The sequence below is a fragment of the Euleptes europaea genome, chromosome 1, assembly GCF_029931775.1.
Source record: "Euleptes europaea isolate rEulEur1 chromosome 1, rEulEur1.hap1, whole genome shotgun sequence".
Lineage (NCBI taxonomy): Eukaryota > Metazoa > Chordata > Lepidosauria > Squamata > Sphaerodactylidae > Euleptes > Euleptes europaea.
In genome coordinates, this window is record NC_079312.1 from 78525575 (window position 1) to 78596469 (window position 70895).

General features: G+C 46.1%; 4 protein-coding genes across 4 annotated transcripts in view; 2 read left to right on the top strand and 2 right to left on the bottom strand.

The window, feature by feature from the left end:
• Positions 1–8726: 8726 nt before the first annotated feature.
• On the top strand, positions 8727–22686 carry SLC34A1 (solute carrier family 34 member 1). Its single transcript, XM_056847391.1, has 12 exons — positions 8727–8819; positions 9485–9671; positions 12379–12507; positions 15545–15688; positions 16629–16740; positions 17396–17591; positions 18492–18587; positions 20151–20253; positions 20419–20586; positions 20788–20904; positions 21409–21533; positions 22138–22686. The coding sequence occupies exons 1-12, from the start codon at positions 8727–8729 to the stop codon at positions 22684–22686; spliced, it is 2019 nt and encodes a 672-aa protein (XP_056703369.1).
• Positions 22687–30224: 7538 nt separating this feature from the next.
• Positions 30225–31433, top strand: LOC130491087 (alpha-2Db adrenergic receptor-like). The gene has a single exon (XM_056864834.1). The coding sequence runs from the start codon at positions 30225–30227 to the stop codon at positions 31431–31433; it is 1209 nt and encodes a 402-aa protein (XP_056720812.1).
• Positions 31434–42075: 10642 nt separating this feature from the next.
• F12 (coagulation factor XII) lies at positions 42076–53111 on the bottom strand. Its single transcript, XM_056847404.1, has 12 exons — positions 53014–53111; positions 52547–52617; positions 51852–51959; positions 51210–51344; positions 48563–48667; positions 47564–47738; positions 47235–47335; positions 46873–47146; positions 46628–46764; positions 45735–45878; positions 44925–45073; positions 42076–42231 (listed from the first exon to the last, which is right to left on the bottom strand). Exons 1-12 carry the CDS (start codon positions 53109–53111, stop codon positions 42076–42078), a joined length of 1653 nt encoding a protein of 550 aa, XP_056703382.1.
• A 10125-nt stretch (positions 53112–63236) lies between these two features.
• Positions 63237–70895, bottom strand: part of LOC130475594 (lysophosphatidic acid receptor 6-like) — a 10061-nt gene continuing 2402 nt past the window's right edge. The window contains exon 2 of the mRNA XM_056847415.1: positions 63237–63328. Coding sequence (XP_056703393.1) covers positions 63237–63328 — 92 coding nt within the window. The remainder of the gene's footprint in view (positions 63329–70895) is intronic.

Consider the following 70895-nt stretch of genomic DNA (forward strand, 5'->3'; position numbering starts at 1 on the left):
GGCCAGGGCAAAGTAGATTAATGATTGTAAAGGGCTCTGGAAAGAGGACTGCTTGCTCCCTGAGGTGGACACAATGCTAGGAGGTCCTAACAGGTACAAGCAGACGTTAAAATGCAGCTCTCTGGGCTAGTGTTCTTATACTTTTACATAAAGTGATCCGCATGTAGGGTTGCCAGGTCTCTCTTCACCACCACCGGGAGGTTTTTGGGGCAGAATTTGAGGAGGACGGAGTTTGGGAAGAGGAGGGACTTCAATGCCATAGAATCCAATTGCCAAAGTGGCCATTTTCTCTACATGAGCTGATCTCTATCAGCTGGAGATCAGTTGTAATAGCAGGAGATCTCCACCTGGCAATTGGCAACCCTATCCACATGCCGGAGGTCTGGAAGCACTATAGAAATAAAAGTCATTATTATTGTACTGATTGCAGCAAAAGGGGAAATCTCTGTAGCCTTGGGGCATTTCTCATGAGGCTTTCAGAGTATGTGGCTTTGATGTTCATTTATTCCACTAACACTGCTTCTTGCATTAGCTATTTGAAACCCACAACATGAAGTGGAGGAAGTCCTCAAACCCAAATTTCCTAATTTGTACTTGCCTGAAGATCCAGAACTTCCCTTGGGATGCATTCCTCTGTAGGGCACACTCAAAGCAACAGCATGAATGTTGACCATACCAGTCTGTCTACAGAGGGTTTTAAATTTTCTTTTTAAACTTATTTTTTATTCTGCTATTCACTAGCCTTAACCACAGCCCTTTCTTCAATGCTGTGTTCTTTCTGTTTATGATTTTGCCGCCTGACTGCAGTACATTCCAGAGACATCTTTCAAAGGTTCTTTCCTTACTCTTTTGAGAAGCTGCTCATGCCCCCAGAGAATAAAATCTGGCTACGTGCAATTTTATTGCAATCTTTTAAAAAGAGGTGTCTTGAAAATGCAAAGAAGCAGCCAGTTATCACGAGATGAAGTGCAAATGATGGAAACCGTGTACGATGTATGAAACTCATTACACAACGAATCAAAGAATGATGCACAGAAAAGCAAAACTTGTAAGGATTATGACGGGCATAATGTTTAAGCATGCTTTTGTTATCTCTATAATTCAAGTGGCATTTTATTTACTGAATTAGATTTTAAGGCTGGTTTTGGTCAATAGGCCCAAGTGGTTTACAATAATAACAAAATTTTATCAATCAAACATTTATGTAAAAAGGATGCTTGTTATATGTCCATGTGTACAACTAGGGTGTGCTTTGAAAAACTAAATCTTTTTCTTCTTCCATGATTGCCTCAACATTAAGTGAGTCATTACCATAATTTTACTTAGTCCTCCATGAAGATATATGTTTACATGTTTGTACAGGTGGATTTTTTGGTATATATACATAGGTTTGAAATATATGCACACCAGATTACTCTGTGTCCTGGGAAAGAAAAGTAATAGAGGAAAGGAAATTGTACTTCATCCCACTCTCCATTCTCACAACAAGGAAAAGAAGCAAGGAGTGCAGATTTCCTTCAACTAATATTTATGATGCATATAGTGGTCTAAGTGCTTTACATTATTGCAGTAATCTTTACAGCAACACTGTATCAATGTTATTATTGCCAATGGAGTGGGTGAGGCTGAGAGATGGTGGCTGGCCAAAGACCACCCAGTGAGCTCATAGCTGAGGAGATATTAAAACTTCCTACCTAGCATCCAAGTATTATACCCAGGGTAGGGTTGCCAACCTCCAGGTAGCACCTGGAGATTTCCCCCTATTACAGCTGATCTTCAGATGAGCAAGATCAGCTCCCCTGGAGAAAATGGCTGCTTTCGAAGGTGGACCGTATGGCATTATACCCTGCTGAGGTCCCTCCCCTCTCCAAACCCCGGCCTTCCCAAACTCCACCTTCAAAATATGTAGGTATTTCCCAGCCCAGAGCTGGCCTAACCCAGGACCAGGTTAAGGCCATTAGAGGCCCTAAGCATGGAAAAGATTACGGTGCCCCCCATATGTAATTCAAAATAAAAACAATACTAACCCATAATAAAATTTTATTTTTCAAAATTACACAAAAGTTGCATGTATGCTGAAATCAAAATACTTCTTTCTAGGTTTTTTTTTTTTTAAAAAAAAGAAATATCAATTTCTTTTAAACAAATTCTCCTTTTTATGTCCTTGTTTTGCTGCTGCCCTAAGCACGGGCTTAGCCTGCCAACTGGGTAATCCTGTGCTGATTATACCAACATCATTAACAACTGAACATGATTCTCCTCACACAATAAGAAGAAGCCCTCTTGAGGTGCCAGGTACACAGTACCACCAATAAGAGGGCTGCACGCCGATAAGACACACTGGTGCTGGCCTTCAGTGAAGTGAGGTCGGTGGGCACACAGGAGAGGGCGTTTTCAGTTGGGGACTGCAGGCTTTGGAACTATCTGCCCCAGGCCCGGTCGACCCTCTTGTTGTCAGCCTACAAAAGATTAGTTATTTTCTCAGTGGCCCTTGATGGGGACCGAACCCGGGCTATGGTTTCGTTGCCCGTGCTACTTGTTATTTCTCCTTTATTTCAGTTATACTCTCTTTTTTACCTCTCTATGACTTTATTGTGCTGTGATTATTACAAGTGTGTTTGGGATGTGATCTTTTTATAGCTGTTTTCCTTGGGGTTTCATTTTTGAAAGAGTATAATTTTATATATATTTAATGGCTATGGGTATTTTGTAATTTTTTGGTCTGTTGATATTGTTGTTTTTATGTTTTTAATTTGTATGCCCCCTCCTTGAGTACTTTGTAGAAGGGCTGGATATTATTGTGTGTGTGTGTTAAGTGCCATCAAGTCGCTTCCGACTCATGGCGACCCTATGAATGAAAGTCCTCCAAAATGTCCTATCTTTGACAGCCTTGCTCAGATCTTGCAAATTATGCTACTTTCCGACCATCTAATTATCATTATCCCCTACCTTATCATCATAACAGAGAACAGATTTCCAGCCTCTACTTCATATCATCCAGAAGGCACTATTTAGTTCTAATACATCACGGCCACCATGGCTGCCTTGGGGCTATCCTAGGTTGTAATGGATCCAACCAACACATGAAAAAGTCACGCTCTAGATCTAATTTTTGGTACTGAGCAGACTTGTGGTGATCTGATTATAAGTCTGGACGGTCAGCCGGTGCCACAGTCAGATCATTATCTGCTGAAGGCTCGGTTGATGATTGCACCTCACCCCTGCAAGGGCAGTGGGCCAATTGAGGTTAGCCACCCCAGAGGCTAATGAAGCCTATGAAATTCTAAAAAGGGCTGGGGGATTTGAGGAGTGACTCTCTGGAAAATCTGGAGGGAGCTTGGAATGACAGGCTCCACTGGACGATAGACAGGGTCAGCCCCAGATGTCTTCTACCGCCTTCAAATAGAACCCCAGCTTCCTGGTTTACTGGGGAGTTATGGAGGATTAAAAAGGACTGGTAGACATCCAGAGCAGTGATCATAGTGGAAAACCTGGGCCAAATCTGACAGAACACACTATAGAACCCATTGGAAACCTATGAGGTGGTGGTGATGGCAGCGAATAAATTTTACTTCTCTGCTACTATTGTGTTGGCTGAATCACATCCAGCCCAATTACTTAGATTAATTAGGCAGTTGAAGACTCCCAGGGGTGTGTCTCTAAACATTAATGATTTGGCATTTAGCAGTGATGTTTTTATATGGTTCTTTGTGGACAAAATCTCCCAGGTCCATTCTGACCTAGATGCTGACTTAATCGGTACACAGGTGGAAGAGGTGTCTGTAGCATTCTCTAGCTGCTATTGCTTGGATCATTTCAGGCCGGTTTCCCTGACTGGTGCTGACAAAGTTCTGGGTACTGTGAAGATAGATGAATGTCCTTCGTGGCTTGTAAAACCCTACAAGAAGGGCATTGGGTCCTTTGATTCTGAGGACTGTGAATGCCCCCCTGACGGTTTTTCCAAAGCCCCTGAAAGAAGCAACTATCAGACCTTTACTCAAGAAGGCATCTTTGTGAATCAGGTTTTGGCCAATTATAGACCTGCTTTGAACTTTCCCTTTTTTGGGAAAGGTTATTTAATCGTTAGTGGCAGAGCAACTCTAGAAATACTCGAATGGGACATCTGCCCTAGATCCTTTCCCATCGGGACTGAATTTGGGACAGAGACAGCTATAGTAGTGGATCTGTGCTAGTGGATGATCTCTTCAGATGGACAAAGGGAATGCAATACGGCCGAGGCACCTGGAAGGTGAGGATGGATCTGAGTGGAACAGTGTTGAGATGGTTCTAGCCTTTTCTATCAGATCACTAAAAAAGATTGCAGTGGGAGTTGTTGAATCATCCCCTTGGGTGCTGATATGGGGGGAGGGAACACAAAGCTCTATGCTTATCTCCCATGTTGTTTAATATCTGTGGAAGGCCCCTTAATGAGATTTTCCAGTTTTGATGCTAATAGGCTAGAGACATCCAGCTATATGTTACTCTGAAAAAACGACTGGCTGCTGCTCTCTCTTTTTTTGACCCAGTGTCTGAATGCTGTGGTTGAATAGCTGAGAGAACAAACTGGATCCACATAAGATGGAAATGATGCTTGCTAGGAGGGCTACCGTGTTAAATGGGACTGTACTTCCTGCCATTGATGGTGTGCGGCTTGTGCTATGAAAGACTGTTAAGAACTTGTACGTACTGCTAGATCCTAGTGTCTCCTGAAGAATCGGTTCTCCATGACAATGAAAAATGCTTTCCCCAGCTGAATCAAGTGAATGCCTGATCTGGCCACACTGATCCATGCTTCAGTAACCTGGAAGCTAGTTTACTATAAAATAATCTACATGGGGCTGCCCTTGAAGATGATCCAGAAACTACACCTGGAGCAAAATTCAGTAGCTTGTTTGTTATCTGGGGCTATCCAATGGGACCATGCTACTCTTATGCTGAGGTCCCTTTACTGGCTGCTGATTAATTTCCAGGCCCAGTTGAAGATGGTACTACTTGTCTGTAAAGCCATTCATGACCTGCGGCTCACAAACTTTAAGGACCTCCTCTTCCTGCATCTTCCCGTGAGGCACCTTCAATCTTCCCAGAAAGGTCTATTGTCAGCACCCCACTTGTCCAAGGATTATTTGGCAACAACCTGAGACTTGAGCCTTTTCAGTGGCCATCATATGCCTCTGGGTCAGCCTCCCAGAAGGGGTCGGAGGGCTCCTATGCTCCTGGGCTTTCCAGCAAAGCTGTAAAACAGACCAATTCTGGAGAGTTTTGGGGGCAGTCTGAATCTGGACAGAGGGCAAATGTCTGCGGGTGAATAGCATAAGGTGACTTTAGACTGATTTTGATGTTTTATATCTGTTATTCTTAATGTTTGTTTTATAAAATGGTTCTTACATTCTTACCTGCCTTGGGATGTTCATGAGAAAGGCGGGCATATAAATATGTTAAGGAATAGAATTCTAGAATTTTTCTAGTTCAATACCACTTCTATCCCAAGGCACTGGCCACTCGGCTCATCTTTTTCCATGCTACAAATGTTCTTCAGGACTAGACGTTAGTGGAGTTTGATACTTGGCCTCTCAAAATCACTCCCCCAAAGGGACCCCTCTGGCTGTTCTAGAGCTTGTCAGGTGGATGGAAAGTTGGCTACCAGAACACGGATAACAAGTAATGATAAACAGTAACGAGAATGGAGTTTGGGCACAGGGATTGGAGCTGAGGTTATTTGGGTTTAACATCTTCAAGGGCTTCAACAAGGAAATGCTGCAAGCAAGAGAATGACAAGCCAGGTTGGGGGGGGGGGTAGTTTGCTGGGAGGGTTATCTCTGTCTTGTTCTTTTGGGCCAGTTGCCAGAGGAGCAAGGGGACAAGACTATTTTTTCCCCTTCAGCAATTTCTTTTTTAAAAGCTGAACACCTTAGGCACACAAGTGGCTTTTGCATTGTGCTCTGTACCTCTGTACCCACCAAAAACCAGTGAACTTCATCCATGGAAAGGCAGCTGGGCTTTATCCACAGACCTGCCGAAAATGATAGGCTCCACCCCTAGACTTCAGTGGGCTCTGTCCCCAGGACCTGCCCAAGTAGCAGACTTTTTAAAAAAAAGGAAGTTGGCATATAGGGTTCCAACTCCGGGCTGGGAAATTCCTGGCAATTTGGGTGGTAGAACTTGGGAAGGGAAGGTAGCTCTGTAGGGTATAATGCCTTAGAGTCTACCCAGTAAAGTACATGGCCCCTCCTGGAGCTTGCCAACCCTAGGATGAAGTACTGTATACAGAGCGCAGATATATTACTAGGGTTGCTGAAGCCTCACAAATGGGTGTAGCTAGAGAAAACCTACGTCAGAAGGGCAGGAGGGGAATGGCTGCTATTGCCTCTGCCTTGCTGTTAGCCGGTATCTCTTCCCTCTGTCCTCTCTTTGGCCACTGAAGTGGAACAGATTTTGTGGCCCGTGAACTTGTTGTTCATGAAAGTATGTGCTACGCAAATAGGGGAGGTGTTAGCCCTTTATCCTCTGTGGCCCTGAGATTAAAAGATATTATTTTCCCTCCCTCTCCATATTTGTTTAGCTTTCACAGACATTGGGCATGCAGGTGTTACCTGTCATTTTGATTGGTTAGCTGGGTAGGTTGCCAGTCAGGATTAGTATAGAATATGCGGCTTTATTCCCTCCCATTGTGGGAGGTAAGGGGTTAGTACAAACATAATTTTGCTTTTACTATAACAGACCATCTATTCCAGTCCCCTGACATTCAGCTCTTTTGTAAACAGCCAGGCTTTCTGTAGCTTGTTCCCATGTCTATACATTTTTGACACACATATTCATATATATATATATAGAGAGAGAGAGAGACAGACAGACAGACAGAGTAAGATAGAGAGACATGAGACAGAGAGACAGAACGTAAAGCACATTAATGTTACCACAAAGACGTATTTTCTTGACACCATGGCTTAGCAACTTTTTTCTTCTGCCTGCCTGGATGTTTATATCATGTTCTGATGAGGTTGCAATTGGATAGGAGGGATATGATTGGGTGGATGGGTGCCAGCATATTTAAAGGTTGTCCAGCAAACAGCTGATGAACTGTAGCTCTTTGACCTCTTCTACACCATCTTGGCCTGCTGTTTTTCCTAGGGTTGCCAGCTTTCAGGTGGGACCCAGCAGCATCCTGGAATTACAGTTGATCTCCAAACTACAGAGATCAGTTCACCTGTTAAAATGGCTGCTTTGAAGGGTAGACTCTCTCTATGGTATTAAACTCCAGTGAACTGTCCCCAACCCCCATCCTCCTCAGGCTCCACTCCCAAATCTCCAGGCATTTCCCACTTTCCAGGCAGTGCCCTTCCTCCACTGGACAGCAGGGAAGGAAGTGTATTTCTGGATCTGGAAACTTTTCTTGTCATCATAAAGATAAAGTGATGTGATGGCTGCATCTGTATAATCAGGTTGCTGTTCAAGAAGATGAGCAATAAGCAGGTTCCTTCTTTGGGAGAGGAACAGATGGGAGTGATAGTCATTCTGCTAAGCAGTTCCAAATATTAGTAGGCATATAAGGCCAAAGTAGGCCATGGTGATCCCTGTAGATGTGATGCAGCTAGCCAGAAAGCATATATAATACATAATTTGAACAACTGCATGACTTCCTGTTCATGGCAACACCTCTGCAGAATCTGTAAGTCTCATTTCAAAGGTAACTGAGATACTTCAGTTAGAGTCTAAAAAAACAACAACTCACCAAGCTAGGAGGTCACTAGTATTACCTGAAGTGAGAGATTTCTCCTACAAATGAAGAATGTGATTTTCCTTGAGAAGTAACAGTGGCGTCCCTTTTGAGATGTGACTACACAGAGAGGTATGTCAAGTATCCATGGAGTCAGGAGCAGATTTGTGACCTGGACAATCTCTGTCCTGTATTTTGCCTAAACAAGTGGGCTGGAATAAAATTTTACTAACCTTAAAGATGCCACAAGTCTCCTGTTTATTTTAGCCTATATCAGTGTCTTTCCAACATAACACAAGCCATCTTACCTCACAACAGAAGGTGATGCAAAGTTAGCAATTAACTAAAGGAATTTCTGGATAGGAGGGGAATGTAGAATGGTCACATGGCATAATACGAGACTCCTTAGACTTTGCTCCTATCGGCTGTATAAAGGACACTTTGTATTTCTCCAGCCAGACTGCCTAGTGAGAAACTAGTGTGTGCTCCCTTGAGATGTTGCTCTGAGCGACTCACCTGCAGCAGGTAAGAAAACCAGCAGGAACCAAGAGCCCTAGGTAGCACTGGGGAGACCAAACAGTTTAGAGGGGCAGGTTCAGCTGGCATAGATTTGGCAACTGACTTTAGACAGATGGGTTCTTGGCCTTCAGATGAGATGAAGTCCAGAGTAATTTATGGAATGATGGATGGTCTGCTCAATGCAAGGCATGGCTCCCACCATATGAGGCTGCACTCATCTAACCTTCTGGTTATCAGTAAAGAGTAGAGGAGAAGTCTCTGATTGGGATTCCCCTCTATTGCTCAGGTGTAGCCTTGGAGATAATACAGAGCCAAGATGAAGTGATATCTACTTAATCCATGGTAATCTCTGAGCCTGGAAAATCTACAGTTGATTAGCCTTCTTGCTCTATGTGGGTGGAGCAGATGAAACTTCCACTTAATCAAGAGGTTACTTCAGGTCTTATGTTTATGATCTATGTCCGTTCAGATTGGCAGGCCATAATGCTACCTTATGGAAGAGAAAGTCCACTTCAATGCCGTCGATCTGCAGGAGGAGGAAGAGTCTTGCGTGTACCACCTTACACTTACTGTCCCAGCCCTCAAGGTACTTAGGACAGGGATCCACCTACCCTTCTACCTGTGCCTAAGGGTTTGGAGCGTTTCACCATACTGATTTGATGATCTGTCCCTTCTGATCTTCACTTTGCATTCTTTGTATCTTTCCTCTTGCACCTGAGTATGTGTTTATTTCCTGTGCAATTAGGACTCCTAGACATTATGTCTTCTGCCACAGATTCTTCTCTGTGTGGCTGTGATGCTTCTGCTGGAAACTTTTTTTTTTTTTTTTTGCCATGGTACAGTGATAAAGCAGAAGGGCTCTAGAAGCAAGCCACAGTGGGTACAAGAGGCACAACACCACAAAGATGGGAAAGGTTAAATATGGTGCTAGGACTTGCTTGCATCTTTGGACATTATTTTTTCCTAGGCTATTGTTGCAACCCTTTATTTTCTCCAAGATGGTGTCTCAATGATAGCCTGCTGTTGGTGATACCGGACTTTCATGGTTTGCTACAGACTACTAACAGCCTTCCATTTTGGGATGGTGGTAGTTATGGGAATTTCTCTCCATTTGGGTCTGGTTTCTGTGTAAGAACCAAGATAGCCCTAAGGAATGCTACTAGGTTTCCCCCCCCCTTGTGAACTCACAGCAGGGGATGCCTGAAATGCAGCTGGTGAATAATCAGCACCTCTTTCTCTATAGCTCTCCAGAAGCTCTCTGACCCTCGAGCATATCTGTTCCCCACAGTCAATACTGTGAGTCATCCCGACCTTGACTACTTATGCTCAGCTACTCCTGGGCATTTGGCTGAAAGCACAGAGAAGTATGAATTGGACAGCTGTTCTTCCAAACCATGGGACAACTCCCACTCAGGCCTGGACGAGATGCAGAAACAAGGTAATTTAGGTTATTTCACCCAGAATGAGCTAACTCTCAGTCATCTGATGTAGAGAGAATGACTGCCTTTCAGACACAACATCCACTATAACTTTTTAATGGGAATAGTTTTGGAGAAGGCAGACACCAGAAAAATTGCAGTGCAATCCTAAACAGAGTTACAAACTACTAAGTCTGTTGAAGTCAATTGGCTTAAACGGGTGTGACTCTGCGTAGGACTGCACCACAAGTGGTGTATGCTTTCCCTTGCCATGCTTTTCTGTCTCATCCAAAGCCTGGAGATGTGTGTATCTTCCCTGGGGAAAAGCACCATCCCACACATCCTGAAGCATGGGGAGAATATGAGTCTTTCCAGTCTTTGGGGCTCATCCAGAGCCACCCTGAGAGTGAAGAAAATTATTCACCCAGAAAGTAAAGATTGCCCTGGCTCACCTTCCATTTGGTATCTTGCTGAACAGCCTTTCCCCTGCCTTGTTCTACTGTGCTGGTCCTAGCCAAGAATTATTGGTTTAAGCTGTATTGTAAACTTCCTTTTTGGTCAGAAGGACAAGAAATAATGCCAAGCTACAGGAATCCTTACTTATATGGCCTGTTCTATTTACTTCCTTGCTACATGGGACTCGCCCAGCTCAGTTACTTTTCAGCTTCTCTTCTGTTGATGCCTAGGGTTTCTAAGGATGTCTTTCACTTCAGCAGTTGCAAGGTGGACTCAGAATAGCTTAAACTGGCATTTGAAGCAAATATGTCAGAGAAAAAGTTCACATGCAGTTCCCTCCAGATTAGAGGTGATCAGGAATGGACTCAAGTCAGGGAAATTTTCCTCAACTGACATATGATCATGTTGCCGATTAACAGGCAGAAAAATTTGTTTTATATTAAATTATATTGTGGGTCAATTTGACCTACTTTGCAACTGCTCAGCATTTTCTCAGTGACTATTCTCCTTTTAAGGCAGTCATCTTATACACACATAATTGTGATTAAGTTTTAGTGACGCCGGTAGAACACGTATCAGATTGGGCTGCATGAGGAAAAACATTAGCTTGTTAAATGTTGGTCAACAAATAATGAGCGGCATTATCTGAATCAGATTGGTGAGGATTTCCACATAACCCACAAAATTGTCCCAATATTTAATGCTAAAATTCACCATCGACCCCCAGATAAGAATATCCCCCTCTCCCCTTCTCCCCTTTATCCTCACAGCCACCTCTGAGGTCAGTTAGGCAGAGTAAGACTGACTGACATGAAGTCACCCAGTGAACTTCCATGGTGGAGTCAGGATCTGAACCTGGTATATCCCAAGCCTAGTCCCAGAGAATACAAGCATCTGAAAAAGTAAAAACAATTGTCAGAAAGCCTGAACGGTGTTGTATGCAAAGCCATAAATGGAATTTGGTCATGAATCAGTAACGATGCCCTACTTGTTAGAATTTAAACATTGAGGCTGTATAATACCAACAACTACACACAATCTGCTTCCAGCTGATAAATATTGAGAGAGAGCACTTCCCACAGGGAAGTCTCTTCTGAGAGTCGCAACTGAGGCAAAATTGTGCAAACTGGCTCAAAACTGTGTCGGCCCTCTGTCTCACACTGCCTTGGGGTCAGAGTGAAGGTGCTTGAATTGTGTCAGAATGCGCTTCCTTGGCTTTATTCTCAGTCACCCATGCTGATTGCGTGGGTGCTGCAGGACTGCTGTACCCAGTTCTGTCCATTTCCCTGCTGTGAAGCATTAGGCATTTATAGAAAGATGATTGGCAGGTTCTTTACAGTTACTAAGCAACCCAAGCTGGAATTGAAGTGAAGTGGGTTTGTTTTTAGAACTGGCATGCCAGCTTGATGGAATGACGCTTCCCTGCACCACACACACACGCACTCCCTTCTTGTTGCAGAAAGGTCTTTTCATACATGGGATGCTGGGCATAAGCTGACCCTGATGATCATTTTGTGCCCTTGTTTTTAACTCTTCACTTTCCCCCCCACCACCACTATTCCTGTGACTCAGTGCCAGATTTACGTATAAGCTAAACAAGCTATAGCTTAAAGGGGAAAAAAACTGGATGTACATTTCCAAAATATAAGATAAAAAACAAATAAATGGCTTTAGATACCTATTAGGTCCATAAATTACCATATAGCATATATTCAACACAAAAAACAGCGACAATTTGTTGTTGACAAGGGACACCTGGACATATAAAGGGCCCCATTACCTTCAATAGCTTAGGGCCTCATCAAACCTAAATCCAGCCCAGCCTGTGACAGGCACAGCTCACCAAGGCCTTTTACAGGAGCCTAACAAGTCAGGGTGATGTAGTGGTTAAGAGCAGCAGACTCTAATCTGGAGAACTGGTTTCGATTTCCCACTCCTCCGCATGAAGCCTGCTGGGTGACCTTGGGCCAGTCACAGTTCTCTCCAAACTCTCTCAGCCCACTCAGTGGCAGGCAATGGCAAACCACCTCCTAACATCTCTTGCCTTGAAAACCCTACGAGGTCGCCATAAGTCAGTTGTGACTTGATGGCACTTTCCACCACCAAAAATTCCCTGCACAGATTCACTGGAAAGCTCTACACAGAGAAAAAAGGGAATAAAGTATGAGATAGGAAGCTGTTGCATATTTGGGGGAGCAGGGAAATAACCTGGGCTTGTCCAAGGTAACACTGATGCACACCTGGTGTTTAATGTGTGTCATTCCCTTGCAGTACTTGGCACATGTGCAAGAACCAAATCCATCCTCATGTTCCTTCTCAAGGGGCCCCTGATGTTTGGCTTTTTGTACCTGTTTGTGTGCTCCCTCGATGTACTGAGCTCTGCCTTCCAGCTGGCAGGAGGTGAGAATTATGATGCATTTCTTTTGGCTTGCTTGTTCTGTAGGGACCCTGGGTGGGAATGAAACCCTTATTGCTTCTTCTTCCTGTCTTACACTGTAGCCGGAGTGGATCCTGATAGATTCAAGTGCTGCTCTGAAAAAGTCCAAGGTCAACAGCAGCAAGAATCCTCAGCATCATTCCAAAACAAACTCTTTTATTTATGAGTGGTATAGAACTAGAATATAATATAATAGCACACATTTTGCAAGTGTTTCTGGTTTGCTTTGCCTTGCCAATTTACCAGTTGCATTCTTCTGTAAAAGGGAATCTAATATGTATGCTAGTGGTACAAGAACATTTTGCTTTGCACAGGACCCCCTACCTGTCAATCCTACCTCCCAGCACAGAAATCAGCTGTCTTATCAAGTTCCTAGCTTTTACTGGCAGGCTGATACCAGTAAATTCTCAGCTAGGGATCATCCCATCCATGACTCTAAATTAATCTTGAGAATTATTCTTCTTTGTCAAATCTCTGATCAGGCCTTCCTAGCTTTTCTCTTTCCACCTGAGTTCGTTCTTCTTGGTGCCTTCTAGTTTTCAAGAAAAATTGTCCTAGTACATGCTCTAGAATTTGGCACAGAACTGGTACTACTTCCATTTTAGAATGAATTAGGATTGCCAGTTTGGGGGTGGGAAAGTCCTGAAGATTTGGAGGTGGAGCCTAGGGAGAGCTGGGTTTAGGGAAAGGAAGGACCTAGGGATTCCAGCCTCCAGGTGGGACCTGGGGATCCCCCAGAGTTACAGTTCATCTCCAGACTAAAGAGATCAGTTCCCCTAGAGAAAACGGATGCTTTGGAGGGTGGACTCTATGGCATTGTACCTAGGGTTGCCAACCTCCAGGTAGTGTGGAGAAACAAAGGTATCAAGCTCACAATAGTAATGCAAAAAGTGCTCTATTGTTTACAAGTGCAAGCGTCAAAAATATCCTGAACATATACAAACATAACACAATGACAATGTGTAGCTGAAAGCTACCCGAAGAAGACAAATGTTTGCAAAAGTAAGTACAATGACTTGTTTGACAAATTTCTTCTTTTAACAGAAAGCAATAATGGAGCCTAGAATCAGGGGAGGCACGCCTCTGCTGGAGCGTGGTTCCCAACCTTTTTTTGACCAGGGACCACTAGGACTTTTTTGTTCGGTGCAGGGACCCCAAGGTTCAAAATAAAAATTCAGAGAATTTGAAAATAAACTTTAATCATAACTGTTAGTTAAGCATTAAACTTAGAATAATATTTGAATATATATTTTTATAATAGAGAACCTTTAATTGAAAATTTATTATGGGTTTATAACTTTGTTTCGCGGACCTTAATTTAGTTCTCGCGGACCCCTGGGGGTCCACGGACCCCTGGTTGGGAACCAGTGATTTAAACGCTTTCGCCGTCCGAAGACAGCTTCGTCAGCCGGTGGCCTCAAACTGTTGCTCCTTCAAATCCTTCACAAATAATTTTTCAATAACAATCTTTCTCTTCCATGCACCTTTCCGGAAAGCTGCCTCAGGCATGGAAGAGAAAGATTGTTATTGAAAAATTATTTATAAAGGATTTGAAGGAGCAACAGTTTGAGGCCACCTGCTGACGAAGCGTTTAAATCATCCGGCAAACGCTCCAGCAGAGGCGTGCCTCCCCCGATTCTAGGCTCCATTATTGCTTTCTGTTAAAAGAAGAAAGTTGTCAAACAAGTCATTGTACTTACTTTTGCAAACATTTGTCTTCTTCGGGTAGCTTTCAGCTACACATTGTCATTGTGTTATGTTTGTATATGTTCATGATATTTTTGACGCTTGCACTTGTAAATAATAGAGCACTTTTTGCATTACTATTGTGAGCTTGATACCTTTGTTTCTCCACAGTTCGCTGTTGGTATCTGTGCTGTATTTTTGTTTAACCTCCAGGTAGTAGCTGGAGATCTCCTGCTATTACAACTGATCTCCAGTCGATAGAGATCCGTTCACCTGGAGAAAATGGCCGCTTTGGCAATTGGACTCTATGGCATTGAAGTCCCTCCCCTCCCCAAACCCTGCCCTTCTCAGGATCCGCCCCCAAAACCTCCCGCCAGTGGTAAAGAGGGACTAGGCAACCCTAATTGTACCCCACTGAGGTCCCCTGTCCTACCCAGATTCCATCCCCAAATCTCCAGGAGTTTCCCAACCTGGATCTGGCAACACAACCCCCCTCCCATCTCCCACCAGTGGCTAGGGGGGACCTGGCAAACCTAGAGGGACCCCAGCAGGTGTGCCTGGAGTTCTCTAGGAATTACAACTAATCTCTGGATTACAGAGACCAGTTCCCCTGGAGGAAATTGCAGCTTCACAGTGGAGTCTGTGCCATTGCCTCCCCACTGAGCTCCCTCCCCTCCCAAAAATCCGCCCTCCCCAGTTGGGTTGCCAGGTCCCTCTTCGCCACCAGCAGGAGGTTTTCGGGCAGAGCCTGAGGAGGGCGGGGTTTGGGGAGGGAAGGAACTTCAATGCCATAGAGTCCAATTGCCAAAGCAGCCATTTTCTCCAGGTGAACAAATCTCTATCGGCTGGAGATCAGTTGTAATAGCAGGAGATCTTGTAATAGCAGGAGAACAGATCTCTATCGGCTGGAGATCAGTTGTAATAGCAGGAGATCTTCAGCTAGTACCTGGAGGTTGGCAACCCTACTCCCCAGCCACCACCCAAATCTCCAGGAATTCCCCAAACCAGAGTTGCCAGCCCTATTTAATCCTCCCGTGCCCTTTTCATGATCTCTGTTGCCCCCAGGGCTTTGCCCCTCTAAAGGAAATATAGACTGGCAGCAGTTCTCAAGGGAGAGGTCTTTTGAAGCCCTGCTACTTGAACCTCTAATCGAAAAGGCAAGGAAATGAAAGGCAAAGGAACTGATATGGGATCTGACATGGAGTTCTGGGCCATGAACTTGTTTTGTAGGCAAGCGTGGAATTCATTCCGACCTTACTGGAGGCCACGATGTGCACAGGCCTCTCGCTCACTCGCAATATGCCTCTTTTCCAGGCAAAGTAGCAGGGGACATTTTCAAGGACAGCGCCATCCTCTCCAACCCAGTGGCAGGCCTTGTAGTGGGGATCCTCGTCACCGTCCTGGTTCAGAGCTCCAGCACGTCCACCTCCATCATCGTCAGCATGGTCTCCTCGGGATGTAAGTGATGCGGCTGGTAGACGGAAGTGGGGTAGAAAGTACAAAGGCCAGGATTTTTCTGGATTCCTTCTCGCTGTCTCCCATCTTAATTTCTATACGTCTGCTGACATCACTGGATCTCACTGGCATCTGCCCCTTCTCTTGGCAACACTGGGATTTTTTGTTTCCATAATAAGATACCTTTGAATTTAGCTGGGTGCGACTGGAGCATCCATATTGGGGATGTAAACGGATTGGAAGGAAGGAGGCAGCAATGGTTGGGGGGACAAGGACAGCGGGAAGCACTGAGAGCGCTAAAATATTATGAAATTAACCGGTATATCGTTAAAGCAGCAATGTAAACCAAAAAATAAAAATAAAATAGCAGCGACTCGCCTCCAGAGACCTCTGCCTCATGGCCGCTGCTGCTGCCTATTCTCCCCCCCCCCACTCATAAGCGTTCTCTCTCCATGGGGCTGATGCAACATGGCCTCTGTGCCTTCGGTGACCCATTCTGCAGGGATGAGAGAGAAGCTCAGCATCTGATCCATCGTTGGCCATTGCCACAGAGGGATAGATGGGGGGGATGCTTTTTTGACGCCATGCATGTTGGGGAGACAAGCAGGAAAAGACAAGATCTTGAGGCTCCAGGAGCTGACAAGGGGGGGACTTGGTGACAGCCACTGCAGCTCGCGATCTGCCGGCTGTTGGCAGCCCTTGGCAGCCAATACAGAGGGAAAGGTCTACATTTGGGGGTTTCTTCACGGCTCCTGCTACTTCTGGGATTTCTTTGGGGCAATGAGGCCCCATGCATAGGGCTTTTAAGATTCAAATCAGAAAACCGTGCGTCTGCAGAGCGGCAAATCCTTCAAAGTATAAATGACCTCACTGTTTCTGGTGTCTTTTCCTGGGCACAGAGTCAGAGCTGTCCAGAGACCTTCTTTGTCCTTTACTTCCCTAGTGTTGGAGGTACATTCAGCCATCCCCATCATCATGGGCTCCAACATTGGCACCTCAGTCACCAGCACCATTGTGGCACTCATGCAGGCAGGTGACCGAAATGAATTTAAGAGGTGAGTCTTACAGTGAGCATGGAGGGGCCAGGGGCTGTGGGAGTGAAAACTGGGGTTTGGGGGGAAGAATCTATGGGAAGCCAGCATTACTAGGTGCAGGACAGAAGGGGGAGTTTAAGAGGGGAGTGGACATGTTCATGGAGGAGAGGGGTATTCATGGCTACTAGTAAAAATGGATACTAGTCATGATGCACACCTATTCTCTCCAGGATCAGATGAGCATGCCTATTATTTTAGGTTCTGTGAAACACAGGCAGGATAATGCTGATGCAGTCGTCTTGTTTGTGGCTTCCTAAAAGCACCTGGTTGGCCACTGTGTGAACAGACTGCTGGACTTGATGGGCCTGGGTCTGATCCAGCGTGGCCTTTCTTATGTCCTTATGTTATGTTCTAAGGGTGTAACACTTAGAAATCACAAGATCGGGCCAGCAGGAAAATGTAGCATTAGTCAGGTAAATGTAGCATTAGTCAGAGTAGAAAAGAACAAGCCCATTTTAACAAGGTACTATTTGGTACACTAGAGTGTCAAGCAAGTAAGGCAGAGGAACAAAGGGTGAGATTTGGCAATGAGGGGGAAATTATGTGGTGGAACATTTTCTCCTATCCTACATCTCCTATACATCGTACTGACAATGGCTTCTCTACTGGCTGGCAGGGCCTTTGCAGGAGCTACCATACACGATTGCTTCAACTGGCTATCTGTGCTGGTTTTGCTGCCTCTTGAAGTGGTTAGTGGCTATCTGCACCGCATCACCCAGGTTGCCGTAGCAACCCTCAACTTCCGCACCGGACAGGATGCCCCGGAGTTGCTGAAGGTCATCACAGAGCCCTTCACCCGTCTGATTATTCAGGTCTGTGTTCCTGGCAAGTCAGGGATGGCCTCTGAAGTCCCTTGTACTGGAAGAACAGGCTGCATCTCCTTGTGTCTGGCAGTGTTCCCATCCTCTCTTCCACTTCTCAGTCCCCACTGCCTGGTGAGCCTCAGGATCTTAGCCACTGTCTAAAGTCAACTGGCAATCTATTGGGATCAGTTGGTCCATCTTTCCAGTGCATTTCAAGCTGAGGCCAGTTCTGTGGTCACAGATGAAAGGCTGATGCCCAAGAGGCAACTCAGTTGTCAGGCAAAACAAGAAAGGAGGTTGGAAGCCAAGGACTGGAAGAAAATGCCAAGATGGAATATCTTGATGATGAAAGCTTAATTCGCTTCACATCATCAACAGAATGTAACAGACTCAGCTGGTGACCCAAAAATGTTTGCAGTCGGTTCCTAGCCAATCAGAAGGCCAGAACAGATCCAGTCAGGGCCCAGGAGATCCTGCAATAACAGTGAAAGGGTAGAAAAGTTCTTGGTTTCCCAGGCTTCACTCTCTGAATGTCTGAAGCCTTTGTCAGCAAATTGAAATTCTGGCCCCACAAGGCCAAACACCCAGCAGCAAGCCTCATCCAGCTGCTTTCCTGAATACAACATGTTAACCACACTTTGCATTTAGAGGGAATGAGACCCTCACAACGTTCTTATAAAATGTGAGCTATTTTAAGTTCTTACAGTGTGAGAGGCAGATGTTACAGTCAGATCCCTTAGAATCTAGCCTTAACTCCCAGACAATATCACCATTGTTGGTCTGCTTGTCTCAGAAATTTGATATCCCTGAAACTCTAGGCCGGGGGCTTTCTTCTCCTCCCCCATCCCCGGCAAGAGTCTCTAGGCTCTCCCAGCACGTTTTCATGACCTTTCCCCTTTTCCCCAACAGCTAGATAAGTCAGTAATCACAGGCATTGCTGTAGGTGATGACAGCTTGAGGAACAAGAGTCTGATCCGGGTGTGGTGTGAAGCACCAGCCTCACAGGTGAGAGTTCTGCCATAGGGAAAGAATAACCTGGGCATGGATGGACATGGAAGGCTGAGTGTCAGAGTGTGCATGTGGCATGACAAACGGTTTCAAATCAATGGCTAAGCACTAAACTACATGGAACAAGAACATGGTTCTTAGGACATCCTGGCCAATGGCATTTTGGAGAGTGGACAGTTGGTGTGCACTCAAGGCTAGAAAAACAGGGTTGTACAGCTTTCCAGTGATAATTAAGCAACATTATCAGAATGTGGGAGAGAACAGCTTTTGTCATGGGGCCAAGATGCTCAGCTAAGCTCCTTGCCTTCCCTCAGTTGGCACAGCCCAGCCTTTCATGGACCAAAAATCAGGCTAGGGACACCAGTATGAATACTTGTATTTCAACCAAAGAGCTATATTCATACACTATAGCATTTGACAAGTCCGATTGAACTCTTAATGGATGGACAGAAATTCAGCATGTTTAAGCAATGTCTATACACCTGGTAAAAGGAAATCACAAAGACGTAGATACAAAGAGAAGAAAATACATTCTAATGCACTGCTTTAAAGGTTGATTTAGATGGCAAAATCATGTGACAGAATATTTCTGGGATTATACAACTCCACATTTTTACACAATCCTTCTGTTAAAAAAAAAAAACTCCCTACACATAGAATACTAACAGAAAAGGAAAGGTCTAGTTTAACACTTCTGGTTTTTAATGAGTCTGTGGCATGGGAGTGTACAAAAATATCACGCTTACATATTGTCTGAAGTAGTACAATCCCAGAAGGACTCTCTATCAAATGATTTTGCTGAACGTGCAGCTCTGACTTAATATTTCAGCACAGAGTAAGATAGGGGCTCTTTAGTTACCATGGTGTGGCGGGAACTCTTTGAATTCTTTTATATTATTTAGTTTGGGTTAATGTAGAAATCCATATTTTACTACACATTCAGGTTAAAGTTTCCAACTGGCCAGCAAAAAAAAAAAGTCCTGTCCCTTTAATAGAAGTTTAATATGTGAAAATGGGCAACTGAAGCTGTTATTGGCATGGAACTAATTGCTGCAGATCAAACTGATACTAAAGTAATAGCTGGAGAGATCCATTTTAAAGTCAGCAACCTTATATTATAGGTATGTTCTGCTATCGGAAAGCAAAGCTGATTTTCAAGTAATAAACATGATCTGAGCTCTTGGACAACAAAGGTGGTTCTCCAGATTAGAGTCCGCTGCTCATGTGGAGGAGTGGGGAATCAAACCCAGTTCTCTAGATTAGAGTCCACGGCTCCTAACCACTACAGCACGCTGGCTCTCAATTCACATGTTAGAAGACAGGTTATTTTATCTGGAAGAAACAAGTCAAAGTGAACAAGCAGAATATTTTATGGGACAAAATGACCAAAATGTCTTAATTATAGCCAGAGACACCAAACATATTAATAGCACAGCCATAAGGCTGCTTCCATCCTCTCAGCATGCGTGACTAAAAGTTCCCGTGTCAACAAAGCACCTGCTAAAGCTGATGAGCTGAAGTCTCTTTCTCTCTCTGCCACACCCTCCCCTGTCTTTATAGATTTATTCTACAGGAACTAAAGGAAGATTCTCAAACTGCAGCTCCCTTGCCCCCGGCAGTGTGGGAAGTGCTGGGAACCTCAGCAGTGCCACGCGACACAAATGTAAGATCTGTCAACAATGGCAGCTATAAATGTGCCACTCCTGTGAGGGCAATAAGAAATATTCACAAGTCAGGAAGGGCAAGATTTGTTAGAGTCGGGCACGAAGAACTAGTTGGTGCCGATCACCTCTCTGCACCTCACACTGATCCCTGCTCCTTCACCCAGGCAATCACCTGTTTGTGGACTCCTCTCTGCCAGACTTAGCTGTGGGCCTCATGCTGCTGGCTGGCTCTCTGATTGTGCTGTGCACCTGCCTGATAATGCTGGTCAAACTGCTCAACTCTGTGCTCAAAGGCCAGGTGGCCAGAGCTATCCAGAAGGTCATCAATACAGGTGGGTTGACTGAAGCCAGGGTGAGAGAGGACTCCTGGTTTCCATAGAGGTTTTGGCAGGATCTTGGGCCAAAGGGCTTGGATTCCAGCTGACCTTCTCAGGCTTCCATAAAGGCAACAGGGGGGTTCTCATAGCAGAATACATACACGGGGCTCAGTTATGTCTCCTTGTTCTTTCTGACATTGGCACTGGCATGGGCAGATTTGCCGTCCCCTTTCAGCTGGGTCACTGGTTACTTCGCCATGCTTGTTGGTGCTGGAATGACCTTCATTGTACAGAGCAGCTCGGTCTTCACTTCAGCAATCACTCCACTCATTGGTAAGTCAACATGCCATCGCTTTCCTGTCTTGGGGACCCAAATACACTGGAGGGGGCCTATGGGGGAAAGGGCTAGCAAAGCCAGGGTAGAAAAAAATTGCATGTGAGCGCATGCAACAGAAAACTGACCAGGCTCACATTTTTTAGCTACAGCAGAAGGAGACAAGTAGCCCACAGTGCATAATGTGTATCACTCCAACCTTTTCTGTTCAACATGATATTAAGAAGTCAGGGTTGGTGGGCATGTTTCACATTGGACATACGAAAGATCAGCACCTGGAAAGATCATGTGACATAGAGCTTTGCAATAATATTTGGTTAAAACAAAAAATCTTGGTATTGTTGTTGAAGATAGGCAGTGTAGCTATCCCTCAAACCCCTAAGTTAGAAAATGTTATTAGTAATTAATAGTAGCTCATCTTAGGATGGATGCAGTATTTTAGATGTGCATTGTAGGGAAGGAGAATGCTGTTATGCTCATTGATTTTCTCTCTCCCTGGGCAGGCCTTGGAGTCATTAGCTTAGAGCGGGCTTATCCACTCACCCTGGGTTCCAACATCGGAACTACGACTACTGCTATCCTAGCTGCTTTGACAAGTCCTGGAGACAAATTGGCCAGTGCTTTCCAGGTGAGCAAAAGTTTACTCCCCACTCTGCGGAACTGGAGTTAGCCTCAAGGGTAATTTGTCCATAGCAAATGGTATTTTTTGTTACTGCTACCAACTAATCTTGGTCTGGCACAACTTTACCTCTCTTGGGAAGGTCCAGACTGATACAAGGACTACTGGTTGGAGCTGAGGGGCACTTAAAAGAACCAAGGGGAAAGGGAACCATGATATTTTACATGACTTAAATATCATTACTTTTACATGACTTAAATAAATGCCAGTGTGGTATAGTGCTTAAGAGTGGTGGTTTGGAGCAGTGGACTCTGATCTAGAGAATGAGGTTTGATTTCCCATTCCTCCAGATGAGTGGCAGAGTGAGTGGCAGAGTGAACTGGATTTATTTCCCCACTCCTACACACGAAGCCAGCTGGGTGACCTTGGGCTAGTCACACTCTCTCAGCCTCACTTACCTCACTTGTCAAATGCTATAGAGAAAGTCGGCATATAAAAACCAACTCTTCTTCCTCTTTTTCTTCCTCTTCCTCCCTTTAGTGTGATGTCCCATCAGCTGCCCCATGTTGCCTCCGAGATAGTTTACTGATATGGTTCTCTTTTCCTTCCCCAGATTGCTCTCTGCCATTTCTTCTTCAACATCTCTGGAATCTTGCTGTGGTACCCTTTGCCTTGCACCCGCTTGCCAATCCAGATGGCCAGGGCACTAGGAGAGTGCACGGCCAAATACCGCTGGTTTGCTGTCTTTTACCTGATCATCTGCTTCCTACTGTTGCCTTCACTGGTTTTTGGGCTCTCTATGGCAGGGTGGCGGGTCCTGATAGGTGTGGGCGCTCCTTTCCTGAGCCTTCTGTCCTTTGTGGTCTTTGTCAACATCATGCAGTCACGAAGCCCCGGTCGATTGCCCAGGTGGCTTCGGACTTGGGAGTTCCTGCCATACTGGCTACACTCTCTGCAACCCATGGATACGGTCATCACCAGGGCCACATTGTGCTGCACTGACTCAGGCAGCCAAGAAGACTATAGTGACGTGTCTCCTCGGATCAAGACCAGAGCAGGCTTGCACAACTCTGCAATCACCTTCTTGGAGGAATTGTCTCTACCCCCAGGGCCCTCACCCCGGCTAAATTCATTGCAAATGCAAAGTGCTACCCGTTTGTAATCTATGACGGAGCATGGCTCCTTCTCTCCCCTGCAAGCGGTGCTGCTCCGCAGAGAAGCAGTCACAGGGTCAACCTTTGAGAGCATGAAGATGCAATTGCTATGGCGAAGGGTTTGTGTTTGGGGTCTGAGTGCTGCGAGTCTGTGACTTTGCCAATGCCATTTGGGGTTCTTGCTTGTGCATCTTCATTTCAGGCACTGTGGGTGTATCTAGAGTATCTGCCATTCTGTGTGTGACTTTGTATGGGATATCTGTGTGCCTTGTGATTATGCACACAACTACCAGAGTGTATATGTGTGTATGTATCCATGAATGTGTGCAAAGCTGAAATTCAGCCGTTGCAGTTGTGTTTGTGTCTCTGATGTGTGAGAGTGTTTGTGTGTAATGCATTGGATAAAGTGCCCCAGGTGAACCTTGGAATGCCTGTGCTTCAAATGTTCCTTGTGGTAGAGGCAAGAAATTATTCCAGCCATTACTGGGGATTTCCCTATGTAGCATTTTACAGGATGCATGACATAGATGCCATATTAGACTCAGTTGAGTAGTGGTGCTTGGAGAGCATTCTCCACCTTCCTAAATGACCAATATAGTGTTAATAGCCTCTTGCCTACCTCTTGCCTCTTGTAAGGAATATCATAGCACCCAGCACAATAGTTCCCTGTCAATACTTGGAACACTGCTTCAGTTATTTTTTTTAAAAAATGATAAAAATACTAAGTAATTTCTGGCTGCCTCTACATTCACAGATCTTTTCTTCTAATTCTGACCTCTTTCAAGACAGGTTATTAATGTCCAACCTCCAGGTACTAGCTGGAGATCTCCTGCTATTACAACTGATCTCCAGCCGATAGAGATCAGTTCACCTGGAGAAAATGGCCGCTTTGGCAATTGGACTCTATGGTATTGAAGTCCCTCCCCTCCTCAAACCCCACCCTCCTCAGGCCCCACCTCAAAAACCTCCTGCCGGTGGCGAAGAGGGACCTGGCGACCCTACCCATAAGATCAGAATAGGAGCTAGAAAGTGTTGTATACGTGTTTGTGAAAGAGGCATCTAAAAGGTTGAGGCTGCATCATACAACAGCCATAGTCTCCACTATGTTAAATTCCAATATGGACACATGTCCTGGGCCCCAAACATCATTGCTCAGGGCCCAGTACAGACATTTATCTTTCAGCCCATTTGATCCCATACATATATTCTAAGTCATAAAAGAGGTTTTTCTGAAATCTGTGAAGCCATAAATAGACAGTATCATAGTAATGAGTTGGCAACCGGTGGTGGACCGCCCTCCCTTTTATTACTAGGACCCGGTAAAGTGTAGCCCCCGGCCCCCCTCAGTTCCTTTACATGTCACAGGGACCTGTATCCAGTTGGAAAATCCCAGCAGTATTCCAATGATTGAACACTACATGTTACATCTTTACAAAATATGCTACCCATCCACTGAAATTGTGGGAAATGTATATGTGACGAAATAATTCTTTTATTATGTGACTCCTTGGTTTCAGAGAGACTGTATGCCAGAGTTTCGTTTGTTCAAGTGTAAATCCACACAGCAAAGATCTTGATGTTTATCATTTATAAAATTTGTCTCTACCCTACCTTGTCCAAAGAACAGCTGAGTTATTACAATGCAGATGAACAGCCAGCAGGCTAATTAAAACCTTTGTCAATAAAAAGGAAGCTATTTCCTGACGTATTTTTGGCACTGTATACGAAAGGCCATTTTCAAGCCTAATGAGGTGATTTTACAAAATGTAACGAGGCCCAGGGCTTGCAACGCAGCAGGGTGAGGTGTGGGAAAGCAGCCATTTTGCTGGTCAAAAAGGTGCCGGGGAAGGACAAGAGCGCCTCATCCCACCGCGCTGCTGGCCCTTGTGGTTTTTTATTATTGCCTCACTAGGCTTTGAAATGGTGGCAGAGTCCATAGATCAGGCCCAGGAATGTCATCACATCTAGTTTGGCCCTTATTTTTAAACATTTGAAAAATAGGGGAAAGAACCTGGCAAATAGATAGATTCTCCATTTGAGGCAGAATCTGGATTGTTATTAAGAGTACAATTTTAATTATTCCTTTGTAGCATGAACCATACCATTCATTTTACCAAAAAAAAGTACACTTAAGGCAATATTTGGAACTGTATTAATTGCTTTTTAAAATGTTTGTAATTATGTTTTACCTAACTTAATAAATATCTTAAGACTGAAGATTCAAAACCAATTAAGAAGGGGATCTCACTGTCTCAGGTGTGCTAAACAGTCTGTTTTAGGCTGACTTTCCATTTCTTTTAAACTGTTGGCATGACTTTTTAACTTTTGGCATAACTTTTTAAATTTTTAATATGTTGCACAAAATGCTAAGATGCAATTGGGCATGAGTTCCAGTGTCCCCTCTTCAAACACAAACACATGATGTTCTCCTTTATGAAATCAACAGATTCCCCATGCCCTCAACCCCACACAGAGTAGTACAGAATTGAAAGGATTCCTTTACTTTCTGCAGGGGAAACTGGAAGTGGAGTCATCATGTCACTGTAGGAATCATCAGCAACTCTGGGGAGTCCTAGAGCGGTGTAGTGTCACTTCTGGGTTTTCCCCGGAAGTGACTTCACACTGTGCACAATGGCAGCAAATTTTAAAAAATGTATTTGCTACTCAAAGGGTCAGCAGCCTAAAGAGAGGGCTACCAGTGGGAGGTTTTCCCACCATTGCAGGACAGCTGGCAGCCCTGAGTAGGAACTATAACAAAATGGCTGCCTTGGAGGCAGGGCCATTCACAAAATGTTGGGAGATCCCAAGCCAAGTGTCCCCTTGCAAGAGGAAGCTGCTTCTGAACGGCTGCTCCCTGCAGATGCAAAGGTGATGCCTGCTAGACTCTTTGGAAACACTGCATGCTCCAAGAAGGTAGAGAAAAGCTAGTATTAAGCCTTTGGTTTGAAAAGAGATGCTGTTTGTTTGTTTCCAATAAAAGGGAGGGCTGGCTCCCAGCATGGCCATAGGAAGAGGTTGCCAAGCCCATAGCCATAAGAAAGTATTCTGTGGCCAAAGTCATGGGATGGGGAAAAAACCAAGACACTTGCCCATGATAAACTCCATGCTTTTCTTGTCAGTTGGTAGGGAGCTCCCCAAAGCTCCCATTTCTTCTGTTGTATTCGATACTCTTTGGATTTCATCCCCAAGACTCAAGAAGCAAGCAGGTACAAGGACATACATAAGCAGGTACCAGGACATACTTAAGTAGATGCCATAGCATTTGTAGGCGCCATATTTGGGATCACTGGTATAGTGGATTATGGTGTAAAATAATTAAATTAATGGACCCCTCCCATTCACAAAAAGGCAACATAGGACCTGAGGATGCCTTGGGTTGCTAGCAGTCCGCTACTGTCAACAGATATGCATGTGAGTCTTTATTGAACCCGCCTAGCAGCCCTCCCAGCATAAGATGGATAATAGAATCATACTGCTTTACAGGATAAAACGGTGATCCGGGATGCTCATGTATCCTCGTAACAACCCTGTGGTTAAAACAGGGGCGGGGAACCTTTTTTCCACCAAGGGCCATTTGGATATTTATAACATCATTTACGGGCCATACAAAATTATCAACTTAACTCGCACCCCCCCGCGCGTGCATTCTGGCCCTGCCCCCTTTAACCCCTCCATGTCGCCACTTCTGCCCCCAGCCCTCTTGTAGTACAGAGGGAATACGTTTCTCCATGGCCCAGGTGGGACAGGGTTAACACAGTTTCTTGGGTGGTCCTGGCAGCTCCATAGCTAATGACTCTTCTGCAAGGGGGGAAAAAGGTTCCCTTTCTCAGCAAAACATCTGCCTTGAATAGAGGCTATTCCTGTCCACGGGAGGGGGCGGATTGCCCATCTTAGATCCTTCTAAGCTAGAGATCTGCCATGACCCACGAAGGGCCAGACCAAATGGTTTCGCGGGCCTGACGTTCCCCACCCCTGGGTTAAAAGATGGTGACTGGTCCAGGGTCACCCAGTTTGCTTTGTGGCTCAGCAGGGTCAGCAATCTGGGTCTCTAAACCTGGTTCACACATTCAGGGGAATGAAGTGGCAGCGAGGGGGGTAGAATGGACTGTACCACTTTAGACTGCAGGTCACATTTTGGAATTCTTCCCAATGTTCAAACAGCAAATATAGAGAGGAGCCAGAACCTTTCCCCCTGCTGCAATAATTTTCTATTTGCTTGGAGTTTTGTTTTGTTTTTTTAAGGCAAAATAACATTAAAAGCTTCTGGTTCCCCTGACCTGCAGTCTGACATGGCATAATCCATTCTGCCATCTGAGGGCATTGCCCGCATGTGTGAACCAGATCTGTCGTATACTTTCTCCACTTACCTTACACTGGCTTTCTAGTGTACCTGATCTTACTTTAATAGTCAATAAAGACTGGAGAAAGTTGGTTATGCAGTGGTCTCTAACAGATACACCTTAAGCTACCATTAACTTGCTGGCTTGCTCATCCATCCTGTAGGAGACTTAGAAAAAAATAACAACAAATTGCTCTAAGCATTTTAGAGAAGTTTTATTTCATAGGATTTTTCTCATTGCTGCTCAGCTGACAGCTTCATTTTTGGTGCTGTTCCTAGACTATGTTAGGACTAGGGTTGCCAGCTGCCTGGAGGGAGGAAAAAGTCCTTTCCCTTTGAAGTGACTGAAGTGATGTTATTTGAGCGATGGTATTATCCTCCATGAAAAACTTCAGCTGCCCATTTCTACATATGAAGCCTATACTGAAGGATATATATATTTCTCTAGCTCTGTTGGTAACCTTATCCAGGACAGAAGTAAACCTGTTAAAGTGCCAGCGTTGGGGGGGGGGGATAACTTGGGATATTGATCAGATGTAGCTGAGGACCCCTGGATTTGAAAATAGCCCTTGTGTTTTGACATATGATTTCTTTTACATCTTTCAAAGTGAAAAAAGTAGTTACATCATTTTGACTAGTTCCCAAAAAAAATCACATGACTACCCATTAATAAACTGATTTTTGAAATGAGGAAATTATAAACAACCAGATCCATGGTTATTTTATCATAATTGTGGCCTGGAAAGAACCAGCTTCTTGTACCGAAGCAGGATATTCCATATTTAACATTCCCAAACCAATTAGCCTCTATCCATCATCTCACTTATACTGGCTCAGAAGAGATTGTGCACAACCACCTTCCCGAGAAACCTACAAGAAAAAGCAATAGGTTTAGTAAAACACACACAGATGATTAACTTCCCCAAAAGACAGCAGAGGGAGGCAGCTGTTTAGTATCATTTGTTTGTGGCTCAGTGCAATACAACACTGTATTCAAACCTTGCATCAGATACAGGATCATTAATTGCTTGTGGAACTGTTTGGGGAGAATCAATATTTAATGCCAGATATGAATAATTCTGTGGGATCTCCTGCCTTTGCATTACTAATAGATGTGAATATGGAATGGTTGCTATAATTGCTCAGAAGCACTTCCTCAAATCGGGCCTTCAAACAAGTTAACCGCCCACGCCCCCAGTACTCCTGCGAGTAGGTGAGCTGTATTTTAAGCATTAATCATTGGGGGGTGGCGGGGAAGAGGTTGAACAAGAGTACTTGGAACAGAGACCAGCCGCCCTGGATGTAGCTGGCCAGCAGGTGGCAGTGCTGAGCTGAATAAAGCTCAGCGACGGTGCTGGTGGGACACCCTTCGCCCTCCCGGGAGACTCCGGAGGGGGAGGGGGCCCGCCCTTAAGTTAATGAGCCTTAAGTTAATGAGCCGCTTCAGAATGCAGGCGAGAGATTTCCAATTCAGATGCGACTGAATTTGAACTAGCCCTTGCCAGGCTCTGGAGTCCTTAAAAAAAAAAATGCTAACCAGAAATATATGATGGATTAATAAAGTAGCGGCAGCACTCCTGTACACGTACAGAGTGATTCCCTTCAATAGTGAGTGATCACCGCCACACATCTGGGGCGGCGGCGGGGGGGGGGCGGAATTCTAAATCCAAAAGCATGAAGTCTTGGCAAACTTCACCCGCCCCCCCCCGCCCGCCCCTCCGGCACTTTTGGTTGTTTTAAAGCCTGCAGCCGCTGGTTTTGTATAGCCGAAGGCAGAGTCAAAAGCCGCCCTCGCCTGGTTCTAGGAAAGCGCAGGACAGACGTCGAGCAGCGATCGACCGCGTCGCCCCACTTCCCAGGAGCTCAGAGGGACGGCGAGACGCGCTTGCTGCCCCCCTCCTGCGTTTGGGCGTCGACCGGCCCTGGCTCGGCTCATCCGGCGAACTTGACCAAACCCCGAGTTTCTCCAAACCCTCCTTACAACCAGCTTGGTACAGTGGTTAAGAGCGGTGGTTTGGCGCGGGGGAGTCCGATTTGGAGAAGCGGGGTGGATTCCCCCACTCCTCCACGCGAGCGGCGGAGACTAATCCGGTGAGCCGGGTCGGTTGCCCCGCTCCTCGGCACGAAGCCAGCTGGGCGACCTCGGGCTAGTCACAGCTCTCTTCGAGCTCTCTCAGCCCCACCTACCTCCCAGGGCGCCTGTTGTGGGGAAGAAAAGGTGACTCTAAGCCGGTTTGAGTCTCCCTCCCTTAAGCGGCCGAGAAAGTCGGCAGATGAAAACCAGCTCTTCTTCTTTCTGTTGCTTCTTTCCTCTTCTTCCAGTGCGCAGGGCCGATATTGGGCGAACGAGTAGGCGGGATTGGCCCCGCGATCCACCACCCGTCCGGGCCATAAATAAAGAGGCTGTCGTGGTCGTCCTTGTTTTGAATCAAACAAAACTTCGATTCTCTTCCCACCGGTGGGAGTTTTCTCTCCCCTCCCCTCCCCAGATCTCCAGGTCGGGCAGCCCCGTGGTCGTGCACGGGGCGGCAGTGGCGGTGCCCGGGGCGGCCTGGGCACAGCCCTCCCCCTGGGCGCGCGGGCGGCGCCTGCCAGGGGCTGCGGGCGGGCGAGGGCGCGCGGGGCCGAGGGCTCGTGAGCGTCGCCGGCTGAGCGGCCTCGCCCACCCGCCCGAGCTGGCTGGACGCCGGCAGGACGCCCCTCCCGAAGGGATCTGCCCGGAGACGCTCAGAGCCGGGGCTGCTCCGGCGGGCTCCGGTCTTCTGCCGGGGAAGGGAGGCCTCTTCGCCCTCCCCAAAGGTTGCCATCCGGGCCGCTTTGAAGAGCCGCAACCCTTGGGAGGGGGCTGCGCCTGGAGGCCATGGGGCTCCTTCTCCAGCCACTGCCTGGGACGCCGGATGGGGGCGCTTGAGGGTCAGAGGGAGCCTCCTGGAACCCCCCGGGGCACCCCCATGCCCACCATGCCACCTGGGACCCACGGTGCCTCTCGGGAGTCTCGGCTTCTGCTTTAACGCCTGGCGCACGGAGACCGACGCGGGGACGGTGCCCCAACCCAGGATGGTGCCCGGCGAGGGAGGCGGCCGGTGCCACCCTCTCTCGAACTCATGACTGTGCCGCTGGAACCGCCCTGGGAGTGGGCCTGGGTGACGAGGGAGCCTGGGAGCAACGCCGAGGCGCTTTGGGGCACCCCCATGGCCTGGCTGGGGGATGAATGGGATGGAGCCGCTCTGCAATGCTTCCAGCAACCAGAGCTGCTGGGCGCCCCCTAGCATCCCTCACTCACCTCTAGCCACGGCTCTCATCCTGCTGGCGGTGCTGACTATGGCCCTGGTGACGCTGATGGGGAACGTGTTGGTTGTGCTCGCCGTGTACACCAGCCGCGCTCTCCGGGCCCCGCAGAACCTCTTCCTGGTGTCCCTGGCTGCGGCTGACATCCTCGTCGCCACCCTCATTATCCCCTTCTCCCTGGCCAACGAGGTCATGGGCTATTGGTGCTTCAGCAGCCTTTGGTGCAGCCTCTACCTGTCGCTGGACGTGCTGTTCTGCACTGCCTCCATCATGCACCTGTGTGCCATCAGCCTGGACCGGTACTGGGCTGTCACCAGGGCTGCCCGATACAACCTCAAAAGGAGCCCCCTGAGGGTGAAGTGCATGATCGGGGCTGTGTGGGCCATCGCCGCCTTCGTCTCCCTGCCGCCGCTGTTCAAGTCGGCGTCCCAGGCCTGGGAGTGCCAGCTGCACAACGACACCTGGTACGTGCTGGCTTCCTGCACCGCCTCCTTCTATGCCCCTTGCTTCATCATGGTCGCCGTCTACTGCCGGATCTACCGGGTGGCCAAGCACAGGAACTCGATCGTCCTCGCTGCCAGGCGGGCCTCCCACCCCACCCTCATCACCGCCATCAAGTGTGACACTCTCCAAACCAACGCCCAGCCCCCTGGAGAAGTGCAGAGCCCCGATGGGGAGCAGGGCCAGCTCTCTCTCCCCCTGCCGGGCTTGCCCCGGCCCTCTCGGCAATGGAGGGTAGAAGAAGCCGGCAACAGTAGCACCAGGCCGCAAAAGATCCAGAGGCTTTCCTGGTCGGTTCCCTCTGGCCGGCAGCACCGCAGAAGCCGGGACTTCTCCATCTCGACTAACCGACTGATGCAGGTGAGGGAGCGCAGGTTCACCTTTGTTCTGGCTGTCATCATTGGGGCTTTTGTGCTCTGCTGGTTCCCATTCTTTTTCATGTACAGCCTTGAATCCTTGTTTGGGGAAGACTGCTGCATCTCCAGGACTCTCTTCAAATTCTTCTTCTGGATTGGTTACTGCAACAGCAGCCTCAACCCCATCATCTACACCGTCTTCAACCGGGACTTCCGCCGGGCCTTCCAGTGTCTTCTGTCCCGTGCCTGCCAACTTTCATGTAGAAAATGAGGGGTTCTTCTTCAGGGCTGGGGGCTGAGAGGAGCTCTGGGGCTTGAGCCTGAAATGTCATCCTAAGGCCACAGGGAAGGTAACTGGTTGAGGCTGAGGAACGGTTTGGCTGCAAGTTTTGCCAAAGAACTTCCAGTGGAAGGGTACATGTTGCATGCATGCCAACAATAACAGGCAACAGGAGCTTTTGGGATGCTTGGCCAGGATATGGAAGACTGATAGGCCTGGTCATAGCATAGAGTCAAGCTTGTATTCCTGCCTACCTACGGAACATGGGCTGTTTTCCTTCTCCTTGTCTCAAAGGACTGGAGGCAGAATTGGGGTGGGGGGATGCTGTACACATTTTGTGGAATGCATTTGAATGGTGAGTTCTAGTACTAGGGCCTTGACTTGTCATTACTGGCCATTGCTGCAGTAAAGCAAGCAAGCAAGCATTCTGATGGCCACCACTTTGGCTTTGGAATACAAATCCTTATCAACCACAGAGTTCAATATACACCTAGGCTGGATAGTCCAGTTTATTTCTAGTCAATGGAAACTCTGTCATGGTTCCTTTTCACTGCTGCTCTGATGGTAAGAAGAACAGCCAGGAATCATGAGACGTCAAAGGTCAATATTAGAAGAATTCGTAAGATAGGGTTGCCAGCTTTGGATTGGGAAATACCTGGAGATTTTTGGGGTGGGGCCTGAGGAGGGCGGGGTTTTGGGAGGGGAGGGACTTAAATGCCAAAGAGGCCAGTTTCTCCAGGTGAACTGATCTCTATTGGCTGGAGATCAGCAATAGCAGGAGATCTCCAGCTAGTATCTGGAGGTTGGCAGCCCTATCGTGAGAGGTGACCATAGTGTAATGCAGTGGACCCCATGTGGTGCCATGGTGCCTCCTGAGACCTTTTCTGGTGTCCACCAAGTATTTTTAGAAAGTGGTTGGCACCAAGTAGGGCTTTTGCCAAGCAAGGCTTTTGATTGGCTATTAGAAATTTGATTAGTTGTGCAGATTTTTAAAAAAATGTTGCTTTGGCAGCAGCTGCCTCCACACCGAAATCATCTTTACTATGTGAGTGAAGTTAAGCTGTGGCAATCATTTTGTGGCTGGCTCCACCTCCTGCAGCAACCATTTTGTAACAGCCATTTTGTGGCTGTGCCCACCACACTGTGTCAGAATTCCAAGGGTGCCCACAGACTCTAAAAGGTTGGGAACCCCTGGTGTAATGGTTGGAGTATTGGAGAAGGATCTGGGAGAAATGGCTTCAAATCTCCACTCTGCTATGGAAGCTCACTGGCTGACCCAGGGCCCGTCACTCCCTCTCAGCCTCACGTACCTTTCAGGGATAAGGAAGACTTGAGGATAAAATGCAGGCCTGGAGAATGATGTTGTAAGCTGGTGCTTTGTGTCCCCATTGGGTATAACGATCCAAATTTATTTGTTATGGCGATGGAGGTACAAATGTTCTGGAGTACTTCTTGTGCCTCAGGTATTTTATTCCTTGTGGGAAAAGGGGACAGAAGTGTTTTAGGGAATTATGAGCATAAAAAGAATAGCTGTCTAGATCAGCACTCTCCCTAACAGTGTTCAGGCAGATGCTCCTGGGAAGCTGACGAACAGGGCATGTCCTCTACTTTTGACCGCAGTGCCAAGGTGTTCCTGGCAAAACTGCCTCGCAATGGGCAGTGTGTCATCGTGGCAGCTGGGATGACATTGCTTCCTGCCAATAGCCAATGCAGAGTCACCACAGACCTGTATGGAAGAGGAAAAGTCCACATGCTCCCCAGAGAGCAACAGGCTATGAGAGGCTAGGCAGAGTCATGCTTGTTCTGGAGACATTAAGTGCTGCTTCTGAAAACAAAGAACTGAGCAATGGGCCTATCTACTGCCACTAGTGCCCCCCCCCCTCGGGATGCCCACCTCCAGGAGGTAGCTGGAGATCTCCCACTATTACAACTGATCTCCAGACAATAGAGATCAGATCACCTGGAGAAAATGTCCCCTTTGGCAAATTGGACTCTATGGCATTGAAGTCCCTCCCCTCCTCAAACCCCGCCCTCCTCAGACTCCACCCCAAAAACCTCCCGCTGGTAGCAAAGAGGGACCTGGCAACCCTAGTCCCCCCCCCCACACACACCCATTACAGCTCTGAAGGAAACAAGACTGGGCACAAACTGCCATTTTTCTGTAGCCTCAGCTGCATACAATGAGGAGGAGGAGGCTGGTACCTGCAGCCATGAGTGTCACAGTGGACTGTTCTGCCTAGGGTTGCCAACCTCCAGGTGGGGCCTGGAGATCCCCTGCTATTACAATTGGTCTCCAGACAACAGAGATCAATTCCCCTAGAGAAAATGGCTGCTTTGGAAGGAGGACTCTATGGCATTATACTCTGCTGAGGTTCCTCCCCTTTCTAAACCCTGCCCACTCCAGCCTCCAGCCTCCAAATCTCCAGGTATTTCCCCACCCTGAGCTGGCAACCCTAGTTCTGCCACATGATGAAGTAGCTGCATCTCCTCTTCCTCTTTGCCATCATGATTTGGTTTGGGGGCGATATCCGCCTGGTCTCTCTGCCCAGTCTGCAGGCTGCTAATCAGAAGGGAGCTCAGCTGAGTGAAACATGGAAAAGACCAGATGCTGAGTGAGTCAGCCTGCCATCTGGCTCTGGCAAACATTACCCTGCTGCTGGCACTTCTGGGAGGATGCCCGCGGTAGGCATTGCAAAACGGGCGTCTGTCTTTCACAGTGTGTTCAACTTGCTGCCTGCTTAAGGTAAAGCCGAGATTCAGCAATGAGCTGGGCCGTTGGGGATGGTTGGCTCTGAGACAAATCACTAAGGTCTGCAGCAGATGGGTGCTGCTGCCCCAGCTATGTTTGGCCCACCGTTTATTCAGCATTGCAGATGTTTGGTGCGTGAGTGGGATGTTGTGGGTAGTGTCTGTATCCAGCTACTCTGGCTTTTCCTGTTACTCTGGTTCGTGGCAATTAGGGCAACCATAGATTGGAGATGGTGCCAGAGCATAACAGCGTGTCCTTCTTAACACGTACCCCCAACCATCAGTTCTAGGCAGGGCTTTTTTTGTGGTGGTATTCAACGCTACTGAGTATAGGGTTGCCAACCTCCAGGTACTAGCTGGAGATCTCCTGCTATTACAACTGATCTCCAGCTGATAGAGATCAGTTCCCCTGGAGAAAATGGCCCCTTTGGCAATTGGACTCTATGGCATTGAAGTCCCTCCCCAAATACCGCCCTCCTCAGGCTCTGCCCCAAAAGCCTCCCACCAGTGGCGAAGAGGGACCTGGCAACCCTAACTGAGTACTGGCATCTTCTTGGGGGGCGGGGGTGGGGACTCTTCCAAGTCCTGAGGGGTGTGTGTGGAAACGGACACAACTTTATACAAGAATACGTGCACTGTTTTTAGGGATCCATTTCTTGTTATTTCACTGGAGTGGTATAGTTGCTAGAGCCGGGGTCCCCAACCTTTTTGAGCCTGTGGGCACATTTGGAATTCCGACACAGCATGGTAGGCGCAGCAACAAATGGCTGCCGCAGGAGGCAGAGCCAGCCTCAAAATGATTGCCACAGCTTAACTTCATTAACACAGTGCAAATCTTTGTGTTGTGGTGGCAGCTGCTGCCAAAGGAACATTATTTTTTTTAAAAAAAAATCTGCACAGCCAATTAAATCACCAATAGTCAATCAGAAGCCTTACTAGACAAAAGCCCTACTTGGCCCTACCCACTTCCTAAAAACAATTGGTGGGCGCCAGAAAAGGTGCCAGCTGGCACCATGGCGCCCACAGGCACCACACTGGGGACCCCTGTGCTAGAGTGTTAAACTGGGATCTGGGAGACTCGGGTTTGATTGCACTGTAAGCTGACTAGGTGACTTGGAGTCAGTCACTCTCTCAGCCTAGCCTACCTCACAAGGTTGTTGTGAGGACAGAATGGGGTGGGGAGAACCCTGTATGCTGCTCTGAGTTCTTTGGAGGAAGATGGGATTTTAAAAAATAAGTATGCGGCACACAGGCCACCAACCAGCATGGTTAGCCTGTCAGACTAGGAGAGGCGCCACCTGGGTTCAACCCCCCACTCATCCATGAAGCTCACTGGGTGACCTTGGGCTATTTGGTCAATCTCTCTCAGCCTACCCTACCTCACAGGGTGGTTGTGAAGATGAAATGGAAGGAGGGAGACCCGTGCATGCTGACCTGAGCTCCTTGGGAGGAAGGGCGGGATTAAATGTGATAGAAAGGGAGGAGCTGGCCTAAACCAACACCCTGCTACCCCATATGCACAGGCTCTAGTTCTAGAGTTGCCAGCCTTCTTTTTTGGGGATCTTTATCAGCTGCGTGTTAGGCAAACATTTCAACAGGTGCTGTTTCCTCCTGGTGTGAAGAAAGTGGGAGCAGCTTCAATTTATAGCATTTGTGGCCACTGGGCTGCTATTAAAGACAGATCCTGCTGAAGGAGAAAGGGAGAAAATGTCGATCTTACTACCAAAGGCTGATCCACTAATTGCACTTTCTAGTCACAGGCTCTTGTTTACAAGTTTCCCCCTTTTCTAAACATGTCTGGAAAAGTAATATGTAAAAATGTAATTCTATATTACTGCTCCTTTAGGTTTGCCAGCTCTAGGTTGGGAAATGCTTCGGGGCTTAGTTTTGATTATGCATGCCTGTTCCGACCGTCAGAGGTCGCCTTGCTCTCCCAACAGGTTTTTTGCCCATGTTTTCCGGATGCTGTTTTAGCTAGAATCTGGAAAATGTGGGCAAAACGTGCAGGGAAAGCAAGGCAAACTCTGACGATTGGAAAAGGCAATAATAAGGAAACGCCGAAGCAGTTGGCGGGGGTGGGGGTGAGACGACCGCGAGGAAACGTCCCTGCATAAATAGCCTTAGTCATCTGGAGATCAGTTGTAATCCCTCCAGCCACCACCAACCCTATCCAACCTGAACCCTACAAATTTTGCCAGAGAAGTGACTCTGTGAATGGATAATGCAATATGTGAACCAAGTTTACACATTCTCAATAAAGTTAAATGTTAACTGCTAAGAACTCTATACCAACCCCATATGCATACCCATCAAGAGTCTGCATTTTAAATCTCCCAAACATTACTTGAGAGAAAACAGCAAGTACTAGCTCACATGCAGTGACCCACTCTTTCCAGATGCTAAAAAGCAAAACAGAGCAATTTAAGGGAGAGGTTAAATTGGGCAGGTATCCACAGAGACAGCGCCCTATTATGAATCTGCCCCAGTTCCAGAAGCCTAATAGGGAACAACTGGTGCCTGGCTATTGTCTGCTCAGCTTACACCCTCCCCCCATGGACACTTGGTGGGTTCTGTTCTCTAAGGCTTCGATTAGCCCTTTGTAGTTCATCTGACTCAGCAGGTCTCCTTGCTGGGTACGAAACTGAGGTCAGATGGTAAAAAGGTGGGGTTTTCAGGCTGCAACCCAGAGATTTGTCCTGACCTTTTAACTACCGGATAAGCAGTAAACAGAGCAGCCGTGGCTTTTCCTTGCCTTACCTTCCCTAGTTTTATTCTATAGTCCTCCCCTGCCTATACAGCAATCAAGACTCCAGGTGTGTGCACAGCAGGTGGGGTATGTACAAAGGAATGGGGAAAATAAGGTTTGTGGCTCAGAGCCAAACTATACATTACCTTTCTCACACTTTTTACGCACTCCCCACAGCCACACAGCAGCTGCGGGGAACGGCTTCTAAAAAAAAAAGAGGAGAGCCCAAATGGCCTTGGAATGGCACAGCGGGGAGTTCTTTTGCCAATTTTGGAGTATCTGTGGATGTGGAGCAACAAAATAACTTCCCCCAGTGCTGGGGGGGGGGCAGGAGCCCTTCCCTCAGCTGCGCCATTCTAAGCCCATTTGGGCTCTCTGTCTCTTTCTTGTTTTAGAAGCAGTTGCTGGGTGGCTGCAGAGAATGCATGAAAACGTATGAAAAAAGTAATGTATTGTTCAGCTCCTTGTGGTAGAGCATTTTCTTTGCATGCATAAGGACCCAGGTTCTGTCCCCAACATTTCTAGTTAAAAAGATCAAGTAATGGGTGATATGAAAACCTCTGCCTGTGGGGCCAAATTGAACATGCTGAGGCCCTAAGCTTTGTCACGTTTAAGAGACCCCAAAGCATTACCCAAAAGTGACAATTTAGTAAAAATATATAATTACATTTAGAGGTCCCTTGTAATCTGAGGCTCTAAACTGTAGTTTACTTAGCTTGTCCACAAATCCAGCTCTGGCTACCTGAGAAGCTGGCGAGCTGTTTCCAGAGACAATATTTACCTTGATAGACCAATGGTTTGATTCAGTAAGAGTCAGCTTCACGTGTATGCTTTCAAAGCCATGGTTGCCTTTCCTAATAAACTGGTAGCTTTAGAGGAACCAGACTTCTTTCTGGGTTGTGACCCTACTGACAGGAAATGTTTTTGAGGCTCCTGGCAGAGCCAGCAGCATTTACATTGCAAGCAAAACTATAAAATTGACATTCGTTCATGGCTTGTGGAGGGAGGTGGGTGGAGTAATGTAATACAGAAATGACAGGTTTTGGCTTATGCATTCTAGAAAAGGTTCTAAGAAACACTCTGCTCCGGAACTTATGTGGCAGACAGCATTCTAAATCCATCTTATCCATGTACCTGCATGCTGGCTAGGTACCCTTCTGTCCAATCGCATTAATGCTACTGGCCCTGGGACATCTCTGATTGTCTATGAAGGGTTTTCTAAGGGCTGCTTTTACTTTGTACTGTTTGGCTTCTCTATTTTCTCTGTCCATCCTTGGGATATCCTGTTGCAAAGAGTCCTGTCACTGAAGAGCACAGGGCATGAGAGACTGTGGGTTTTGTGTGTCTCTTGGTGCTCTACAGGATTTGGCCAAGAACAGCTTGTTGTTTGAAGCCTGGGTTATGTGTCTGTGTGACTCTCCATCCCAGGCTAGAAGGGAGGCTCTGGTTGGGGTTACACTCAAATATTTGTCTTAATAAACCCCTCTCACACTGCATCTCTGAACTGAAGCCAGCTGGCATGGGCGGAAGTAGGGGTGGAAGGGGCTTTGATGTGGAGAGTGGAGGGACAGTCCCCGAGGGAGCAGTAGTTAATGGCAGAGGGAGGAGGTAGGAAGAGCAATATGTTCTCAGGATGTTCCTTGGCTACCCCTTGACCTTACTGTTATTCTCACATCCCTTCCCTGTTCTTGGCTATTTCCCTGCCAAGGTGTTGGCTCATGGAAAGATGTCATGAACATGTCTACGGTGCCCAAGGCTAGAGACAGGAACTCTCCCCGAAAGGCGCTTTGCAGTTCAGTCCAAGGATCCAGATCCAATCTTGTAAAGTAAAGAGCACCAAGGTCAATAACACAATGAGATAGGACAAGCTGATCCACAAGCCCCAATCCTTCCTTCCCTCCTGTGCTCATCTGCTTCCTCTTGTAGGGTTGCCAGGTCCCTCTTCACCACCGGCGGGAGGTTTTTGGGGTGGAGCCTGAGGAGGGTGGGGTTTGGGGAGGGGAGAACGTATGTGTTTGGATTCTAGCAATACCACGATGGTGCGGTGCGGTCCTGTCAAGCAAGAGCAAAGCTCCTTCGTTACCGTTTCTAAGGGAGCTGCTGGCAGGGCAAAGAGTCAGACTGTATCTTTGCCACCAATCTGACGTGTGCCCATTTTGTGGGACGGCAAGAGGCATGCCAGCTCCAAGACACAAAGGAGAGTCTGCTGCAGCTGCTCAATTGATGTCAGATCTGTTGGGAAAGAATTTTCCCGGTCCAGAAGATGAGGCTGAGCAGGCTCTGATTGAAGCCTGACCAAATGTGCGAACTGGGAGATGAAAAATGGTCCTAGGAGAATTAGAATGGAGTGGGTTGGGGCTCCGTACAAGCTGGGCTGGGAATCTAAAGCAACGCAGCTCACATCTGAGAGCCAGGCTGGCCAGGATGCTTGGCTCAGACACCCAGAGGGCAGAGGCTGACTAATTTCCCCAGCTTTGTGGCTCAAAATAGAAAAACTTGAAACACTGACCCTTCACCCATCTAAAAACAGCTGTCGGCGCCATGGGAGCTGGATTCCACAAGGCCAGGGCCTAGCTCCAAACTCCAACGCTCACTATAGCTTCCAAGACCAGAGATGCTATAAGATAAGGAGCAGGCTTGGAACCATCAAGCTTCTTAAGGAGATTTGTCTAATATCCAGTACAGTTGTGGTCTGGTACAGGCTCTTATTAGGGTCGACTGTTTCTACTCTCTTCCTCTGATGCCAACTGGAAGCTGTAGCCAGCACTCGTTAGCAATACTTTGTGCGCTCTGGAACATGTAACTATAGTTAAAAACATGCAAACTCCCCGCTTAAGGCTGGAAACAGACAAAAGTTATTTTCCAGAGAACTGCGGTGCCTTTGAAAGGGGAACTGCTTGCTGTGCGTGTTCATCCAAGTTTTGCATCTGATAAACAAGTACTGCGGGATTCTGTAGAGCTTCATTATTTTGAAGGCTTCTCATTATTTTTGTTACCTGCCTTGTGTCCTATTTGTTTGAAAGAAAGATGGACGTATAAATATTTTAAATAAATAAACATGTTTGACTAGAAGTGGCAGATAAATGCATAGGAAATGAGCATATTTTTACAACCACAAGGGCCCAAAAACAGTCAGAAGTTGGATTTTGAGGGCATTCAGATTTTGTGTTTTAATAGTGGTCCTCCTTCAACATGCAGAATTACAGAAGATTAACAAACCTGCTCATTAACTTTCCTGGCAGGAACATCTCCAAGGCAAAGCTTCAGCAGTTGGAATGAATACTTTTTCTGAACCACAATAAGAGCTGCTTCCTCAGGCCCAGCTAGAGTTGCCAACCTCCAGGTGGTGGCTGGAGATCTCCCACTATTACAACTGATCTCCAGGCGACAGAGATCACTTCACCTGGAGAAAATGGCCACTTTGGAAGGTGGACTGTGTGGCATTATATCCCATTGGAAGTCTCTTCCCTCCCCAAACCCTGCCTTCCCTAGGCTCCACCCCCAAAATCTCCAGGTATTTTCCAACCTTGAACTGGCATCCCTTCATTATACCCCCGAGTTCCTTTCCCAAACCCTGCCTGCCCCAGGATCAGCCCCCAAATCTCCAAGAAATTTCCAACTCAGAACTGGCAACCCTAGGCCCAGCTGATCAAGATCTCTCTCCCTCCTGCCCCAGCCCATTGGCTCTGTGGCGGAGATGCAGATTCTTAATCTGGCCCAAATTGTACACTATTGCTGGTAACTGGAGCCCTGGAGTCACGAGTTTCCCTGGAAAATGAATCTAGATTCAGCAGTGTGCATTAAGGCCTCATGAGGATTCCATCTTTCTGCTGTTGACGAGGCTTCCCTGACAGCAAATCTTGGCACATAGTAGCATCCTTACATCTTTTTAAGATTATGCTAGTATGTCTCCATGTCAGAAAAGGGTGTTAACAACTGAGTTTAATTTCTCTAAGTGCAAATTTGCCCTCCATGTTCTTGAGTCTCTGACTTGGGATAGTCTAAATATGGGCTGCCCTGGTGTTCAGAGATATTTATAAATCTCTCTGTTGTGACGAGTAGGAGCATGGAGGGAGGGTTGTTCTTCCTTATCTTTTTCTTCATTGGCTCACCCAAGAGGAACACAAACACAAATGTTCTTGAGTTATTCTCATACTCTTGGCATGTCCATGCTAGAAGCTGCTCTGCTGAGAGCCACAATTGAGCTTCCATATGAGTCCTCAGTTTCCATGGCTTTAGGCAGGGCAGGTTCCAGATTTTGGGAGACCTTGGGCAGACAATTCCCAGGACCTGCTCCTCTCTTCTGCCCACCACCAAGCCCTGCTCATACCCTTATTCCCTCCCACCCATCCTCAGGTTTCCCACCTCTCCCTGCCTCTCCCTGCCTGCTTGCGAGACCTCCCACTGCCCGTGCTCACAGCCGCCTGCACCACCCACCACCCTTTCCCTGGTGGCACCGGGAAGTATGGGCAGCTGGCAGTACAGGTGGTAGAGTGCTCGCAAGTGAATGGGGTGGTGGTGGCAGCAGTGGGTCCTCCTAGAAGCCCTGAGCCCAAGAAGCTGCCCCACCTCAGGGCATGCTAACGCCAGACCTAGTTCTATACATTTATACATTCCTATTCAAGCTCTTTCTTTCCCTCAGCTCCCCGAGAATGGCACAGTGGCTGGAATATGGGGTGTGTTGGAAACTGTGCTAGCGTTCTGGATGGAAGAATGTCATGAAGAAGAAGGGGGGTCAAGACATGGACTTCCAGCGCATGGGAAGAATTAACACCCTTTAAAAGTAATTGCAGGGATATTAGTTTTGCTTTAAAAAGCCACGTGTTAGTTGAAGTGTTAAATCCCCTCTCTTCTTTTGGAATGCCCCTGTTACAAAGGTACTTTTAATAGTCTGGGGGAGATCCATCTGGTTTCACCTTCAGTAGCCATTTGTGTGTGTGTGTTGTATGTGAGACATCAATCACAATAGCACTATTGTATCTCAGAAAAAATGATGCACACGTAAGATGACAACCCCTGGCCACAATTGCCAGGGGGAAGGTTGATTTATTTTTATGATAAACATACAGGACTCACAGGTTTTGGACTGTACAATACTCATTATCTAGCCTGGTGAGTGAGTTTGCAACCTCTCATTTGCTAGAGCATCTTGCTTTGGATCCAGTCGAGGTAGTGAGCCACATTCGTGTATACCCCAGGCTTGTTCTCCTGGGCACAGCCTGTGCCCCAGCTGACGACGCCACGCAGGATGGCCTTATTGTGCTCCTCACACACGAGGGGCCCACCAGAATCTCCCTGTAGCACAGAGGGGGAAAACAGATCAGCAAAGGCAGGGAAGGGCTGTGGCCCAGTGGTAGAGCATCTGCTTGGCATGCAGAAGGTTTCCGGTTCAATCCCCGGCAGCTCCAGTTAAAGGGATTAGGCAAGTAAGTGATGTGAAAGACCCCTGCCTGAGACCCTGGAGAGCCGCTGCTGGTCTGAGCAGACAATACTGACTTTGAAGAACCAAGGGTCTGATTCAGTATAGCGCAGCTTCATGTGTTCAAAGGCCAGGATCCACCTACCACAGTTTGATATTTTATCAATAGGGTTGAAAGTTGAGTCAGCAGTGTGATGCGGTAGCTAAAAAGGCAAATGCTATCTTGGGCTGCATCAACAGAAGTATCATGTCCAGATCACACGAAGAGATGGTAGCGCTTTGCTCTGGTAAGACCTCGCCTATTCTGTGTTTAGTTTTGGGCACCGCAATTTAAGAAAGATGTAGACAAGCTGGAATGTGTCCAGAGGAGAGCAACAAAGATGGTGAGGGGTCTGGACACCAAATCCTATGAGGAAAGGTTGAAGGAGCTGGGTATGTTTAGCCCGAAGAGGAGAAGACTGAGAGGGGACATGATAACCATCTTCAAGTACTTGAAGGGCTGTCATATAGAGGAGGGTGCCGAGTTGTTTTCTGTTGCCCCAGAAGGTCGGACCAGAACCAACGGGTTGAAATTAAATCAAAAGAGTTTCCATCTAGACATTAGGAAGAATTTTCTAACAGAGCAGTTCCTCAGTGGAACAGGCTTCCTCAGGAGGTGGTAAGTGCTCCTTCCCTGGAGGTTTTTAAGCAGAGGCTGGATGGCCATCTGTCAGCAATGCTGATTCTATGAACTTAGGCAGTTCATGAGAGGCAGTTCATGAGAGGGAGGGCATCTTGGCCATCTTCTGGGCATGGAGTAGGGGTCACTGGGTGTGTGTGTGTGGGAGGTAGTTGTGAAATTCCTGCATTGTGCAGGGGGTTGGACTAGATGACCCTGGAGGTCCCTTCCAACTCTATGATTCTATGATTCTCCATTTGGTACTTTAGGACCTGGTTAGCCTCACTGCTTTCCAAAGCCCACCCAATAATTACAAAACATTTAATGTCCAGTTATAATAAATGAAAGACGAATTTTAGTAAGGATAGAGAAGAGCAATGTGGCAGGCTAAGGGCGATGTTGCTGTTACCAAACGGCAATGCTGTAAATTTAATTACAAGTTCTAACACGCATACTCCTAATCTAGGGGCCAAACTACAAATGAAGTTAGAGATCAGCAATGAGAATCCTCAGTTTGTATTTAGAGACAAAAAACATCTGTCTAAAATTGTGCTGGAGGTTGAAAATGGCCACTCAGCCTGCTGTTAGTCCAAGGAGAGGAAAAGACGGGCACAGTGTGTTACCTGGTTTTTGATTCCCTACTGGGATTAAAAGCGGGGGGGGGGGGATATTTTCAACCAGAAAAATGAAGCAGGGGAAAGAGTTAAGCCTCTTCTACCCCAGCAGTGTGGACCCAATCCATCTTCTCCCATCCCACGCAGATGTGTTTTCATACATCCCGATGTCATGTGGACCTCTAGCTAGTTTTTCACATGGACACCCTGTAAATCAGGGATTTCTTTTTCTTGTCAAACCACCTGCCAAAATTTCTGTATCCAATATGAGTATCTTCTCTAGGATAACTTGTTGTCAACCACCTCTCACAAACAAGCTCAGTCTGCCTGTCACTGATAAATACATCAGGGATTAAGTTGACCACTGAAGGATTTTGGGTGGGTGGATATGAGACACCTTTGCTTTTCATGCACAAGCTTTTTTGTGCAAGGGAAATTTATCAGGTAAGGAGGAAAAAACATTTTATCAGCTGCTGAACTGGTTTGAATTTCTTGCCAATTAATGTTATATGGAATTAGGAACATGTATGAAAAGCCCAAACATACTATAAAGAGTGCACAAGTGCCTGTGTATGGGAATGAAATGTGAGCGGGAAGGGCAGGGAGAGGTGTTAAGAGGACAGCAATCTAACCTGAATGGCCCCATGTTAGCCTGATCTAGTCAGAGCTCAGAAGCTAAGCAGGGTCAGCTCTGGCTAGTATTTGGAAGGGAGACCTCCAAGGAACACCAGGGTCTTGACATGGGGGCAGGCAATGGCAAACCACCTCTGAACGACTCTTGCCTTGAAAACCCCATGGGGTCACCATAAGTCAGCTGTGACTTGACAGCAAAAAACAAATGGCTCATGGTTTATCAAGGTCATAAGATCCTGCTAAGCCCCAAGCCCTTTCAAGTCATTTGGGCGGGGGGGGGGGGGCGGAAACTTTGTGTGCCTATTTAATCTGCTGTTGAGCAGGCTATAGCTCCCAGGCACTTTTACATAAATATAGAACGATATTGTGATTGGGATTGGCTGGAACAGCTGGAGTCAGCTGAGGAGAAATATAGCATAGCTCTAGATAACAGTGCAAAGTAAAGGGGTCTGACTGTTTTAGGTGTGGTGCTTCAACATGACTGTGAAGTAGAACATACAGCCAGCGTGTAGCCTGTAGACTGGCTGGATTGTCCAAACGTGGTAGCTACATGGGAAAATCTACCACAGCAAATGGCTGGCTCAACCCCAAACCTGGGCAGTAGGCAGAGGGATGCCAGAGTCATCCGTGTGTTGCCTCGCTCTTTACTTCCCAATGGGCTCACCTGGCAAGCATCACTTCGTCCATCCATGTATCCAGCACACATCATTTTTGGCGTAACACGAGTTCCGTGTACATTATGGGACTGACACTGCTCGTGAGGAATGATAGGCACATCTGCCTCCTGCAGATACAGTGAAAGCTTGTCAGCTCCTGGAGGGAAAGAACAGGGCCCGAAGAAGGCAATGCATCAGAACAAAATGTGGTCTGTTTATATCAAAGGCATCAGGATTTTACGGCCAGGATGTCATGATTCTCCTTAAGATGGCCGAGACTTGTCTAGTTGAAATCACGAGGTCATCTGCATTGGCCTTGTGGCCACAGAGAACACTCCTGCATAACAACCACATCCATTAGCTGCCAGTGGACTAGTACTGATATGAATGAAATCATCTTGGCTGTATAGGTAGAAAAGATACTGATGGGTTGCAGGCAGCTTGTAGCTTCTTCTGCTTCCTCCAAAATGAATGGCCCCTTCAGAAATGTCTGAGAAGGGAGGGAGCAGGGGAGCAGATGGGACAAGGACCATACCTTTCACTGGGCATTTAATTTGGCCTTGGATTTGCCGCTTAGATGCACATTTCCCCCATCCGAATTCTCAGAACTTTGCATGGGGGCTTATTGTTGAGTTCTGAGAATTTGGATGGGGAAAATGTGCATCTAGAGAGCGGCAAATCCAAGGAAAGCCTCCCGTGCATAAACAACAATTGCAACAAAAACTAGTAGGGAATGTGATGGTAGACTTTAGGTTTAGATTTTTATAGAAAAGATAAGGCCCTGTCAGTCACCACATCTCACTCTGGCCGCTTCTCACCTTCATACAGATGTCCCCAACCAGCCACCTGGCACCGATTGCCTTCGTCATATGTCTCCAGGGAACTGGGCAGGCACACAGGTGAGATGGAATGTGAAAACTCAGCACAGTGTCCTGGTTCAGTCTCCTTCAATCGCACCAGAGCTGGGGAGAGTGCAGGCATCAGGTTAGCATGACACACCCTTGGAACAGTGAACTGGGCTCAGGGGAGTAGATTCCTTGGTAAGTAGTGAGTGTTACTGTCCTTATGGAGAGAGGCTGACCTCAGTCAGACCAGTCAGACTCAGACTGAAGAGAAACTCCCCACCACAAGACATATAAATAGGCTTCTGGCATGGCCAGAATCCAACATTGTACCTAGAGTTGCCAGCTCTGGGTTAGGAAATACTGGAGATTTGGTGGGGGGAGCCTGAGGAGGGTGTGGTTTGGGGAGGAGAGGGACTTCAATGGGGTATAATGCCATAGAGCCCACCTTCCAAAGCAGCCATTTTCTCCAGGGAAACTGATCTCTATTGCCTGGAGATCAGTTGTAATAGCAGGAAATCTCCAGCCACCACCTGGAGGTTGGCAACCCTAATGGTACCTATTCCCTTCTGGGACTGCACAGCATGGATTAGGGGCATGTGGTTCTGTTAAAAGAGGAACCAGCTCGTCCTGTGATCCACCTTTGAGCCTACCACTGTATGGATCCTGTGGACTCAAGAAAGATTAAGGAAAGGCATTTCTGGGAGGGTTGGGTGGTACAGAGAGTACCAAAAGGTGGTCCATAAAGAAGTCAGGCACAGGGGTGGGACTGGATATTCTGTGGATGTCTGGGGCACAGGCAAGGATGGATACCCCGTGTGTGTGTGTGTGTGTGTGTGTGTGGAAGACATACAGGAAGAGGCTCTCACCAATGTCATGGTGCTTGTTGATTGTAGAGTACTTCTCATGCAGTTGATAGTCCTGTACTTGAAATCTGACGGAGCCTTTGGTGGTGGTGTTGTAGAGGGTCTGGCCCAGCACCACTGAAATCTGGGAGACGGCTGGCCTAGAGTACAGAATCTTTGATCAGTGGAGCCCTCCACCATCATAACTGGGTGCTGTAGATTCACTATCAGGCCTTGTAGCAGTTCTGGGAAACCACAGCAAGACTTGCCTTCTCTCCAGACAATGTGCAGCAGTCAAGACCCAGCACGAGGCAATGAGGCTCCCCCCGCAGAATTGCTCCCCCAGGTACAGGGCAGCCATGTAAGGGTGGGCATCAGAATGTGCCACCATGCCCCCCACCACACGACTTCGGGAGGCGGTCTTTGTATAGCGTTGTCCACACACTGGAGTTGAGCCAGCACTGGGCTGGGTACCATTGGGCCTGTCTGGGGACTCTGTCACTGGTTCCACATGTTTTCCCACATTCATTGTAGTCTCGCTATCTGCAGAGAAAGCAGTGTGTCTCATTCATTTCTGGTTCATTCACCCACACCCCATTCATTTCATCCAGAGAGAATGGCATGCCTTTACCGTTAGTGTGGGGATGACAATGGGGGATACTGCAGAATCCCCAGCTGAGCTGCTTCTCTCGCAACACGTAACACCACGGCTGGTTGTCATTATCAGGGTTTCTGCGTAAACAAAGCATCCAGTTCTGTCTCAAACAAGATCCACACTCAGCAAATCTTATCCCCTCCGTCATTCCGTTCTTCTATACCCCACTCCTTGGGTGCAATCCTGGCTGTTGCCGTCCCTGGAATTTTGCCCCCAGCCAGATAGTTCTGTCACGTTTGTCTTACTGTCTCTTACCCTGTTATCTGGTATATATACTCACTCACTACATTAAAAACACAGCTCACCTGCAGAATGCGTGCGCCCCCAGACCCAGAATGACAGCATTTTCCAAAGTGTTGCTGGAGAACTCATGAAACAGAATGGGGGAGTCCCAAGGCAGGCAGGGCTCCTCTAAGAAAGTGCTTTGAGCCATACCTCGGTACAGGTGCCCGTTCCCACTGTAGCAGGTGTGAGAGTGATCTAGGGAGCAAGAAGGCCGGATATTAAAAACGGCTGGGGTTATGAACCCCTACTTGCACTTTCTCAAGAAGACAACTGCTTCTCACCATCACATCATTCTAGAACAAGGCAGAGGCTCAATAGGAAAATGCTTTGTTTTTGACCTTCTACTGTTAAAGGATCTCAGGCAGCAGATCGTGAAATATCTTCCTCTGCATGAGACCCTGAACAGTCACTGCCAACCACAATATGCAGTACTGAGCTGGGTGGACCAGTGGTCTGACTCAATACTAGACCACCAGACAAGATGCTGAGACGTCCATGTTGAAAGTTCCCAGCATTAAAAAATCAAATTATCAGGTATGTGGAGACCAGATTGAGATCAGGATCATGTGCATGAGAAAGGGTAGTTTAAGCCTCCCCCCCAATCATTTCCCCAATTTGAAATGTCTCTAGGTAGCCATGATTTTCTCCATTGTGATAAACATCAAAAACAACATATACATATAATCTGAGCTACTTTCCCCAGTATTTCTAGGCAATTGTTGTGTGTGTGTAAAGTGCCGTCAAGTTGCAGCCGACTTATGGAGATGCCGGCGACCCCTTGGGGGGTGGGTTCATGGCAAGAGATTAACAGAGGTGGTTTGCCAGTGCCTTCCTCTGCACAGCAAGCCTGGACTTCCTTGGTGGTCTCCCGTCCAACTACTAACCAGGGCTGACCCTGCTTAGTTTCTGAGATCTGACGAGATCAGGCTAGCCTGGGCCATCCAGGTCAGGGCAGGCAATTGTTACATAAGTGTAAATTATATACATGAACATTTCTATCCTCTGGAGGATAGTCTTACCTATATCACATAGTGGTCCAGAAAACCTTCCAGGACAGCCACAGACCCAGCCGTGCTTCAGCTCTATGCAGTGGCCTCCATTCAAACACGGGTTTCTTGCACATTCTGTGAGTCACAGCAAAAAATATGAATCTACTATAGCAATCTAGTTCAAGAACTGCTTTAGCTGAGAATACACCAAGCCAGACTTTCCTTAATAGCCTGGTATAACTTTCTCCTTTTTATGTCTCATCTATGGTGATCCTGACCCATTACCCAAGGAAACGTTGTGTTCCTCCTGCTCCACTCGTTGTGAGATTGCCCCATTCCTCTTCCGTAGTTCTGGCACTATCTTATATTCTAATAGCAAAGTCGGCCAAATCTTTGGATACATAAATCCAGTGACTGGATCTGTGAACAGGCAAGACAGATCTTTCTACAAGCGTGAAAAGGGCCCCAGGTTTGCAGAAAAATGTGAAATCTAAAAAACAAAAATTCATAGGTAGTTTAAAAAACTCAAAAATGATAAAAGGAGTGCTTGTAGCTTTAAGCAATGGATTCCCTCAGTGGTTATTGCTAGGCAACCACAGCATTCCAGGCTTCAATTTTTGTCATTAAAAGGCAGGGGGTGGGGGCAAGGCCCTTTCCAGGACTGTTTTGACCTTTGAGGTGTAAAGCCCTAATTACTTTTAGCATTCAATTAAGTAATTAAAGTAAGAGGTTAACAACCAAACAGGTCTTTTATTGATCAATAAAAGAGCAGAGCGCACGTGGAAGAAAAACTCTTTAGAAAGTGTCAGTCTTCCACACAGAACAAAGAAAGACAGCCTATTTTATAGGTCGCTAAACAGACAGCACTAATTACGATTGCGTATAACACTTGAGCCAGTGACCATTAGAAGCGTATAAACAACTATTTGCATATCCTATAAGAATCATCTAAAGGCGTTTACTTTAGCTGGTAATGAAGAACCGCAACTTTACATTTCAGGATGACATTAATGGTCTCATCAATTACTAGCCTTTAAGCTCGTTAGCGAGTCTGGCTGTGCCAGCCAAGACACAGAGAGAGAATGATCTCACTTGCACCTGACTAGTAACAGTTTTGGGTCAGGCTGACCTAGGTCTTACACTAGTGAATCTCTCTTGACCAAAGAATTGTATTTTACCCATCATGCATAGTGATTCTAGATCTGTATATAAGAATATATATGTATGTGTGTCTCATGCTATGTGAATATACATACATGTGAAAGAATATATGTTTTCCCCATAAACTAAGTTAATAAGGCACTACAGAGGGAGGACTCATTGGGCCAGGCCTGGCAGCAACCACCAGGCTACCTGATAGTACCTGACTTACATGACTGACCTAGGCCTGGCTGCCTGCTACCGTTCAACAACAGCAACCCTATGAAAGCCAGTGTAGTGTAGTGGTTAGAGCTTGGCACTAGGGTCTGAGAGACCCAGGTTCAAATCACCAGTATGCCATGGAAGCTCACTAGGTGATGCAGGGCCAGTCATATACTTTCGCTCTAACCTACCTCACAGAGTTGTTGTGAGGATAAAAAGGAGAAGAGGAGATAGGGCAAAGGATATGGGGGTTGCCAGGAGGCGGGAAAAAGGAAATGATGTAGGGAGGGGGCTACAGGGGAAAGTGATGTGCCTCCCTATAAGTCCTTGAGGGGTTCCCTAACATGCAAGTGGGCCTGGCCCAGCAACCAGCCCCACACAAATGGGCCTTCGTTTTCCTAAGCAGAGGCTGCAGTGGGGCAGCTGAAGGCAGGGTTACTGATAAAGATAGATTGGCTGTTGGGAGGGAAGGAGAGGAGGAAGCAGGAAAACGGGAGAGGCTGTGGGGGCTTTCAAGGAGGGAAAGAGGCAATAGTGGGGGAGAGGGAAAGCAGGTGCTCCCTGCAAGTCCTTGCGGGTTCCTACTTTTGCTCCCATCCCACCAGTAGATGGCCACATTTGCATTCCCTTTATGCTCTTTCTCCTTGGCTTTCTGTACAGTGCAGTAACCCTGCCACCTATAACATAGGTTCCAGGACTGATGACTCCCAGGAAAGCATATTTTCTGACCTGGAAGTCCTGGCCATAATAACTGGTTGCCTGAATGTTTATTTTAGATATTAATTTTGTTTTTATATTATTTGGTTAGATTTCTACCCCGCCCTTTCTTGGAACAAGCCGGGCTCAGGGAGGCTAATAACAACCATAATACCACAATTTGTACATTAATACAATTGTATATAATAGGAATTCAAGGAAGAGGAATGATTATCTGGGCAATGGCACATGGGAAAACTGTTAAATACAGGATAAATAAACGTCCCTGCATTGTAACTCTGATCTAAACTAGGGTTGCCAGATCCCTCTTTGCCACCGGCGGGAGGTTTTTGGGGTGGAGCCTGAGGAGGGTGGGGTTTGGGGAGGGGAGGGACTTCAGTGCTATAGAGTCCAATTGCCAAAGCAGCCATTTTCTCCAGGTGAACTGATCTCTATTGGCTGGAGATCAGTTGAAATAGCAGGTGAACTCCAGCTAGTACCTGGAGGTTGGCAACCCTAGATCTAAACCCACCTCTCCCACTCCAGGCATTACTTTGTGGCCTAATCAACACATCTCTCCTGTGCTCCTCCCCGCAGATATGATTCTTCTAGATCTGACCCTTTCCATGCACAGGCTTGCAAACAATCTTCTTCCTTCCAGCACAACGGCACTCCTCCAGTCCAGCAGGCTGATGCCGCAGCCAGGTGTCCTTTTCACCAATGTGCAGGCGCCCCGGAGATTCAAAGCAGCTTTCTACAAAGCAAGATGACAAGGGGATTCAGATCATACCTACCTCACACAATGCAACCTGCCCTCTGGAGATAGACCCAAAAGCAACCATTGCAGCTCCTCATTTATAGCAATCCCTTGCCCCCCACCACTTTAGCATACAACACATGACAAAACCCAAGGTTCCTCAGAACTACCAGTACTACCTCGTGGTCATTAAAAGCTCGATTTGGTCAATTTGGCACCAGGATAATAAGTTGGGATTGTCAAACCTGATGATGGGACTACAAAGTCCAGCAGAACTCATTATAATGGAGGAATAGCTCTCAGCCATTCAGTTTGTTGCACTGTAGGCTAAGGTCTTGGTCCCAGATAGAAGGCTGATGACAGCAAATTTGCCTTTATGCAAAGATGAAGGTAGTTCTTTTGTTGTTGTTATTCATAATTTGTTTTGCTAAATTATTAAACATTAGCATTAGGCTTTCAAGGAGCCAAGCAGAGCCCATACTTCCAGGATGCAACCTCTGTTACCTTTCTCACAGTGTTTCCCATAGAAACCAGGATTACAAACGCAATGAAACCTAGTTCGCCGAGCTTCACAGACTGCACCATTCTGGCATGGGTTAGGGTCACAGTGTCCTGAAAAAAGTAAGAGTCAATCATACAGATAGGAATGAAGTCTCAGGATTTTGGCTATGTGGACACCACAGTAAGAACTGAGCATCACATGCCATTGGCCATGGAGGATAGCACTGCTGGTGACCATATGAATGTGGTACTTGTTTTAAGAACTTTAAACGTGGCCTGCTGGATAAAGCCAATGGTCCCTCTACTCCATCATCCTGTTTCACACTGTGGCCAACCAGTTGCCCTTGAGGACCAACAAATGGGGCCTTGGAGACCAAGGCCTTCCCATAATGTTGCCTCCTAGCACTGGTATTCAGAGATTTATTGCCTCTGAATGGGGAGATTTTCTTACTGACCCACCCAATTTAGCCACAACTAGGCCAGGGATGAGAGTGCACAGATACCTCAACTCTGGTGCTGGAGCTGGCTGAGTTAAACTTGATAACAGTTCCATTAAGGCATCAGTTTCTCAGAGTAAGCTTGTTATTCTGAACCAAGCACATAAAGATGATAGTGGAGAACTGGAAGTAATAAACACTATGGTGGAGATCCTTTCCTGATGCCAGCTACCAATTGGCTTCTTCCCACCACTGACTCACCTCTTGGCCTCTCACGTTTCTCACAGTACCTCCGTTGTCGGTCTCGGTCATAGTTCTCTGTGATGGCACACCTGATAGGGAAGACTTTGAGAGTCAGGAAACCAATACTTGGAAGCTGGACCTAACCCAAAATGGAAAGCAGCAAGTGATGGCTTTCCCATACACCTCAACAGGCAGGTCTGACCAGGCCCATGATGGCCCCTTTTCCCTCACAACATGTTTTGGAGGGCCAGTCCTCAGTAAGAGTATGTGTTCTGCTTGCAAGAGATCCCACGTTCAATTCCTGACATCTCCAATTGAAAACAATCCACACACAGCATTGGGAAAGACTTTTCTCTGCCTATAAGTCAGGAGGACTGCCAGCGATCAGACTGGACAGTTCTGAGCTAGATGCAGCAGTGGTATAAGACAACTTCATAGGTTGATATGCTCCACTCAACGATCCCCAATCTACCCAAGAGGCTTACCAGGGCTCAGGATCAGCAAAGCTGCCTGGAAGGCAGGAATAGTGCATTTCACCATGGTAGCGAAAAGGGAAATGGCAGAGTTCCCCACTAGAAACCATCTCTGCAAGGCAAAAGTACACGAACTGCTTAGAGTGAGGATTATGAACAGTGCATTCAAAAAGGAATATAAAAGCTGACACATGGTTGTTTCATTCTTCCTGCTCTTGCTCACCTCCATGTATCTGGGAAGTGAGACGTTTTCAAATAATAAGAGTCTCATGGAATTATTTTGCAGTTGGTGTGTAGGCAGGCCTGCAGCTTAAGGGTACCACACAGCAAAGAGGCAGTAATAACATTTCATCCAGATATATGGTAAGTGATCGACAGTGCAGAGTTACTTCTTCTAAGTCCCTTGCCGTCAAAGGGCTTGGGAGAATGTAACTGTGCCAAGGAGGCCAGAGGTCTCCAAACAGTTAAGAGATATAATAGTAATGTAGAAGTAACTTATTTGGGTAACTTCTTTTAAGAATATTTGTTTCTTATTCCCCAGACAATCAAGGTTCTGGAACTGTAGTAACCTCTGCCATTTTGCACACACATGGCCGGATGAGTCCCCTGTTGAAATTAAGTTCCTCATTGGTCACCTAAATCGGGGGAAAACCCCAGGTTCTTATTTAATCCCAAACGAACTATTTAGAGTGAACCCTCGTTGGTGGGCTGATATTCTTGCTCCTGTTTTCACACAGATCAGGGCTTTGGGAGCCATCCCAAAATTATGGAGACACACCATAATAGTTCCAATCTTTAAAAAGAGTCAGCGTTCTGACCCAAGTTGTTATCACTCAATCAGCCTATTATCTTCTTTGGGCAAACTCTATTCTTCATACTTGTTAAAGAAATTACTTGATTGGATCAAGCGAAATGATGTCCTTGGCTGGGAGCAGATCGGTTTTAGAAGAGGATGGTCTCTTATGGACCATTCTTTGGTACTTTCACATTTAGCTGAGAAATAGTCTTCCCCTCCTAATGGTGATCTATACTCTAGTTTCACGGATCTTAAAGGAGGCTTCGATGCTATTCCTAGGAAAAGATTCTGGACAAAATTATCTAATTCCAGCATGGATAGAAGATTGTTAGGGTTCATGCAGCAATTTCATATGGAGAGTGAACAGGGAGAAGCTTTTATCCCTCTCTCATAATACTGGAACGTGGGGTCATCTGCTGAAGCTGGAGGACGAGAGATTCAAAACAGATAAAAGGAAGACTTTATTCACACAATGCATAGTTAAATTGTGGAACTCCCTGCCCCAGGATGTGGTGGTGGCAGCCAATTTGGAAGGCTTTAAGGGCGGAGTGGACATGTTCATGGAGGAGAGGGCTATTCATGGCTACTAGTAAAAATGGCTACTAGTCATGATGCACACCTATTCTCTCCAGGATCAGAGGAGCATGCCTATCATATTAGGTGCTTTGGAACACAGCTAGGACAATGCTGCTGCAGTTGTCTTGTTTGTGGGCTTCCTAGAGGCACCTGGTTGGCCACTGTGTGAACAGACTGCTGGACTTGATGGGCCTTGGTCTGATCTAGCATGGCCTTTCTTATGTTCTTATAGAAATGCTCAGGGAGAGCAAGGCAACCTCTGACAGTCAGAAAATGCAAGCATAATCAAAGCAAAGCCCCAGAGTAGTTAGCGGGGTGACTGCGAGGAAACAGCCATGCATAAATAGCCTCAGTTTTTATGGAGGCTGTTAAGTGCCCCTTGGTGCATTGCTGGTGTTGTCTGTTCTGAGTTTGGCCAAATGTCTCTTGAAGTGAGGGCATGGCTGTTTGTCTTTAAACTACAAGTTAGTCTGTTATCCTCAGGGCAAAAAATATTTGATGAGAAATTGTCATTGATGGGCATATAATAGGATATGATAAAAGATCTGGGGAAATCAGAGACTTTCTCGGAAATACAAAGCATATTAAAGAAACTGATTATATCAGCATGTCGTTTTGTGCTCGTCATGTTTGCTCATCTCAGTTCTTTGGAATTCCTCCCCCACATTGCTTGCCTGCTTATACCTATTTCTTGACAACTTCTTGTTAAGCTCCTTTTTTATTTTTGCTAGACTAAATTCTAACCCTTCTATGGTTATGCAAGGTAGATACATGAACCTACCATATTCGGAAAGGACCTGCCCATGTTCTGGTTCTGTTGATTCTCTAGCACACGTTCTCCTGGAATATGAGGATCTAAGATCAAATTCTATTATTCCTATTCTAATAGATTGGACTAGTATCTCTGTGTCTGAGTTAATACCCTATTTATTAACTGACAGTGATCCTAATGTTACACTGGCAGTGGCAAAATTTCTCAGTCCTTATATCCCTTATACAATAGATTTAGAACTCAAGATTTATGAATCAAGGAATTTCTAAGGGAGAAAGGACAGGAATGTAGAAGTGAAATTTGTTTTCTGAATTTGTAGCCAAAAAAACATATACGAGATTGGTTTTTCTGGAGATCTGTTATAATTCCAGGAGAATGCCAGGCCCCACCTAAAAGCTGGCAACTCTGCCTCTGAGGTGAATTTTTCTTCACACAGGAAAGTTGCAGTAAGGTAATTTGGAATGAATGATTAGAAACAGATACCAAGTTCAGTAGTGTTGAGATCTAATATTCGTCCTCTCCCCCACCCCTGCCCCGCCAATCTATTCCTGAGGCAAATTCCCTTCAGCAAACAGTTGGTGGGGCAGCCCAAACAGAGCAAAGATCAGACTCTGGATTTGTGCCCAGTGCTCTCATTTGTCACTGCTAACATTAAGGCGAAGAAGGGAAGCAAATGGGGGGGGAACCCTTGTGGAGCAATCTTTTGCAGGGAAATAATATTTTCTGTGGTGCATTTATTGTATTCATTACAATGGAACAGTCTACTTCCCCTTTTGATTTTTGTGTGAGTGGTTTCATGTGGTGGAGTTCCTGCTGAGTTCTGTCTGTTGGTTAGAACTGTAGACTGCAGGAATTGCCTTGTCCTGAAACAAGTTGCTTCCATGTGTCTCTCCTGGCTAACAAATGAATGTTATTTTGAACACTCTCATCTCTGCTGTGTGAACATAAGAGCAGGAACCTCTGTGGCAGGGTTGCCAACTTCCGGGGTTGGGGGTGGGGGCTGGCATTCTCCTGGAATTACCACAGATCTCCAGATGACAGAGAGTTCACTCCCCCTGGAGAAAATGGACAGCTGCAGAGGGCAGACGGCATGGTTTATCACAGGGATGGGGAACCTCAGGCCCGGGGGCCGTATGCGGCCCCCGAGGACATTTTCTGCGGCCCTCGGGAGCTCTGGGGCCGGGGGGGGGGGAGGCGTGGAGGTTGGGGTCTGGTCGCTTGGGGCTGGCGTGCACAGGTGTGTGTGTGTGGGGGGGAAGGCTTTTCTTTTCTTCTTTTTCTGTCACTCTCCTTTCTCTCCCTCTTTTTCTGTCTCTTTGTCTGTTTCCCTCCATCCTTTTCTTTCTTTCTTTCTTTCTCCCCCTCCCTTTCTTTCTCCCTTTCTCTCTCTTTTCCCCTCCCTCCCTTTTCCTCTTTCTCTGTTTTCTTTCCTTCCTCCCTTCCTTCCCTGTGGATCGGCTGCCTCCTGGCGCCTCATTTGCTCAGGCCTACCACTGACTGCCCTCCCGCCTGGGAGCGGGGGAGGACGAGGGAGCAGGGGCGCCCTCCAGGCCTTCTTTGTGTGGTCTTCCCTGGGGTTGCCAACCTCAAGGTGGTGGCTGGAGACCTGGAAACCGTAGTCTCTCCCCCCCCCCCGGGAGATCTACACCTGGTTATGGCCCCCGAATAATGTTGTAAATGCACAAATGGCCCTTAGCAGGAAAAAGGTTCCCCACCCCTGGTTTATCATAAGAGCAGGAACCTGCAAGCAAAAGGGAACAGCACACATGGTGCCCAAAGTGGTCCTGTTTCTTCTTTGGTTTTCCAGCACCTTGTAAGAACATTCCCGATTACCCTCTTTGTTCAATAATGGAGCATTTCAAACCTACATCCAATTGATCTTTTGTGAGGAATTTAGGGGAAAACTGGAGATGATGGGAATATAAATGAAAACTCTACCTAACAGTCACAAAAACTGAAGAAGAGTCTGAGGATTATAACATAGCAGTCATTCTTCATTGCACAGGAGAAAAAGCCATTGAGATTTATAATAATATGCAAGGGTATATACAGATCTTACCCTAACCTAGAGGGCTCAGGCTAACCTGATCTCATCAGATCTCAGAAGCTAAACAGGGTCATCCCTGGTTAGTACATGGATGGGAGACCACCAGGAAATAGCAGGGTCATTATTCAGAATGGCAAACCATCTCTTTTGGTCTTTTGCCTTGGAGACCCTTCTGGGTGTCATAAGTTGGCTGCGACTTGATGGCACTTTACACACACATATGCAGAGACCCTGACAATGAAACTTTAACATTGGTTTTAACAGCCTTCAAATCATACTGTGCACCCAGGAAAAATCCTGTGTTTGGGAGATACCTGTTGTGGCAATTACAATATAATGAGGTTGCTGGGATAGATGGTTTTTGTGAACAAGCTAAGAAAAACGACCAGCATCGTGAGTTTGGCCCATGTTAGGGACATATGCGAAGGGACAAGATTGTATTCAGCATAACTGATTGCAAGCATAAGGAAAAACTTTTAGAAAATTGGGCACTCACACTTGAATAGGCTATGGATATGCAGAACAGAAGCTCTGGTGGGCACGTTCCTCTCCTACATGGCTATGTCATATTATTTTTACAAAGATTTTTTTAAAGTTGTTTTTCTGATTCTTTTAGAAACCGAGTGCTCCATGTTGTACCAGCCCAACAGGAGGACTTGTATAGCCTTTTACATTTCCATTAAAAACAAACACTATCAAGACTCACACACTAACCCTTTATGACTTTGTGGACCTTTTTGTTCTCATTAGTGCTAAACTGAGCAATCCCCTTCTTCAGTCCGCAAGCACAATCTGCTCAGTTTTGTATAAAAAGAAAAAGAATTGTGACTAGTCAGTTCTCCCACAATCATGGTTACCTATCCTTCAACAAGGTTCCTCTTCCCCTGTATCTATTTTTGCATGACTACAGTAAGCAATTAGTAACAAATCATCTAAAGGCCTGAACAGATTCCAGATTTGGAATCTGCTCTTGGATTGGCACAAGCACAGAGTTGGTACTCACCACTATGCTTCTCCTTGTGTTGCTTTCCATGTGGAGGCTGCCAAAAAAAGATGAATTACTGTGATGGTTTCTACACGGGGGTGGGCTTTTGCGGTTTTCCTTTCACTGTTGCAGCTGCAGATACACCACAGAAGCAATGGGGTTTTCGCCTCAGTCCTCTAGCCGTGACCCCCCACTCTTCTGGGACTTGGGGGCTGTTGCAATTTTAAAAAAAATTAGCACGAGAATATCATTATATCGATATATCATTGTGTGTGTGCAAAGTGCCATCAAGTCGCATCCAACTTATGGCGATCCCAGCAAGGGGCTTTCAAAGCAAGTTGAAGCAGAGGGTTTGCCATTGCCTTCCTCTGCAGAGTCTGCCTTGGTGGCTTTCCTTCCAAGTACTGAGCCTGCGTAGCTTCCAAGATCCGATGAGATCAGGCTATACCATGCTGCCTTCCCTAATGTTATATACCATTGTAACAATATTTTATTTTTATTTTTTATGTTATGTTATTTATGGTCCTCCTTTCTCACTGGAACTGAAGGTGGATTGCACAGTGAGAGTCAATACAATCAACAGGTTGTCAAATTCAATAAGCAATGGAATAGGATTTGGGTTGTAGAACCAACCAGAAATTTATTTATTATTTTATAAGAGGTTAGGCTGAGTTGGAAGAATGCCTTTTTTTTGTAACTGCATTAAGTTACGTCTCCAGCAATAATGTTGAGTCAAGAATGGTCATTTATGCATGGGAGTTTTACCTGGGGTTCGATGCTTGCTCAACCCACACTCGCTCAATTGCTATGCACCAGCAAAAGTCTCTAAGCTCAAATCCGGAAGCGTTTCCCCGCCCCTTGAGAATACTGCTTTGTAATTGGCTGTAGTGCTTATTGTGAAAAACATCCAGTCCCCCTCCTCTGCAGAAACTCAAGTGCCATGATAGAGAGAGAGAGAGAGACAGAGAGAGAGAGAGAGAGAGAGAGAGAGAGAGAGAGAGAGAGAGAGAGAAGAGTTGTTTTTTTATATGCCGACTTTCTCTATCACTTAAGGCAGAATCAAACCAGCTTACAATCACCTTCCCTTTCCCTCCCCACAACAGACACCCTGTGAGGTAGGCGGGGGTGAGAGAGTGTGACTTGGCCAAGGTCACCCAGCTGGCTTCATGTGGAGGAGTGGGGAAACAAATCCAGTTCACCAGATTAGTCTCCACCACTCACGTGAAGGAGTGGGGAATCAAACCCAGTTCTCCAGAACAGACTCCACCGCTCCAAACCACCGCTCTTAACCTCTACACCACGCTGGCTCTCATTGTGTGTGTGTAAAGTCCATTTCACAAAAAGCAGCACTTTTAAAGGAATGGAAGGGGGGAGGAGAAACCCAAGTGTCATTTTTAAACCCATTTTTTATGTGACAGAGAACTCTGGCAGGGAGATGAAAAAACAGGAAGCATTTTAGTCCCTGCCCCCTGAAACGCTGCTTTGTAATTGGCAGTAGAGCTTACTGTAAAAAAATATCACACACACTCCCCAGCTCCACTCTCCCACGCTGTGGATTATGCATGAACAGGAGGACAATTTCACCCAGGCAGATCTCAGGAGCGATTAAAGAATTGGGATTTCACAGCAATGGGAAGACCTGGGATTTGCGAGAGCTGGCCGTGAAGTCATCTCTAATGGATGGAAAACTCATGCATAACTCCAAGGAACAACCAGGTTACTCCAAGGATGAACATGAGTCCAAGTACCCTTGCATAAATGACCTATAAATCCAAGGCTCTTAACTGAGTTGGCAAGGGTCAGCTGACCTCCACCTTCCCAATCAGCATTACTTCTGTCTTTCCAGGATTTAGGTTCAATTTGTTCACCATTTAACCACAGCAGCCAGGCAGCGATTTAATACCTCTAGGAGATTTGGATAACAATATATATAGCTGTGTCTCATCTGTATATTAATGACAGCCAACCCTAAAAATATGAATGATTTGGCCTAAGGGCCTAACATAAAGGCCTTTTATGCATGGTCTGTTTCTGCTGGCTCTGCTGTTTTCTATCTGCACAGTATTTGCAGTCGAATTCTCAAAACACTATGCACAGGGGCTTTTCTCCCTGAAGAAAATCCAGGAGTATCTTGTGATCAATTAAGCATCCCCATCGAAAATGCGGAGCTTCTGAACCACTCATGAGTCCCTCCCCCATGAAAACACTGCTTTGTAATTGACTGTAGTGTATTTTTTTGAAATATGTCACCTGCCCTCACCAGCCCCACAGCGGGATTCTTTAATTTGTTCTGAACCGAGTGGCTGTTTTACAGCCAAAGCAGAGAAGGGTCCGGACAACCTCCCCCAACCAGTTTGTTTCTGGCTTTCTCAATGCAGAGGTCATAAGAACATAAAAACACTCGCATGGACATTTCTCAGCAGGATAGAACAGAGCTGGGCTGATTTGCTGCCCTCCCCTTATATATACCAGCTCTGTTCTATTCTGCTGAGAATTGGAACAGACCCATGCTCGCTGTGAAACTAAATAAGCATTTGCATAGGTCATTTGTGATTATTTCAGCCTTCTCAACTGTTCAATCTGAAACAGACACAGACTTGCTGTGAAACTGACCAAATAAGCAGCCTTATGGTATTCCAGCATTATTCTCTCCCTAGTGTACTCCATAATGGCTTTGAGGGGAGGTGTTGGATGAGGGGGATGAACATGTTGGAGAGAGAAGTGAGAATGGGTGTGGGGAGAAAAACTCGAAGTGACAAATATGTACAGGACCAGCTTTCGATTTGGGATCTAGGCAGACTTTAAACTTGGGGTAAAACAGCATCCTGAAAACACAGAGAAAATGAGAGAGCAGAGTGAGGTGACTTCTGAAAGTTGGAAAATACATGCATAATTAAAACAAAGCCCTGAAGTAGTCAAGGGGGGACCATGACAGGAACAACCCATGTATAAAAGGTCAAAGACTAAGGAGCATGGGGAATAAGATCACGCCCTGTGGAACCTCACAGGATAGATCCCACATTGATGATAACTGGTCTCCAGTGGCAATTGTTTGGTTCTGGTCCATGAGGAATGATTTGAACCAGTTCAATGCACAACCCCCGATGCCTACTGGTGCCTCCAGGCACCTTGACAAGATGGCATGGTCCAGAGTGTCAAAACCAGCAGATAAATCCAGTAGGAGCAGCAAGGAGGCCTGACCTATGTTTGCATTTAGATGGAGGTCATCAACTAAAGCCAGCAGAGCTGTCTTCATCCAGAAGAAGGAGGAGGAGGAGGAGGAAGAAGAGGAGGAGGAGGAGAGTTGGTTTTTATATGCCGTCTTTCTTTACCAATTGGGATGGTCATGAACTAGCTGATGCGGTACTAGCAGAGAAGTAACATTTCTTAGCCATCATCACGGCTGCTTCAACAGGTCCTGTTGATTCCCACCTTTCATTTTAAAAAAGTCTCTAGCTGTTGCCATTGCAAAGATATGCCTTTTCCCTTATATCTCTGCAAGGAACTAGAGGTTTACTTTTTTTTTTAAGTGAAAGCTGAGAATTCAGAAAAACCTCTTATACCTATTGTTCAACAGGATATCGAAATAATGATATTGTGCTTATGTAAAAAAATTAGCAGCCCCAATTCATACTATCACCTTTTCTACTTTCTCCGTATCCTGAAGAGTATTTTTCAGTGACATAAAAGCCTTAAGGACTGCCTAGAAGCTTTCACTAAACTGATCCCTAAAGGGAAAAAAGGGTGCATCAAAGCCTCCAACAAGCTCTGCGGGATGATCAGTATGGACACTTTTAAAAGCTTTCACGTTGGAGGTGGGGGAGAATGTTCTACCACACATAACACTCCATTTTCTTATGGCTTCACCATGGACACTGTACTGTAGTTTTCTGTATTGCTGCAGCTCTTTCTGACCCCCTGGTCACAGAACCCCTGGGAGGGGGGGCTGGAGTGAGGACTGACAAGGAGATGAAATCACTCCTCCTTCATCTTATGCAAGCAGAACTCCAAGGAAGGGAAGGAGCGCTTCCATTGTCTAATCTCTCCTCACTCCAGCCCACTGACCCTCACAACTGTTCCTTAATGTATCCCCATAAAAAGTATAGGGGTGGCCCTAGTGATATTTTTAAATCACAAAGATGTGCGCCTATGTGCAGGACAAGGAACCATGCAGCCTTAAATTATATTTTTCAAACAATTCATATAAAAATGGTGTGTGTGTGTGTGTGTGTGTGTGTGTGTATGAAGGGGGGAGGTAGAAGACATGAAGATCTTTCCAGGCTTTGGTGAAGGATTTTAAAAGGCTACGTCTCACTGGAGTAGTACACAGTGGAACTCACAGTGTCTAACGTCAGAAAAATAAAAAAGTTAAAAACCTTTAATGGGTTTTCAAAATTTTAGAGGCCTGGCAAGAGGATACGAATGTGCTGATGGTCACCAGTGGGGTCACAGGCGCTGACCATGGAACGTCCGAACAGTTCCACACACAACTTTGAATTTGTGTGTGTGTGTGGGGGAGATAAATGACATTTCCCTTTCAACACCAGATGCTAGGGAAATGCAGTGTTTCCACTGAGGATATCTGAGGAAAGCATTTGGGTTTTCTGGAACAATTGTGCAATGACTCTGCATGCCTTGTGCAATAAAACAATACACTAGAAAGAATCAAGCTTTCTGGGTCCTGTTTCTCCAATTAGTTGAGTCACTAGCCCTGAACATCACCGCCCAGTTGTCATTAAATCATGAGCACCAGATCAAATAACAGGGCTGGACTGAATTGGCAGGAGGGAGTCTAACTCTACCCCCTCATTTCCCTATAACTGAGCTGCCCTACATCTTATGACCCCTTTCAGACCTTCACTAACCATCTTATTCCATTCTTGGCACTAAACCTACCAGCTCTTCAATGTGACTCCCTTGAAATGTCTTATTTGCCTAATGGACAAGTTGCCTGTGTCTATGCCCATGTTATAGTGGGCATGAAATTTTGATCTAAGCTAGAATAGACCTAGATGAATCTAAGCAGAAAGGAAGGAAAGAACTAAACTGATAGAAAAGGCTAATACTGGGATCTCACCAGGAATGGCTCCCCTGGGCTCAGAACCACCAGCAGCAGCGGCAGCAGCAGCAAGGATGTCATGGCGGAATCGCCTGGGCGAGAACAAAATGGTAAGGTTTGTGCTCTGTTCCAGGCAAAGCAAACAGTCCCAGATCGATACAGCTCAAAGCAAAGGTCTCTGGGTGGGATTTAATTGGTAGCCTGGGGGAGGCGAGCCCAGGGACAGAGCAGAGAGACTGGGAGCCAGAAATAGAAGGATTACATGCCCCCCTCCCTTCAGGATCATGTGTATTTGCTGCGTGTATATGTCATCACTACACAAGCACAAAAGCAGATCTCTATTTAGCACAGGCTTTTAGTATTGTGAGAATGGCAGATATAGTTTGACAAAAAAAATGGAAGAAATATGTATTGTTGCAGACAAAAGCTTGAGAGTATGTAGGCTGCATTTGTGGAAGTTTCAGAAAACAAAGAGCGTTGTTCTGGCAGAGGACTTGGAGTTTGGGGTTTATCAATGCAATCCTAAACAGAGTTACACCCTTTTAAGCCCATTGACATCAATTGATTTAAAAGAGTATGCTTCTATTTAGGAGTGCATGGAATGCCTATCAGTCACTCTTCTATGCTTTACTTCATCTGCCCATTTATTTCCATATTGGTGCCTTACCTTCCCTCTAATAGCAGCTCAATTTTTAATCTCTCCCACTCCCTACAATGTAGAAAAGAGTAGGAGTCCAGTAGCACCTTAAAGACTAGCAAAATTTCTGGAAGGGGATGAGCTTTTGTGAGCCATAGCTCACTTCTTCAGATACCTGAAAGCTCAGACCCTGCCAGAAATTTTGCTAGCCTTTAAGGTGCTACTGGGCTCCTATTCTTTTCTACTGCTAGTGACAGACTAACACAGCTACCCATCGTGATCTAACTCCCTAAAATGATTCCAGAAACAACGTAATGAGACAGTATTCAAATAAATACAAATACAAATATCTTTATTAGCATAATATGTTTAAAGGAATATACAAAAGCTGAAATTAAAATTTGAATGTTAAAAGCTAGTTTAAATACAGTTTATTCTTTAGTGTTGCGATCCTCTTTCTGACTGAGTTCCCATTGGTTGATTGCTGTCATCAGGAATTTCGCCATGCTTTCTGTAATTTCTGGGTCCCGATCAGCTAATAGTTTCTGAAGTGTTTTCCTGATGTTTAAGTAGGAATTTGGAATTAAAGGTTTTATTAAGTTGTCTCTTGAAGTGTTGTACAGGTGGCATTCCAAGAGTATGTGGGACAGGGAATCAGGGAATCCAGCCCCACATCTACAGACTCTATCTGCATAGGGTATTTTTAAGAATCTGCCACAAAGAATCGCCGAGGGCAATGTGTTGGTTCTGGCTTGCATAAAAGCTTTCCTGAGTTTAGGATTGTCAAGGTATTCCAGGTATTTTGGACCAAGGTTTGGTGGGATTCCGAAATGTTGAGGTGAACAGATTGGAGGAGTTAGAGGGAATTTGCTCTGAAGTTCGTGGTCAGTTAATCTTTGTTTTATTTGGTTTAGGATGTAGCTCTCTCCAGCAAGGGATAGGGAATCCAAGTCAATGCCTAGCTGATTTTTTTTTTAATCTTGAATGATCAGTCAGGACAATCAGCCCAGCGGGTATCTTCCAGTAGGTATCTTAGTAGGGTTGAGTCTCCTGCATGATAGTGGATCCGTAGCCAATATTTTATTGTGTGAAACCAGGCCCTTGGGTTTACTAGTTTTTTATTTGCTTCAGAACATAAAGTAAGGTAGGAAACGCAGTTTGGCAGCCCTACTAATCTTCTGAGGAATTGGCCTTGAATTCGTTCCACTTCATCGAAGTAGGTGTGGATCCATATTAGCACTGCATATAGTAGTTGTGGCATTGCTTTCATATTGAAGATTCGTAATGCGGCTGGAATTAGTTGATTCCCTTGATGATAGAAAAATCTTACTATTGCCTGTGCTGCACATCTAGCATGGTTTATAGCACATGTTTTGTGCTGCATCCAACTGAGATTATAAGTGAAAGTCAAGCCCAGGTATTTGAAGCTCTTGACTTGCTCGTAGATAGTGCTACCGATTTTCCAGTTATAAAGTCTCCAGGATTTGGCAAAGACCATGATTTTTGATTTCTCGGTGTTGATGGTAAGTCCATTTTGATGGCAATAAGTGGCAAGAGTTAAAAGTTATCTTTTAAGCCCGATTACGGTTCTGCACATGATTACGGCGTCATCCACATACAGTAGCAAAGAAATTAGATGGTTGTTCAGTTTAGGGGGATGGCCGTCTGTCTTGTCTAGTGCAGTTGCCAAATCATTAATAAATAGATTGAAGAGGTGAGGAACTAAGACACAACCTTGCCTCACACCTTTTTTGACTGGGATTTTTGCTGTTAAATCACCATTGAGATTAACTTTCACTTGACAGGTTGTGTTGGTGTATAAACGATGTATTAATGCAAGGAGGCGCGGGTCCATTCCCAGTTTTCCCAGTTTCTGCCATAGAAGATTCTTGGGAATTGTATCAAAAGCACCTTTTAGATCAATAAAGGCCACGTAGAGCTTTCCCCTTTATACTCTCATATATTTTTCAGCTAGTGACATTAAGATGAGGCAGTGATCAAGAGTTGTCTTCCCAGGTCTGAATCCAATTTGTTCAGGGCCCAGTATAGCTTGAGATGTTATCCAGTGGTTCAGTTTCTTCTCAAGATGTTTGCCATATAGTTTCCCAATTACAGACAGTAGACTGATCGGACGAAAATTTCCAGGTAAATCTGGCTTGCCTTTTTTGAATATAGGGATCATTATTGAGTTAAGCCACACCTGGGGCAAAACTCCATAGTGATCCAATAAGGTGAAAAAGTTTGCAAGGGGTTGGGCCCACCAGTCTGCAAAAAAATTGAGAAGCTCATTTGGGATGCCATCAGGGCCGGGAGATTTATGGATTTTCAGTGAGTTGATTAATGATAAAATTTCTTCTTTGTCGATTGGGGGCCAGGCTGGTATTGAAGGCAAAATTGCTTTTTTAGTATCGACCAATGGCTGAGTTTGATCAGTATTCAAAGGCTAGTATTCAAATTTAGCTTCAAGTTTGGTAAACAGTAGTGTTAAGAATATACTTTATATCTGTATAACCGGTGGCTGTGCCAAAGTCCCACCAACCTTAGTCTGGTCCTCCTCCAGAATCCACACAGGAAAGATCAGCAGGCTTCCCTGAATGAGAGAGTACTGGAGAATTATGATCTCTTCGGAAATCTTTGTCATCCTTACAGATATTCAAGAAGAACACAAGTAGACCTTCTCACAAGCCAACAGATCCATGATACCCAGAGAGAGCGCGACTTTGTGCCCAAAGATGTTTCACCGGCAGTCAACTCACAGCTTTCTTTGCCCTTGTCATTTTCACTCTTTGCCACCCGCAAACAAACTCTGACAAGGGACTCCCCAGCACAGACCCTTACGCGGGCTTTGTGCCAAAGAAGGAAGAGGCAGCTGTGCAGGTAGCCTGTCTGAGCCAGCAACTACATCGAGGGGAGAACAATCTGGAGGAGTAGCTGCAACCCTGGAGGTTGGCAACCCTACAACTGCCTCAGAGGTTTCAATAATTGAGCTCAACTCACTGTCGATGCTGGAGGACCTTCCAGGGGGTCACAGAGTGGTGCGAGAGGGCCAGTTTCCTAAGGCAACCCCAGGCCCTTTAAGATAGTTTCACAGGGTGGCTGTGTGATCTGCGGTAGAACAGTTAGATTTGAATCCAGTAGCGCCTTAGAGACCAACAAGATTTTGAAGGCCCTTTAAGAAACACTCCTTGTCCTAAGGTGTTGGAATTTCCTGGGCATTCTCCAGTATGTAAGAACTCAGTTTGGACCTGGTCTCAATTGGGACAAGGTATCAGCCTTGGAGGTATCTGAGGTCTTGCAGCGGTACCTAATCAGATGTCCTCCAAAAATGGTTGGTTCCTTCCATAATATGGCACTGCCTTGTGAGCTCATAGCCTAGGCAGGGCAGTTTGGAGCCAAACTAAATGAGATGCTCGCAGATCACCTTTGAGTGCACCTTTGAAGCATTTTAAACTGATAAACAGCAACCATAGGGCCCTCCAACTAGGATCAGAGTGGCATCACAGGGGAGGAGAGATTCTTTCTTTCTTCAACTACTACAATGGCCTACAGAGCTGCTGTTTACCCTGTGGGGTGTGTGGGGGGAATGGACATACAAGTTGTCTGTTTTCAATTTCATATCTGTACTAATATGTTTTCCCTACCAGGATGAATTGGAGAGAGGGTGTTGATTCCTATTAAAGACAACATGATATGTGGGGGAGGGTTATCTGCCTCCTCTCTCAGCATTATGGTCTCTACCCCTGTGGCTGCTAATAAAAGAAATTTAAAGAGATGGAAGATCCAGTCATGGGTCCTCTATGTCTCATCTGTTTTGATCCCAGATTTTGGAAATGGCCAGAAGGTTTGAGAAGCAATGTGGGGTGACCTTGAATCCCTGAAGTATTATCCGCATATAGGTCTTGTCAGTGAGCGCACGCCATTTTTAAAAGTTTAAAGGCTTAGTCTGTCAGGTTCTCCATGTGATTTGTTTACAGTACAATATATGCTCATTTGTTACTCCTTTGTTCTTAGCGGTCCAAAAATCCTTCACACAGGTGGTGCTTCTGTGGGAGGTGGGGAATGATAAGTGCAGCTGGGGACTGGGGTGGGGGGAAAGAACTAGAATTCTCCATCCCTCCTCCTACTCTCCCACCTGTCAAACTGGTTGGGATTTTTAGTTAGTACTGTAAACAGGAGCAGGGCGGACAGATTATCTGTGACAAGTTCATTCCAACAATGGCTGTTTTGGATACAAGCTATGAGGTTGCAATCTGGGAGCCAAGACTCCAGCCCCCAAGCTCTTTCTATCAAGCAATACTCTTATTTGTTGAAACAGTACACTCACAGGGGTCTCTTTCCCTACTGGTTGCTGGAGTTTGTGGCCAAGCCAGACATCCAGTGTCATCCATCATATGCCAAGGGTATTATCTAGGAACGTGTGACCAAGATGTCATTGCCTGACTGTACCACCATACCTAGTATTTCCGGAAAGCTGTGAACTTCCCAGTTTCTGATATTACCAATGAGTGATTCTTAAGACTCCTCGTACATGGGAGTTTGGGGTCATTTATTTCAGCTTTGTTATTAATTCTCAAAGGGAGTTTAATTATTGGGTTGTTTTGTATGGTTTTGTTTTGTTATTGTTTCTTTCATTATTGTTCGGTTTTCATAAGTCTATTTCATTATTATTTCCCATTGGTTTCAGTGGAAGACCCCACCCCCTTTCTCAAGTCTGTACATTCATGGTCTTCCTTCCAAATTGGGCAAAACCCAGCAGCATTCTAGTATTTCCTGAGGATGATCACATTTCCAATTTCAAACATATAGGGTTCTCCCCCCTCTTTTTTTTGAGGCAATGAAAGGTACCCATGTTTAACATTAAAGTCTATGGGGAAATTGATAGGAAAGATTCCAAGCAGTAACACAGACAGCACTGTATCTACTGAGGGTGAAGAAGAGTAGTGCAAGGAAAAGGCAGACTGAAACAGCAAGGGCATTTGGTGGCATAAGGCAGGTAAGGCATCTAGACAGACCGGCAACAGCAGGAGGACAGGGCATAAGGTTTGGAGAGCAGTAGACAAGCAAGGGAGTGCAGAGAAATTTGGCAGGATAGGGGCAGGCATTGGGAGGAGAGAGGAAGGCTAAGGCTGCAATCCTGAAGGGAGGGTGAAGCCCCTTGGGAGCCAGTGTGACTCCGCGCTGGCGTAGGTGCCCCTTTAACCTGGGATAAGGGGCACTTGTACCATCCTGGGTGCAAACCTGCCAGTGTCAGGGAGCCCAGGAGCTGTGCTGGCCCTCACTGCCAGTGCAGCCATGCTGGCAGGGAATTCCCAGAAGGGAAAGCCCGTGCCGGCGTGGGGGGCATTCCCAAGGCATACCGGGGGTGGAGCTGCCTTTAGCCAGCTTTCTAACCCCTTTCGCCCCCTTGCTGCACCACCTTTTTTGGTGGCACAGCCCCGTTGATGGTAATAGGGGCAATTTCCTTTAAAACTGTTTGAATTCTCGGCAGCCACTGACCTATCCCCCCATTAAGGAATGGGCTGCCCGTCCCACTCCACATCCTTCAGGATTAGAATACCTCAAACATGTATGTGATCCTAATGACTACAGCTTGCAATCATTCAAGGAAGCCCAGAGCGTCTTCTCTGTCCCCCTGCCCCTAAGGTACATTCTCTAGGAGAATTTTGCCTGTCTTGTAAAAGTAAAACCCATAGAGGCAGAGACTGCAATAAAGAAAAAAATCAGAACAAAGCAAAAGAAAATCTTGGGTTTTTTCCATTATAAGCTATTTAGATGGGGAATTTGTTCATTTTAATATTAATTATGATAATTACAGAACACCCCATTTTTAACTGTTTTATTAATAACAAAAGGAACACACAAGCCTAGTGATTATGACATTTCCAATCTTGTTACAGTTGCACATATGTTTTGAGCTTGACCAGTCCTGGGGAATGAGATAATGCTTGGAGAGCCTAATATGATTAGTGTCAAAAGCAATTCATATGAATCTGGATGCAGGTGACCATCCCTTTTACTGATTTGAAGAAAATAGTTCCACCCATGTTCAGATCAGTTGGTATACTCAGGCAAATACAATTAATCACAGTTAGTTGCCCAAAGACAATTCCAGAAGCCAGTCCAGGATGTGTCAAGTAGAAAGAGAGTTGGGTATTGTAGCTGGGTCGATGTTTAGGAATAAAAAAGATCAGAACATAAGAAGAGTCATCTAGCCTTGAGGAAGATACTCTGCCCCCTTGATCATTTTGGTTGCTCTTTTCTAACCAGGATAGGGTAATTCCTTTCCCTAAATTTAACAGCCATTGACTATTAAACTGCCATTTCACACTTTAAAAAGCGGGGATGAAGATTAATTTTTTGTTGACACTATGAAAAGTTGCCACATATCTCATGCAATTCACTGATCTACTTGATAGCAGATAACGCAGTATCTGCTTCTCAGAAAGTGTCATTAGCTGTTTTATCCAGACAGTGATATATTTATTTCATGCAATATTATTTTGTGAACAAGCTAAAACAATGTGGGCTAGGGAGACTACTTGATCTGGACAAAATGGACATTTCCGTTCTTCTGCAATAATTTTATTGTATCTCCCTTGTGTCTTGGCTGAGTCTAAGGCATTACATCTTGCCAATAAAAAAAGCTCATCTAAATTTATGGATTTCTAACCAGCGAAAATAATCTGGCAAGGAAAATGTTCTGTTAAAGGGTATCTGGAAGAAAAGAGGTGAACGTTTACGATTTGCTACCTTCAACACTAAGGACCAATCTTAATTTAAGATCTTATTTTGTAATTGTTTACAACTTGACTAGGATAGGGTAATAAGAACTGTGTATGTATTCCAAGAGTCACTGGAAAAGACAGTCATGCTAGGAAAAGTTGAGGGCAGCAGGAAAAGAGTAAGACCCAACAAGAGATGGGTTGACTCAATAAAGGAAGCCACAGCCTTCAATTTGCAGGATCTGAGCAGGGCTGTCAAAAATAGGACATTTTGGAGGACTTTCATTCATAGGGTCACCA

Bases quoted from the DNA above. Each gene is read 5' to 3' on its own strand.
- SLC34A1 (XM_056847391.1), top strand. From the start codon at position 8,727: ATGGAAGAGAAAGTCCACTTCAATGCCGTCGATCTGCAGGAGGAGGAA. The intron at 12,508-15,544 runs GTGAGAATTATG...CCTCTTTTCCAG, and splicing joins TGCCTTCCAGCTGGCAGGAG to GCAAAGTAGCAGGGGACATT. The intron at 16,741-17,395 runs GTGAGTCTTACA...ACTGGCTGGCAG, and splicing joins GACCGAAATGAATTTAAGAG to GGCCTTTGCAGGAGCTACCA.
- LOC130491087 (XM_056864834.1), top strand. From the start codon at position 30,225: ATGAATGGGATGGAGCCGCTCTGCAATGCTTCCAGCAACCAGAGCTGC.
- F12 (XM_056847404.1), bottom strand. From the start codon at position 53,111: ATGGTTTCTAGTGGGGAACTCTGCCATTTCCCTTTTCGCTACCATGGT. The intron at 46,765-46,872 runs GCAAGTCTTGCT...TCTGTACTCTAG, and splicing joins GCACATTGTCTGGAGAGAAG to GCCAGCCGTCTCCCAGATTT. The intron at 45,879-46,627 runs GTGAGAGCCTCT...CACTCTCCCCAG, and splicing joins CAACAAGCACCATGACATTG to CTCTGGTGCGATTGAAGGAG.